General features: G+C 40.3%; 3 protein-coding genes across 3 annotated transcripts in view; 1 reads left to right on the forward strand and 2 right to left on the reverse strand.

The window, feature by feature from the left end:
* The first annotated feature begins 721 nt into the window (after positions 1–721).
* On the forward strand, positions 722–34,569 carry clvs2 (clavesin 2). The gene is made up of 5 exons (XM_078273938.1): positions 722–1,110; positions 4,011–4,185; positions 31,778–31,888; positions 32,989–33,221; positions 34,476–34,569. The coding sequence occupies exons 1-5, from the start codon at positions 722–724 to the stop codon at positions 34,567–34,569; spliced, it is 1,002 nt and encodes a 333-aa protein (XP_078130064.1).
* A 10,555-nt stretch (positions 34,570–45,124) lies between these two features.
* LOC144533757 (uncharacterized) lies at positions 45,125–66,625 on the reverse strand. The gene is made up of 21 exons (XM_078275307.1): positions 66,549–66,625; positions 63,361–63,402; positions 62,569–62,616; positions 62,371–62,424; positions 62,234–62,281; positions 61,010–61,330; positions 60,466–60,513; positions 60,332–60,370; positions 60,117–60,149; positions 59,109–59,156; positions 58,978–59,028; positions 58,813–58,860; positions 57,482–57,529; positions 57,330–57,380; positions 56,446–56,493; positions 56,163–56,285; positions 55,479–55,514; positions 54,090–54,134; positions 53,973–53,999; positions 50,001–50,045; positions 45,125–49,103 (listed from the first exon to the last, which is right to left on the reverse strand). Exons 5-21 carry the CDS (start codon positions 62,238–62,240, stop codon positions 48,958–48,960), a joined length of 1,164 nt encoding a protein of 387 aa, XP_078131433.1. The 5' UTR covers positions 62,241–62,281; positions 62,371–62,424; positions 62,569–62,616; positions 63,361–63,402; positions 66,549–66,625; the 3' UTR covers positions 45,125–48,957.
* A 110-nt stretch (positions 66,626–66,735) lies between these two features.
* Positions 66,736–72,089, reverse strand: part of LOC144533827 (uncharacterized) — a 26,824-nt gene continuing 21,470 nt past the window's right edge. Inside the window, exons 7-12 of the mRNA XM_078275393.1 lie at positions 71,018–72,089; positions 70,122–70,256; positions 68,210–68,416; positions 68,059–68,121; positions 67,737–67,775; positions 66,736–66,794 (exon numbers count right to left, since the gene is read on the reverse strand). The exon at positions 71,018–72,089 is cut by the window's right edge and continues 1,322 nt beyond it. Of these exons, the coding sequence (XP_078131519.1) occupies positions 66,736–66,794; positions 67,737–67,775; positions 68,059–68,121; positions 68,210–68,416; positions 70,122–70,256; positions 71,018–72,089 (1,575 nt within the window). The remainder of the gene's footprint in view (positions 66,795–67,736; positions 67,776–68,058; positions 68,122–68,209; positions 68,417–70,121; positions 70,257–71,017) is intronic.

The raw sequence follows: 72,089 nt of genomic DNA on the forward strand, positions 1-72,089 counted from the left end.
AATGAAACGGGGGGTGTAGGCGCGGAAACAAGCGGACAGATCTGTCTCGATTGACGGTGACGGAGCGGCGGCACCAGCAGCAGCACCACCAGCGGCAGCAGCAGCAGCAGGAGCATCAGTCGGTCGGCGGATGGAGATGCGTTGTGAAGGCGGAGGGATGATGATAGTGATATAGCAGGTGCTGCAGGGTTGTGCCGCATTGCCTGGCCGCCGCGAGCGACGCCGGGGAGACGGTGATGCTGTCGTCGTCGTCATTGTGTCACAGACAGAGAGGAGAGGCTTTGACATGGAGGGAAGCGGCCGCGCGTCTGTGTCTGTGAGCTCAGGCCGCCCGGATCAGCAGGTTGGATGTACCGCCTGAAGCCTGGAGAGAAGCACCTGAGTCATGACATAGGCTGTACGTGGTGGGGAGAAAAAAAAAATTACAATAAAGTTGAATTCTGGACTGTGGAATTGCAATGTTTCTGTGCGTAAAAGTGAACGGCCCATATGTGTGTTGAGGATGCATCATAGGAGCATCATAGCAGCAGCGTCTGTGCCAGTTCAGGGTGGATTACGTGTACAGAGCAGCAGGCCTCCATCTGGAGTCAGCTTGTGATCAGTGAAACCATACAGAAAAAAAAACAAACATTTCATACACTTCACCCTGTTGCTGTTGGGGGGACAATTGATTGTGTTGTTTGACTGGAAGCTGGTTGTGGAGGGACAGCTGTTGCCAGAGATGACTCACTTACAGACTGGCCTCTCTCCAGAGACCCTGGAGAAGGCCAAGGTGGAGCTGAAAGAAAACCCGGAGACTTTACATCAGGACATCCAGGAGGTCCGGGACATGATCATCACCCGGCCGGACATCGGTTTCCTCCGGACGGACGACGCGTTTATCATCCGATTCCTCCGGGCGAGGAAGTTCAACCATTTCGAGGCGTTTCGGCTGCTGGCACAGTATTTTGAGTACCGACAGCAAAACCTGGACATGTTCAAGAACCTGAAAGCCACGGACCCGGGGATCAAGCAGGCCCTAAAGGACGGTTTCCCTGGCGTGCTCTCTAATCTGGACAGATACGGCAGGAAAATACTGGTCCTGTTCGCAGCCAACTGGGACCAGAGCAGGTAATAAAGAGGATGAGGGCTGGTGCTGCACAGTCTGCGTTTAGGTTATCTGATCAAACACATAAAGAGCAGAGGAGAGTCAGTGTTTTCAAATCCACTGTAATTATGTGGAGTCTGGTTTGTGGAGCTGTCCATTCAGCACCACAGCATCATTGTTTATTAGAAAATAATAACAAAAAACAATACATTTTATTTGATTGTAGAGCACCTTTCATTGTTAAAATCAGTCCCAAAGTGCTACAGAGTAAAACAAGATTAAAAACGGGTTTAAAAAAATACAAAATTGACGTGAATGCCTGCGTAAAATGAAAGGTTTTTAGGCCTAAGAGTCAGTGGTTTGTGGAGCCCTCAGGTACTCTGGGAGGGAATTCCACAAGCGAGAAAACTACAGGAAATCAACTCAGCTTTCATCTTTATTGGAAAAAATGCACTACATGGTCAAAAGTATGTAGACACCCAACAGCCATGGGCATTCCTCTGCTGCTCCAGTCTTCCGGTTTCATTCTTTTCCACCAGATGTTGAAACTGGGCTGCAGGGATTCGCTCCCCCTTCAGCCACAAGAGCATCAGGGAGGTCAGACTCTGATGTTTGGTGATCAGGTCTGGCTCACAGTCGGCGTTCCAGTTCATCCCAAAAGGTGTTGGATGGGGTTGAGGTCAGGGCTCTGTGCAGGCCAGTCAAGTTTTTTTTTCACCAAACTGGGGGAAAGTCAAGTCAAATTTCATGTATACAGCCCAAAATCACATTTCCCTCAAAGAGCTTTTCAATCATATGACAGCCACTACCCTTAGATCCCCGATTCAGATAAGGACATTTTTATATTTTTTAAATACCTGTTAGAGGGGAGGAAGGAGGAATCCTTCATTCAAGATCGACAGACATGCAATATATGTTTAATGTACGAAGTAGACAAAAAGAACAACATAAGGACACAATTAAAACCATTTTTGAGCACAGGGGCATTATCATGTTGAAACAAAACAAAGGGTCCTCCCCAAACTGTTGGCCCAAAGCTGGAAACAGTATTGTCTAAATTATAATGGTATAGTGTTGCATTTAGATTTCTCTTAATTGAAACTAAGAAGTTGACCAACAAATAAAAAACAGTCCCAGACAGGTGTACATGTGACAGCATGTCCACATACTCAGTGTACACTTTTATTTTTGAATAACTCATATTGTTTTGAGTGGTTTAAACCAGGGTTTCCCAACCTTTTTTTTTTTAACCTATAAGCCCTTAAAATGAAGCATTGAATCACCCATCCAGATGAGTTAAAAGTATCCATATTCACCAAAAAATAAGCACATTTTAGAGGAAATAAATGCATTGCAGGAGTATTTTTGTCTACTTCCCTTCTCTGTAAATCATCTCCAGACCCCTGGCTGTCCATTCAGTCCAGTGCTGACTCGTCTCTCTCTCTCATATGTGACTACACAGTCTGCAGTGACTGGATCAGGGTTAGCTAAGGTTAAAGGTAGAAATAGAGTCATGCAATAAGGATGATGTATTTCATGTGGCTTTAATAAAGGATCAGGCCTGCTTAGCTGCTTAAGTAACTATAGATTTCAATGTGATGTTCACCTTTTTGTCTCCTCATAATTCAGTTCAGAAGCCTTGGATTATCTAGACAAAGTGTTACTGGGCCTGATCATAGTGCTGTATATCTGATTTAAAAATATACCATATACCAGAAAAGTTGTTAGGCCCGGTGGCAAGTGTCTTTTTTCGACAAGGGCCCGGCTGGGGCCAGTCCCAGACCGATGGCAGCAGAGCCCAATAGTTTCAGTGATACCAAATAATGGACAGAATCGTGAAATTAAGAATTAAAAAAAAGCCAGACAGACTACATTAAGTCAGTGCTAAAAGCTAGCTGGAAATTTGAAAATATGCTCCGCCTTATTTTCCAACCGAGCCACCCCACTATAACTGTAGTTTAAAAAACGTGCTGAAAATACATTTGAATTTCCCCCACCCACAATGGCTTAGGCCTGGTGGGGGGCAATTTAGGCCTGGTGGGGGAAACCCTGGTGCTATATCGCTCTATCATGGTTGTTCTAGAAAATGTAGACATACAGTACAGTAGACACTCCATACAATGAAATCATGATGTAATAGGGAATAATGTGCCATTCACATGATCTTTCAGTCATAAGATCATGTGAATTTATCAATCTGTGAAATCTATTTCATGTCGGACTTGTTATCCTCGTCGTCATTCTTCTTCTATTCGCCACATTTCAGAATTACTTGTGGAGCTGTATGTTACAGTAGACATCGCTGTAGACTAGACTTTAGTCTATTTAGCTGCCCATTAAGCAAATGAAGAAACTCGTTTGTTATCGCTACAGGGGAGGCAAAAGGTTTCTTCATAGAGAATCAGATTAAAAATGAAGAGAGGGACAAGCTAATGATGGCAATAACCAGCGGCGGAATGTAACTAAGTACATTTACTCTAGTACTGTAGCCTACACATCTGAGGTACTTGTACTTTACTTGAGTCTTTTCTTTTCATGCTACTTTCTACTTCTACTCTGCTACATTTCAGAGAGAAATATTGTACTTTTTACGCCACTACATTAATCTGACAGCTTTAGTTACTTTACAAATTAAGATTGTTGCACACAAAACACACGTATAAATTAGACTATCAAAGAATATAACGGCCTAAAAGTACAGCTGAAGTGATTAGACGATTGAACAACTTCTTTTTGACGCTTTTGTTGCAATATCGATATTAAGGTATTTGATCAAGAATATCCTGATATCTGATTTTCTCCATATCGCCCATCTCTACTTATATCTCAATTTCTTTTTTTTTGTCGATTGACATAAGTGCCTTAATATTCTCCCTTCACTGCTCTGGCAAATAAAACCATCCTGTTCTTCTGTTTTTCTCAGATACACATTTGTGGACATACTGAGGGCGATCCTGCTGTCGTTGGAATCTATGATCGAAGACCCGGAGCTGCAGGTCAACGGCTTCATCCTCATTATCGACTGGAGTAACTTCACCTTCAAGCAGGCGTCCAAACTGACTCCCAGCATGCTGCGGCTGGCCATCGAGGGGCTGCAGGTAAGATGCTCCGCTCTGCTGACAGAAAGCTGCGTTGGCGTTGTTGTTATTACGGTTGGTTAGTGGCTGTGCAACAGGTCTGACTTTACTGGAGTCTGTGGGTTGCATCCAAAGACTTCAGCTTAATCAAACCTTATCTTTATTAAATAACCTATTTTGTCATTTCTGTCTCAGGACCAGTCTTGTATAAAGTAATTGAAAGCAATACCTGAGTAAAAGTACAAGTATCTTACCAGAAAATGACTTTGGTAGAACTTAAAGTCTCCTAATACTTGAGTAAAAGTCTCAAAGTATCTGATATTTACTGTACTTAAGTATCAAAGTAATTTTCTGAAATCAAATGTACTGTAAAAGTAAAAACAACTTTAATTATGAACTTTATGGCCAAAGGTGTGTAACGTTATCTTCATCACCACTGTCGTCGGGGCGGTCATTGTCCGTTACAATGGCGGCAGAGCCTGCAGCAGGTGCTTCCATGACACTATTAGTTATTATGCTTCCTCCTCTTCTTCTTTACTTTTTCCCTATGTTTTATTTTTGCTGCTTGGCAACAAACAGGCATCACGTCACCAACTGGAATGGAGTGTGCATTATCTATGAGCAAAGATTCGTCAAACCTGCTTTTTTCCAGTGTAACAAAAGTTAGGTGCAGTTAGGGTTAGGGTTAGTTTTCATCTGACTAACCCTGGGTCCGGTTAATTAAGTGTTCTGCTAACTAATAACAGCGAATCATATCCATACTTCAACGTTAACCGTCAAACCTCTAAGCCTGTTTGGAAATGAACACCTCTGCTGAAGTGTTCAATTCGTTACCGCTCATAATGACAAGACGACACCGCCGTCATTAAACGCTGACTGTGGCGATATCAACATGCAATATCGTTTACGAAAAAGACAACACTAAAATGTTTTTTTTTTTTTTTAACTCTATTTGCATTACCTTCCACCTTTTCGTTCCGCCCCCTCTGTGTCTTTCTCTCTGCGCGCACACACTTACAGTCTGGAGCCGGCTGACTGCGTCTCTGTGAGTCCAGTGTGAGTCCGTCTCTGTACACGGTCCGGTTCTGGTGGTTGATAAACGCAGATATTTGCTGATTAGCTCTCATAACGGGCCGGATGGGTAGCCCGCTGCCATGAGTCCATGACGCAACTGTCTGATTACTCCACATTGTTAATTGATATTTTGTGATTAATTTCTGAATCTGCCACGTTCTCTGTCAGGGAAATATAGCAGCGCAATGTCTTCCTCTAATGTAGACGTACACTGTAAGTGTACTTCTACTTGGCTATACAGTGGAGTTGCATATTAAGTTGTTGGGGGTCCTTCTGTAAGTCATTTTTGGGTACAATTTGGTTCTGGAGAATTCTACAAGCAGCGATACCACAGGCCGAGCAATGGCCCGTTCCAAACAGGCCCATTTTCAACGGGCCCTGCACTAGTTATATTAAAGCAGACAAATACTACAATTTGTATATATTGCTTTTTTTCTCATTTGCTGAATTTATTTCACACAACTTTCAGTTGCAAGTGTTTCGTCAATTACAGTAATTCATTATTAGTAAGTAATTCATCTACAACAACTTTAATAATACCAATTATTTTATCAAAAGAAAATGTTAAACATTTGCTGGTTCCAGCTTTTCAAATCTGAGGATTTTTTTTGATCAGCCAAAATAAGTAATCTGAAGACATCACCTTGACCTGGTGTTCTATAGACATTTTTGACAGAAGAACTTGGAAATAGAATTGACGGATTCATTGATATTAATAATAAACTATAGATGATCCCAGCATTATCTCATCATTTAGAAATCTGCAGTCTTATCTTTTTAAACAAATCATTTCTATGTTGGTGCTGGAGAAAAATCTACAGCAGCAGAACCAACCTCCAGCCTCCACTGTGCAATCAACATGTTCCACTTAAAAGCAAGTCAAGCGCGGCGTTAAAGCCACCAGCTCTTAAGGGAATAATGACATTTCAATTATGATTACACACCGCTGTTTGTTTCTTTCGAGGTTGGTTTGGCAGGTGATGATGCAAAGAAAGTGATTTTTTTTAAATGGTTCTCTGTTTGGTTTTCTTAAATTCTCACTTTCTCTAATCAGAGTCCAGGTTTTCCTCATGTGGCATACAAAAGAACAGGGATGTGACAGTGCTTATTGGATTTCTGTCTGTGTGTGGAGGATTTTTCATGTCATGAAAACACATTAGTCCTCTCAGTTGCAAGGACACCTTTAACATCATTATTAAAATGAGTTACAGGGGAAGAGTGTGTCCTCTGTTAACCAGCCAAACCCGAGAGGTGTGTGTGTGTGTGTGTGTGTGTGTGTGTGTGTGTGTGTGTGTGTGTGTGTGTGTGTGTGTGTGTGTGTGCGTGCGTGCATGCGTGCGCGTTATTGCTTTCTCAACATCCTTGTGAATCATCTGCCAATTTGTGTTGGGCTCCATTAGTCAAAGTGAAATCTAAGGGGAAGTGTTTCCAGAGGGAAGTGTTGAGTAAGACGCAGCGAGGTCTAAAAGATTATCTGATGTGCTTGTGATGGATGCCAAACTGTCAAAGTTGCATCACTTGAATTTGACACTAAATTAACATCCTAGATTTCTGTGTTAAAACTGACAAAATGAGAGGAGCAAATCGTATCCCTGAAGGTAAAAGATTTTTTTACGCAACTGTCCTACTTACTGAGTATTTGAAATTCTAATTTCTTCTGTTAGCAACCATAAACATTTTAGTTTTATAATCATTTTGTCAAAGACATTTCTGATTACAAATTGGAATGGCATCAAGAATATTTGTGAAAAAAAGGGTTAATGTCTAATCGTTTGATGTTTAACCGTATGACTTATTTGGTACCAAATGAAATGTGGCGAACATCGAGTATCTGGACCCTGAGGTCTTTATTTAGGTAATGTGGGGGGGTTTTAGCTACCTGTTACAATGTGTAATCTTCAATTTCTGTGGAAATCAGGAGTAGAAAATGGTTCTTCAGGGTAGTGATGAGTGACTATACCTGCTTACATTTGGAAATGTAGGCCTTGGCTCCAATATTTTTCATCCTGAACTGCAGGAAACGGAAACCTTCTGTGGTATGTTGGGGAACAAATGTTTCAGCTTTCTTTCAGATTGAGGGAACAAACTGTAGATGCCAGCCAACGCATCACTGTGACGAGTCCATGTATAACACCAGGGCTGTAGTCTAGTCCACCTTTGTCGAGTCCAAGACAAGTCCAAGACCAGGACTAGTCGAGACCCAGTCAAGACCGAGTCAAAAGAGGTTCAAGTCCAAGTCAAGACCAAGTCCAAAAAAGGAATCAAAATGAGAGACAAGATCGTAGAAAGAAAGGGTCAAATTAGGCCACATTATTTACTTAAAATATAAAATGGAAATGTTCCCATTCTTGAACTTATGACTTGTCCTGAAGAATTCATAGCACAAAGTGCTCGCTGACATTGTGTCTGTGGCCAAAATGAAAAGGATTGATACCTGATGATTGAGGTATATGATGCAGCCAATCTCGATGCCTCTTCTAGATGGATTTTGAATTCAAGTAATACCTGTTTTCTGAACGAGCGCACTTTATCAATGGTTTTGTTTTGAAGGACAAAGTTACTTTAGAACAAGCATATAGTGCTGGACTCAGTCAAGACCAACTAAAATATTTGGCGAGTCCAATGGCCGAGTCCGAGACAAGTCCGAGTCCAAACACCCAGTCCAAGACGAGTCCGAGACAACAGAAAAGCCTCTCCAGTCCGGACTCGAGTCCGAGTCGGGACTCAAGTACTACAGCCCTGTATAACATATTTCTGACGGCTCTCCGGACACAGATTAGAGCCTGAATTATTGATTATTCAGGTAATGTGGGGTTTTTTGGCAACCTGTTACAACGTATAACCTTAAATCTTTCAGTAGTAGAAATAGTTCTTCAGGGTAATGACCAGTGACTATACTTGCTTACATTTGGAAATGTAGGCCTTGGCTGTAATATTTTTCATCCTGGACTGCAGGAAACAGAAACCTTCCGTTTTTAGTGATGAATCACAATAACCAAAGAACCAAAGAACCAAATGTAAATCAGTTTGAGCAATATACTTTCTTCTAATTTGTCTTCTACTTAAGTCCCAGTGTGATTCAAATAAATATCATGTGATGTGTCTACATAAGCAGGATGCCTCCTGCACTGTCTGTAAACACGAGTGTCAGCACAGAGTTGAGGTGGAATGTTGGGGGAACAAATGTTTCACCTTTCTTTCAGACTGAGGGAACAAACTGCAGACGCCAGCCAACGCATCACTGCGACGAGTACATATATAACACATTTCTGACGGCTCTCCAGACACAGATTAGAGCCTGAATTATTGATGGGAGCTATTAGCTGAGCCCTGAGTCATTCCCCAATGCGCAACCGCTCACACAAATAGCTGCTCATCATTTGGTGCAGAGAAGGAAGCCGTGTAACAGAGTGATTTGATCTGATTTGATTTGACAAATCAAATGCACAAAACGCGTTACCAAAATCATCAAGGACGTGGCAATAAATTCTAACTTGTTTCCCTCTGGATGGAAAAACTAATTTAAAGGTTGTAATAATATTGATTTTCCGTATTGTCAGTGAATCACATGAAGGAACAAAAAACAATGAATGGATCCACTAACAAGTAATGTTTTTGTATCAAAGCCTGATTTAGCTTCTTTTCTCTGTCTGGGTTTTTATCTTTTCATGGGATTTGTTGGGAAAAAAGAAAAAATACAATCATGTCATCCTTAAACAATAGCAGGAAAAACTGTGCCATTACAGCTAGGAATCAAACACATAAAGAGATGTAAACACAGATTTAAAATGTGAGACATGGTATCATGTGGAACTGCAGCTACATCACACACCGGAAAAGAAACAAAAATCTTAAGCTTATGCAACCACACACACATATCAATACAAATATTTTGTTTTCCCATAAATTGAAAAGCCTAACATGGGATTGGGGCTGCAAATGAAATATATTCATTATATTCAGGGGCAATTCAAGGATCAGAGCTTTAGGGGGGCCTGGAACCCTATTTTATTCTACTATGTCTTCATTTTAACATATTTTTTCGACCATCATGATAGGGGAAACACTGAATTATGTAACTAGAAAGACACCAACAATTCTGAGGAAATGTCCTTTAATGCTTAGCCACAGGGCCATTACTACAAAGGTCAGATGGTATTACAGCAGACATTTCCTATATGCAGTATCAATAACTTTGGAAAATTAGAGATTTATGTGAGTTTTGACTAATGGCTGACAAGCATTATTTTCTGAAAATGACTCAGAATTGTTTTCAGAATGACCTAGGCATCTAGATTCTGGGTTAAGTTTCACAGTTTTGTGATATTCCGAGAGCACACATCCTTGGCTCACAATAGATCCGGGGTGTCGAACTCAATTTCATAAAGGGCCACACTGGAAAATGAGAATCACATCGGGGGCCAGACATGTACACTTTATTGACAAGATTTTTAATATATTTGACTATATTATTGCATGTCTTATATAGTCTTTTTCACGTACAATTTGGTCCACATAAAGTCCTAAAAAAAGTTCCTTATTGAGCAAAAACATGCACATACTGTACACCCTGTACAGTATGTGAGAATATAGTGGAGAGATGAGCCTGAGTCATCCCCCCCCCCCACACACACACACACACACACACACACACGCTGAGATCTAAATATTGTTAAACAGCCACAGTGACTCACAGTGAGTCACTTCAGACTGAGCAGATCTGAAAGTGTTTCAACGCAGCTGAGTCAGACTCATCTGCAGGCCAGTCTGACAGAGTTTCTTCTGCTGGAAGGTTTGATGTAGTTTGAGTAGTCTGATTTACACTGAATGCTAGAGCTGTAACAAATCCAAATCCCATATTTTACTGTTGACGGAATATTATACCACTTAGATGTGTCTTTTACTCAGAAGTGTCATATTTAATGGCCTCTTGACCCTGTGTGTCATGTGCAAGGTGTACTGTTTTGCAGGAGTGTCTTTGTTTGATGAAAATATGTTGGAGCAAGAGGAAGTCATGATATATGACACACAGGGTCAAGATGTCCAAAGTGGTTCAGTTGCCTAGCAACGAAGTAGAAAGTAGAAGTTGTGAAGGCCTTGCGATGGCCTTGCGCGATATCGCGGTCGGAAGGAGGATGCCTGGACCAGGTGCAACTGATAGCAGCGGGATGCACCGTTTTGTGGAGGAGGAACCTGAAGAGGATAAGAGAGTAGGGCAGAGAGAGGTACGCAGTCAGAACTCCGGAGAGACTTTTGTTGTCAGGGCGAGAGAGAATTGGTCTTAAAGGAATTCTGATCCTTATGCATTAGCTGTAATAACTTGCAATATTGTCACTAAAGATGATTGACTTCAACTAGAGGACTCCTTTGTGTTATTTCTGGTCTACCATCAACGAACACGAAAGTTAAAGGTGCAGTCTGAGACTACTTGAATTGGTCCCAAATCCACTCAGGCCACTGGGGCCAGGCCTGAACCGGCACCAGCACCTAGCAGAAACTTCACTGTACAATTAATTGTCTCAGAAATAATTGCGATCAACAATTCCAATTTAAAAATATGTGTTTACGTATTACTTTTGCAAACAAATTCAAGTTTTGAATGAATCCCACAATCCATCTTTTGGTTATATCACTGTTATGTAGTCTCGCTTTGCCAGACCTTCCTCCACAGTGCTGCGGAAGAGGGTCTGGCTAGTCCTCACAGCATTCTGGGATGGGAGAAAAAAAACGTGCTCTGGTTTATTGGCATTTCTTTAAACCAATCACAATCGTCTTGGGCGGCGCTAAGCGCCAGACGGAGCCACGGTGCCTCTGCAAAATAGCCTCGGGAAGGAACTTTTGGTGGAACATGTGTACTTTCAAAAGTTTTTTTTTTTTTTAATATATATATATATATATATATATATATATATATATATATATATATATATAATATGACAATCATTCCATCCACACTTTTCACACTTGTTCCTTATCTGCTGAAAAAGAGATTGAATATATGACGGTGACAAATCAAGATTAGTTACCTTAAAATATCTAATTTAAATTGTGCTTGACAATATTATTTACCCTTGATAAGGAATAATCAGAGTTTACCATACTGAAACAAAATAAAATAACATTCTTGAATTGCCCTTTTTCAGTCCTCTTCCAGTTCTGCCCGTATTGAGTCATCTGCTTGCCTTTCTTTTGCCTTGTCCCCTATGTTGGTGCTGCTCAATTGTGATTTGCTCTTTGTCATGGCAACCCTGACCGTGTTAGTTTGGAGCGAATACAAATAGCATGTAGGCCACGTGCCTTGGGATCCCAATTTGTAGCATAGTATGATGCACAGATCACAGCAGAAACAAGACTGATATTCTGGAACCCTGCTGGCCGGCCCGTAGAGGGTTCGATGGTTGTTACACCCCCAAATAAGCAACACATTTTATTTTTTTTCTTAGGATTATTTTTGGTGCATTTTTGCCTTAAGTATTTTGTCAAGAGGCAGGCAGGAAATGTGGAGAGAGAGAGAGAGAGAGAGAGAGAGGGTTAAATAAAGCAAGCAACAGAATGGATTGGGATGGATTTGAACAGCGGACATTGTGGTTTACGTGTTAAACCTTACCCCCTGTGCCCCAGTATCTGTAACAAGGGGTGTTGGACTGGGGGTGGAAAGGGGACTGAGTACCCAGGGCCCTCAAGTGAGGAGGGCCCAAAAAGATGCTAGAATGAATAGCTGTGGATGTGGGGAGGGGCCCATAGTGAATGCTTTTCTACAGGGCCCTGAATTTTGTGCTACGCCCCTGTCTGTAACTGTTAAGGAGAAATAAACATCATGCTGGAAATGTCGTTCTGTCGAGCCTCAACAGTTGTAATCCCGGAATTGTTTCATTTGTCCTGAGCATTGCACCAGCTATTACGGGTTTATCAGCATGATAGCATGACAAGATGGCCATTAGATTGAGAGTTACTTTTTTATCAGTTTAGTTTGAGAGTGGGGGCTGGAGGAAAGCTCTCCGAAATAGAAAGGGTTCGTCCTCTGGGGAGTGGGAATGTTCTTGGTAAATGTAATGGCCGTCGGCTTAATAAATCTTGGTAAGTAATGTAGATTTGACTAGCTTGCATCGCTATCTTTTTGCTCCACCACTAGGAAGAGAAAATAATGGTCTTCTGTTTCCTGCAGTTATTAGCTTTGCTCGGTGATTTGTATCTGTAAACAGTGAGAGAGAGTGGAGGTCTAATGGTCAGTGAGGGACACATTCAGAAAAGGTAGCTGACTCAACAAAGCTTTGTGTCCTGGAGTTGACCCCTCTCTACATGTAGTCTTGCTCTTCATGTGCTGCCTGAGAATGTATTGTCTGGGCCTTGTGGGCTTATTCTTCTTTGATACAGTGAACACGGCACAATGCATGCTCCAGTTTTCCAATTGTATGGAAAGCACATTTCCTCTTACATTTCTTTATACTCACATACAAGAGATTATATAAAAGAGTCTGTGGAAACACAAGAAGTGAGACAGTGTTCGGATGGGATTGAAACCCATCCAGTCATAATCCTCCAGGATTACAACATTACAGAGGGATTAAAGTTTCAAGTCTGCAAAACCTTCTTTTGGGTTGGTCTTCTCAAAACAATTTTCAAAGTAATGTATAAGAAAATATTAAAGATGTTGTAGCCAATTTTATTATTGCAACTTTTAAAGTTTCTCCAGTTCAGGAGTTCAAGAAACAACCTCACTTATAGATATTCAAAGCACATAATAAACAATACACAAACATTTATTCCTTTCATAAAAGTTGACCATTTTATTTAGCACTATAAGTATATATTTTTAGCTTAAACTTTGCAACATAAAGCATCTTGTAAGTTGAATTTTTCTAGCACATTTCACACAAAAAACATCAACATGCAATGAAAAGGATAGAAACCTTTTTATAAGCTTTCATTTCATTTTCATAATCTTTCAAAAAAACATTTTCTTTTCACATGGAATGGATTTTAAAGATTTGTCCCCTTCTTCTTTGTTTTGTTTTTGCAGTTTTTTTGTATACTTCTGTTTGCAGTTTTCATTGCTGTAAACATACAAGCTGTTTGATCATGCTGGAGGTGTACTTGAAGGACCTCCTGTCCCATGTTGTATAGATGTCTTGTGTCTGAGGTCAGTGATGCGAACTTGCCTTGTTAAGGTGATCTGTCACAGCCTGACACTACCTGACCTCAGATTAGATACCTGCCACTCAGGAATGAATGAGCTGTCCTGTATCTCTGTACAGCTGCTGACAGCAAGCAGACTCAACACTGCAGTCACGGCATGGAGTATGTGGGGGACACAAGGGCGTAGGTTTAGTTTCAACATTGGGGGGGGACACATTATAACTGGGGGTCTGTCTGGGGGTCCTCCCGCAAACCCTATTAAGCGTCAAACACTTCATATACTGTGTCTGAAATCATTGAAAAACATATATTTACTGGTAAGAAGTAGGGCTGGATCTGAATATCCAACTACACGGATAATCGTTTGTTGGGTAGGTGTTTGATTTTCAATTTTTGGGATTCGATCATCGTTTTTTTCTTTTTTTTCTTCAATGCTGTAATAAAGTTGAGACAGATTCAACTTTTGGCGAAACGCAACCCTAAGAAGCAGCCCTAAGAAGAATATATACATGTTTTGAGCCCCCTGAATGGTTATTTTTGTCTCTTTTTGGGGAGAGGGTTGTCTTAATATTTTTTGAGGGGGACAAATCTACCTCTTCTAAATATTGGGGGGGACATATCCCCTGCATATCTCCCCCCCCCCCCCCGAATGTGCACGTTACTCGTGTTGCATCATAAACATAAACAAGACTCATAAAGAGAGAGGCAATAATAAAAATGTATAAAAAAATATAGGGAGGGAAAACTCATTTAAATATGCAATAATTAAGATCAGTGTATATGATGGAATAGTGGCATTATAATGTGCCAGAGGCCACCAAATTTTGGCTATTACAGCCAAAACCTTCTCCCGGGAGGCTGACCCCCCTACACTTGTTAAATGTTAGCAGGTCTCCCATTGGGCAAGATGTGGCAGTAAAACAGTATGGAAATGTCAGTGTTTCCATCATTCGTTAATGAAATGTAGGCTAGTTGGAATCTGTGATTTGGAGGGACAAATGGGAGAGGATCTTTCAATAAAAATCATCCTCTGTCCCCCTCACTTCTGAAATTACAGCTACGCCCCTGTGTGCAGCCTGCATTTAAAGCTTTTAATGTCTTTAAAGTGATGATTCTTATGTCTGTCTGTCTGTTGGCAGGATTTGGCTCAAATGTGTTGACACATGGACCATGACTCAGGATTCAGTAGATTAGATTAGATCTGGGATTTTGTCCATTAGACAGTTTTTGTTATGGCCAAAAAGTCCAACATGTGGGACTTCTCACTGGGCTGATAATAGGAGGGTTGTCTTCCTGTGCTTTTTCCAAACAGGAAGGTTCAAACTTAATGTAATTAAAGCCAAATCAAGTAGCTGCTTAGAGTCATCAGTGTAATGTAAAAACAAAGCTGATGGCGCCACAGTTACAGAAATGCATTAGAAGTCTTCACAGGACTCAACCAGGAGACTCAAGTCAAGTTGGGTCCAAATTAGGGCTGGGCAATATATCAATATTATATCGACAACATTATATGAGGCTAGATATCATCTTAGATTTTGGATATCGTAATATTGTGATACGACAGTGTAGTCTTTTCCTGGTTTTAAAGGCTACATTACAGTAAAGTGATGTAACTTTCTGAACTTACCAGACTGTTCTGTTATTTGACTTTACCCACTTAGTCATTATATCCATATTATTGATGATTATTTATCTAAAATGTCATTGTGAATTTTTTGTGTGAAAGTCAACCCTACAATATCGTGGCAATATTGACATTAATGTATTTGGTCCAAAATATTGTGATATTTGATTTTCACCATATCGCCCAGCTCTAGTCCAAATTATTTCAACTCTAATCGAGTCTGGTTTGGTTCTTTTATTTAGCTGTGGATCAATATGTATGATCAGCTCTGGTGCATCTTGAAAGATATCTTTGTAATGAGGCAGATGGAAAGTGCAAAAATAGTGCAGGAAATATCGTTGCTTTTTTCGAGAATCATGTTGCTGAAAGTGACGGTGTTCTCTTTCCTTTGGTCTAATTGTCCTCTGATTTAATTTGATCGGGTCTCTTTTTACTAAAAAAGGAATTCATGCACACTAGGTAAAGATCAGGTCTGCCTAAAGTTTTAGACCTGTGTAGATCTCTAAAACATACCACCTCCGAAACCAGTGCTCGTTTTCCCGCACATTTAAAATCATTATAATTCTACGTCACTGTGTGTTTAGTGGACGTACGACAGCCGTTATTGCCCCGTGCGCTTTGGAATTAATACTGGACCAATTTCAAATATTATTGTCGCCATTAGACACTGAAGGCTCTGACACACCAACCCGATTATCGGCCGTCGGACAGTCTGGCGAAGTCGGTGACTGGAGTCTGTTCGCTGTGTTCCGTGTCGTCGTCAGTCGGAGGAGCCGTCGGCTTTAATTTGTGCCGATTTGACTTGTTGCATCGGCCAGTGGGCAGTCGGACTCAAGGACTAATCTGATTGGTGGAGTGCTAGCCCTTGACTAGCGAATCAGTGCACTTATGTTAAAACACTTACCGGAAATGACGAGCGGGATGAGCGTGACAAACGCCTCTCAAAATCTGACGAAAATCTTTCAAACTTACCTTTGTCGATTAAAAAAAACAGATTCAGCAACTTTATGGCCTATTTCTCGCTTAAAATACTTTCCGAAACATGTTTCGGTGAACTATTTTCGTAAAATACGAGATCGTATTCCGAACGAGCCGCCATTATAGTCGGCTTTGAAATTCGGGGAGAAGCCAGACCCACATGACGCGTTCGGCATTTCCGGTTTTAATTTTTTGGGGCGACAAAACAGATTAGCGCCGCCTGCTGTTATGGAGACGTATTACATCTCACGCACACGAGGAATGTACGCTCAAGTCGGCGTCGCTTTGGTGTGTTCCAAGGCACTTTTTGGACCGACGGGAGCCGAATGATCAGTCCGACTGCTTTTTCTGTGGTCAGCGGTTGGGTTGGTGTGTCAGAGCCTTTAGACGGTAAAACGTGGGAAAATAGGGTCCAGGTTGAAATTATACCCAAGTTTCTCTTTAAGTAACATGAACCTGTCACATCATTTGACGAAGATTCTAGTTTTCTTAGCCTCTCTCCTTTATTAATCTTTCCTATTGTTGTAATAAAATTGTCAAAAAGACAATTTTTTTTATATTTTCTACATTTTTGGTAACGTTGGCTAACCCCAAACGACAGGGGTCGATCGTGTGTCAAGTAGAGCCGAAAGGTAACCGATACTGTAGCTGAAACACTTATTTTATACAGCAATGACACTGACAAACAAACGAATTTTCCGAAAGATCGGATGAGTGAATCGTTAGTTTTTAGGAACAGTGAGGAAAACCTAATAATGGCACGGGTGTACGGCTGGTAACGTGTTGCCGGTCCAGAGTGAAATATCTCTACTGTCATTGGATGGATTGCCAAGACATTTGGTACAGACGTCCATGCTCCCCGGAGGATAAATTCTAAAGATGTTGATGATCCCGTAACTTTTTATTCTCCATGTTCATTGGATTTAAAAACTTACCAATCTGCCATCAAAAAAAAGTGTGCACAATTATTCTTTTATTAGCACTTTCCCTGTTATAATTATGTAGGCCTAATGCCCTTTCATCTGACATCTTGACATTTTCTTAGACTTCGAAATCCACTTCGCCAACCAAGTTTCAAATACGAAAGCAAAAATGGAACTTGAGTCACTGATGGAATATAGAAAAGGGAATGCCATTTTACTTTTAAAACTGCAACGTTTTTTTTTACTGCATTTACTGATTTAAAATCACATGAAGTGTCCCCTCCTCCTTCTATTCCTCTGTCCCCTCTGGCCTCCCCATGCCTTTCACTTTTGTTTTCTTTACCCTCCCCCCATTTTCTCTCTGTCTCTCTCTCTCTCTCTCTCTCTCTCTCTCTCTCTCTCTCTCTCTCTCTCTCTCTCTCTCTCTCTCTCTCTCTCTCTCTCTCTTAATTCAGTCCCTCCATTATTATTCCCCAGACACAATACTGGCAGGGCAGTTTATGTTTTGTCAGTTTCTGGAAAACATTCATCTGTTTTGTTTCAAGATGACAACTCTATGGCTCAATAACCATAGAGTTACTTGTATAGAAACATAATACAGTCCAAAATTAAAATAAATAGTTACCAAAATCATCCAAAAATCTCCCTCCTGGTGTTTATTTTTCCGCCGTTTTCCCTCATTGAACCTAAAAGAAGCATAATCTTTCTTCATCTGCAGCCAGATGCAGGGTACACCCCCCCCCCACACACACTCCTTTCTTCCTCCACCCTCCTGCTACGTCCCACCCTCGCCACGTTGCCACGGCAACATGTTGGACTGCCACGCTATCCGCTCTGCCCTCTCCTCCAGATGGGCCTCCTTTTTGTTGCGCAGAGACATCAAAACACATTTCTCCATCTCGCTCCCTCTTTTTTTCTTCCAAGACGCTGCTCAGCCGATCACTGAGCGCGCCACAAAATACTGTAAATGATTGATAAACAATAATGTAATATTAATAGTGTAATGCTGCTGTAATGCTGCTCGCTATATACACACAATGCTGTTGCAGTAAATAAATACAGACACAGAGTGAAGAAATAGTTCCTTTACATTTAATAGTTCTCTATCTATTCTTTCTTTAGTGCATCTTAATCTTTTGTGGGGTTTTCTAGCATCCACAATGAAGTTGACATTTTTTTTTATTAAATATGTCGACAAGGTTTGGATGGATTGCTAATTTAAGGATTAGTTGTAATTACTTTGGTGATCGTCAACTTTTCGCCACTAGCAAGTCTTTTACTTGTCCCTTTTTATAGAGCCTGAACAGCTGCAGACATTTTGAGCACTTTAACACACATGAGTGCAGCACCAGTCAGTGAACTCTCCGTGGATTTACTCTGCATTAGCATCGTTACGTAACACGCAAACCCCTCTAGAATAACTGGCACTCCGGAGAAAAACTGTGTCAACGTCTGCAAGAAAAGACATGAAATAGATGTTGGCCTACTGTTTCTTCTCAGGCTGCAGCTTGGGTGTAAAAGCACTTTAATTCTGTGCGATATCTTGGAGCATTAACTCAAATCTTCTGATCCGCCTCCTTCTCATCATCATTATCATGTATAATAAATGCTAAAAGGTTTCTAAGCACCCTATACTTTTTTTTTATTTTTTTTATCTCAAGCAGTACAATTAAGACAGCAGATTCATAATATACTTTAAAATTAGAAAAGTAGTTAATAGCAAATGGGTTTAAGTGAACTAAGAGTGTTTATTACTTTTACTTCTTCCATCCAATTTCCTCCCAGTTTACCTGATAATATCAATCGCAGTGATCATATTTCAATCGTCTGTGAATCGAGTCTGTACACAGGACATGGAGCTGTGGAACAACAGTATTGATTTTCGCTCAGCTGGAAGAAGACGGCAGCTGTCGGTCCGAATGTTCTCCCACTTCAGTAAGACTTACAACACAATGTTTGACTGAAGTTGTTGTTTGATAACAGGATAGTCTATGTAGACGATGTTTCATTTCCGGGAAGATCCGTCCAATCAGAGTTTTCTGTTGCACGACTAAAACAACTTTTGAACGTACACATTCCACCAAAACAAGTTCCTTCCAGAGGCTATTTTGCAGAGGAGCCGTGGCATAGCGCTGCCCAAGACGATTGTGATTCGTTTGAAGAAATGCCAATAAACCAGAGCACGTTTTCCTCCCATCCCGGAATGCTGTGTGGACTAGCCAGACCCTCCTTTGCAGCACTGTGGAGGAAGGTCTGGCAAAGCGAGACTACATAACAGTGATATAACCGAAAGATGTATCGTGGGATTCATTCAAAAGTTGAATTTAAGGGTAACAGATTGGATCAAACGCTACAGAGAAATAAAAGATCCAAGGTTGAAATGATGCTGCGGCTGTCCTTTGGGAAAGTGAACTAAAAGGTTGAACTTATCAGTAAGTCTGGTTCGTCTTTGACATTTTTGTGGGTTCTGTGACTAGAATTGCAGCTGATCGAGAATTTCAGCCCACAAAGAGAAGTGAAGCAGCGCTGCGCTCTGCTTTCTGTCACATACTGTAACATTGACCGTTGATTTACCCCTTTCTTCTTTTTTTACATCTGCATTAGCTTTATTCAGACGTCCTCTCAGAAAGGTTTTTGTTTTGTAAAGAACAAGCCAGCAGCAAACCATTGTCATCACTCCGGGCTACACTTTACATCCGGCAAAGAAAGAGGCACTGGAATGGAGGGAGGACACGTTTACTCATGCTTCTGTGGATCAGAAGTGACAGCAGCAGAGCCGAGTGGAGAGAGGTCCGGGGGGGGGGGTGTATGACCACCACAACCCCAGTAACATATAGAGTGGTAGACGACGCATGTCAGACTTTGTAACATCAGCTGCTTGTTCGCTGAGTGCTGATAGACGCTCGCTCTCCGACGAAAATGTTGCATGTCACAGCGTTTTTTCTTCAAAAACTGCAGTTTGCAGCTTTTAAAGATACAGTAGGTAAGACTTATAAAACTAACTTTCTGTCATATTTGCTGAAACTGATCCTATGTTCCATAGAACTATATGAAGCTGGTAATTTAAAAATAAATCCGGCTCCTCTGGTACCACCTACAGCCTGGAGTACGATTTGTTAAAATCCACAGCTCCCTGTTCAGATGCACCAATCAGGGCCAGGGGGAGGGGGTGTCTAACTGCATGTCAATCACTGCTCATGCACACACATTCATTCTCCCTTGTGGGGGGAGGGGCTTAGGAAACTGATTGGGCTTTAGCAGAAACTGAGAAGTTGTCGATGTTCAAATTCTTTGGCTAAATCCTGGATCTTCACAATCCTACCTACAGCACCTTTAAGGTCTTTCTTCATCTGGGAAAAAAATAATATATGTACAAATATATGTACAAAATATGTAAAAATTGTCTTTTTAAAACTACCTCCCATCAATAAGTGGTGACCTTTCTGCAGGTTTTCTTCAACACATTATGTTTAAATCTACTTAGCAAGAGAAGATTATTTTTATTATTCTTTTTTTGTCTCTAACATCTAAAAAAAACTGTGAAAAATGCCCTTTACAATTTTAACTTACCTTTAAATTAATGGTTCATTTGCAAAAAGAGAATAAAGCCATTCTTAGAATGAATAAACCAACACCGGTTTCATTGATTTTCCCTTGAGGGCGCAATACAAAAAAACAAAGATTAAAAGAAATTTAGATGTCTTATCAAAACAACTAATGTTTTCGGAAAACAGTCCAGAGGCCAAAGAGATTCCATTCATATTGATAAAAAACTGAATAGCAGCATATCGGCACATCCAAGGAGAATAAAACACTGTGTAGTTTGACAAAGTAGAGCACGCTGCCAGCAAATATTTATTAAGGTAATACACACAATACAAATATAAATACAAAATAAATTAGAGTGTAGTCATGTCTGAGGTGCACTTTCCATTATTCTGACAAGCAGGATGATCAGAATAGAACCGTGAATTGAAATGAAATTTGTGAAATATTTCAGGCAGCCATTTTGCGTGACGTTGTCCGGGAGAATTTGTCACCAGTTTTACCTGCTGATGTCGCCCTCTGCTGCGTGTGCTGTGAGATTCAGCCTACGCATAGCATGCACGCACACTCACAGCCACACACAACGACAAATGAGTTATACTATATCTATCAGCGCTACTATCAGCAGTATCTCAAAAGAGAATTTTGGATTTTTTTACTTTGTGGCACTTATGCCTTTTTTTTGGGCCGTTATGCGGGTTATGAACACTTAATGTACTTGTGGTTGTTTTAAAATAAACATACATTGTCATCTAGAAAACCGATCCTGGTGCGTCGGGCTCCTCGGGACATTTTGAATATGCATGGATTGCTAATAATATATAATTTACATCGCTTGCACTATATAAATAACATTTTAGTTCATATGCACGCATTCATACAGATATTTAGATAGGCCTACTTTTTTCATCGCTGGTTTTTGGAGTAGGAGGCCCTATGTTAAGATGTAGTTTGTATGCACCGTCAGCTCAGCTGTACTTCATGGAGGGGAGGGGACAGAGGTAGAGTGGTCTGCAGAATACAGAGCCTTTGTAACATGGTATCTTTAGACTCTACGTGGACACCCCCCCCACCCCCCCAGCAACCCAGCACCCCCTGCCGAAAATATCTACCCACGCCTCTGGCTGTCACAGCTCCCATTTGATCCACTAAATAATAAATGAGCAGCCGGTAACTCACAGGTTGGAGCTCTGTTGTACAACCTGATGTTACAGCTTCAGCAGGTTCAGCCTTTAGAAACATTTTTACCCACTGCAGACCAGCCTCACTCCATCTTCCTCTTGTTGTCACATGCACGTTGTTCTAGTCTATATCCACGACGTTCCACTTCAGGGATTGTTCAGGTGCCGCCAGAAATTCCGGGAAATATGACAACTATGGTTAACTGCTCCTCAGATCTCTGCAGGGTAAATCCAGACAGCTAGCTAGACTATCTGTCCAATCTGAGTTTTCTGTTGCACGACTAAAACAACCTTTGAACGTACACATGTTCCACCAAAACAAGTTCCTTCCCGAGGCTATTTTGCAGAGACGCCGTCATTTTGGCCGGCGCTTAGAGCCGCCCAAGAGGATTGTGATTGGTGTAACCCTTGTGTTGTCTTCCCGTCGTCGACCGGGCAATTTTCTGTTTTTCTGGATCAAAATTTTAAATTAGAACATTTTTGTCACTTTTTTCAACGTTCTTTTGTCATTTTTCTTTCTTCAAATGCTATAAAATTGAATAAAACACTAAAATTCAATGAAAGTAGTGAACTGATCATATACAGCATTTTCTTGTGCTTACCGCTCTATGGAACCATCCACGTTATTTACCTTGACAATTTGGTAGAAAGAAAGCCAAATTTCTGATATAGAAACTTTTTAAAAATGGGTCCTGACATAGGTCTTCTTCTTCTTCATGGTCCCTCCTCAGTTTTACCTGAGATGGATTTCAGCGTCTGATGGAGTTCTTCTTTTTGCTGGGAGAAAATGTGTTTGGTTTTATTCTGTTTTATTTCGGATATATGAATCATTACGATGGTTGTTTCTTTGGCACCGTTATGTTATGAGTGGGAATCAGAGCTGGGTTGTTGTTTTTTCTGGCAGGTACATCAGATGCTGACTCACTTCTCTAATAAGCAGCTATCGCTGGAATCTGCCTGATTCAATTAATTTACATGGTCTGCAGTGGTGGAAAGTAACTAAGCACATTTACTCAAGTACTTTACTTAAGTACAATTTTGACATATTTGTACTTGCATATTTTAATTTTATGTTACTTTATACTTCTACACCATTACATTTTGAATATTGTACTTTTTACTCCATTTCATTTATTTGACACTTAGTTACTTTTTACATAAAAAAAAACCATATATGCTTAGATATGATGCAATACTACATTATCTACCCAGTAGTTTCCAAAGTATCTAACATTGGCTCCCTGTGACAAACTACAACGTTAAAATGCTCTGCGTATATTCATAAGTGATAAAAACTGAATAATAGAATTCTTATTCTTATTTTTTATTGTATATAGGACAATACACATTAATTAACATTTCTGTAAATGTGCCAGTGTTAGCCAGCCGGCTAATTTTCAACTGTAGTCCTTTGGCCAGGTGATTTTAGACCAGAGCAACAGGAAACAGCATATAAAATAACACTTTGAACAGAGCCATTCTGCATAATGAGTCCTGTACTTTTGATAATTTGGTACTTTTTGCTAATAATGTTTCTGTACTTTTACTTAAGTAACATTTCAAAGTCAGGACTTGCATGCATGATGCATCGGCAGATATTCGTTTTTGTAAATTTGGTTTGAAAAGCATTGAAACAAAGTGACTTCTGTAAGATGCAGCATAATGATAAACTCGTATTTGACCCATTGTAATATCAACAGACGGACCTTTTTTGTTTTGTTTAAACTTTATCTTAAATTCTTGTCGAAATTATACTTATACAGTTAGACAACTTTAGTTGCAAAACATGTTTTATTTTGTCCTCTGCAGCCCGTACTGATCCTGATTTAGACCAACACTTACTACTGGAATCAAAATGACCAAACTGCTCGGAGCAAAGCTTGTAGTGTGTGTGGTTATCTGTTAAAGGACACATCGAGTATCCTTAAGGTGGAATCAGTGCCCGAGTATTCAGATTCAAAGAAGCAGCTGTGTCTGTTGACGATCGGCTGACTTTCATCTGACGAGTGGATTCCGACGCGTCACATGTCGTTACCGCTGAGTGTCTGTGTGTGTCTTTGAACAGAACCACGGTGTTTAATGTGCATTGTTGTTTCTGTCCCCTCTGGATCTGTGAGGTTTTATAACACACCAGCTACATATGTGTTCAAGTCACGTGGGACAGAAGGTATGGAAAGATTGTCGTGATTTAAAAGCTTTCACACATCAGACAGCTCAAGATGGCGGCCTCAGTGTAACTACTAACAAGCTTCATTTACACAATGAATGAATAGTTATTGAGCTACGGTTGTGTGCGTTTGTCATGTTGGAATGAAATTATAAATAATTGAGCGATTTGTGATTTTCACTGAAAAATTAAAAATGTTGTATTGCTTTGAAACACATATTTTACACATATTTATACCCATATCTTAATGCATTCACAAGTTGCTGTTTCATGCTGCAAGAAGATGCTGATCACAGCAGTTCACAGAATCCAATGTTTTATTGTAAGAAGAAGAGCTCAGAAGTTGCTCCTGCTAGCAGAAAATAAAAAATGCTGATTACACACCACATTTCATTTAAATATATATATATATTTGCCGATATAAATCCAGCTCTGTGTCATCTTTGTGCCGGCAGTGTGTTCAGATGAACAGTGGTTGGCTTCCCTCTATGGCGCCAGTGCATGAAGATCGGAGCCGCCGAGGTCTGCCGAGATCCGTCCGATGGTCTCAGAGGACCTCTGTGACTCATTTACCGTCAGCTGGTGGATCCCAGCAGACCTCCGCAGCTCTGCTCAGTTGGAAGCTCCATGCCGACATGGAGGGAAGCCAAACAGCGTTTGTCTGCACACACTGCCCACACCGCCATGACACAGAGCTGAATTTAAATGTGCAAGGTATCCCTTTAAGTAATCAACACAAAACCACACTAAAATGGTTAAACTACAGTGTTTGCTTTTAAATTAAAAAGTTGTGCCAAAGAAATACTGAAGAGAAACTAAAGCTGATGTGAGGCATTATTGAGCTTTATTGAGGCCAAATCGGAGCTTTCAGAAAAAAACGGTTGTCACTGGCTGTTAACGTGAATGATATTTACGAAATCGTAAACTGCTAAATTAAGCTGATTACTTCTACATGATGTGAACAGAGCATAAGCTCCCACAGAGTTACATCTGCTCAATAAACTTTCCAGATGTGCATAAATATTCAAAACGCTCACTAAATATGAGCTCCAAATCATGATAATACATGAGAACGTGCAGTTTTTTTAACTGGATGTATATCTTTATGTGTGTTATAAATCACAGCCTGTAGAACAACATGATTGTAACCTATGCAATATCATATGTTTTGTACCATTTTTAAATCCTGTAGTAAGGTTTATTAACCATGTCTGCTGTCTCGTCAGTGTTTGGAGGCAGAAAAACACCTGGAAATCAAGGTGCCAGACTCCCAAACATTCTCGTCTTTGAGTCTTAACATTTCCATCATTTTCACCACTAAGAAACAGATTAGAAGTGAAACTATTGGTACCCAAACAAATGTAGCTGACTCCTTATCTTCAGTCTCCTCCTATTGAAACAGTAAAAAGATTAATTCTGAGTCATTAGTGTAATTACCTTAGAAGAAAATAAGACCATCACCAACAAGATTTGCTGCATCTTCACATTCTTTTGCTTCAGGTCCGATTTTAGAGGGATATCTATTTCTAACGTGTTTATCCTCTGCAGTGCAGCCAGGAGCGGGAGGTGAGAGGTGAACCAGCAGGGTTCGTGGGAGATTTTGAGAAAATCTGAAATATAAACTGATTGTGTTTTTAAAGAGCAGGAATCGACCGATACTGGTTTTTAAAGGCCGATACCGATCATTAGTAGTTAATAAACTGACAACCGATATTTTGAACCGATGTCTTTAAGTCAAAATTAACATTATGGAATGTTACAAACTCCAACACAAAACTTTGTTTAAATGCTTTAAGCAATGATTTAATCAATTAGAAACTTTCAACATAATCCCCAGTAAAACAGAGTCAGATAGTGTTGTGGGCGGGACATCAAGTCACACTCAGTGGTGAGTGAAACCGAAGCAGAGGGAGAGACACAGAGCTGTAGCCGAGCCAAAGTATAGACCACTTTTTAAATAATTAACTGTATCGGTTATCGGACAAAATAAAACACGGATACAGATAATCTGCAAACTGCAAAAAAACCGCTGATAATCGCCCAGGGCCGATAATCGGTATATCCCTATTAAAGATGACTCCTCAGTTCCGCACGTCGTCCTGTGGGTGTTGACAGACTGGTCTTCTGTCCCCTTCAGTTGTCTTCAACCTTTCGCTGTAACTGAAGCCGCTCTGTCGTGACCTGCAGCGAGAGAGGCCCAAAATAAATCCCCACAGTCGCTCATTTGTTTAGGATCGACTTTTGCCTCCAGTAGACAAAAGATCAAAGAAAATCCTGTTTTGAGAGGCTGGTTTCTGGAATTGACGGATTATATTTACTGAATATTTGAGCTGTCTACTGTCAGAACTGCAACTGCAGGCATCAAAACCATTCTTTGGTAAAAGGACTCCATTTCTCGCAACATGATTCCTTTGAGGTTTCTTGCCAGTTTATGTCAAATTAACAGCATATGCCGTCGGTTTTTCACCTGTAATGCAATGCAAAGAAAAGTTTAGCACGTTTTTAATGATTTTCAAAAGCTTTCTCGTTCACAGAAATCATCTTTTTGACTGATGCTCCTGCAGTTTCAGCGTGGTGGCTTGAGATAGGCTACAATAACAGTTTAGAGAGTTACAGACAAATAACACAAGACAATATGTGAAATCTTATTTCTAAAGGAATAATATAGAATGTTTCATCCAAGAAATAACCTGCATACAGTGGTGGAATGTAACTAAGTACATTTACTCAAGTACTTTCCTTAAGTGCAAAATTTGAGGCTACTTGTACTTTACTTGAGTCTTTTCTTTTCATGCCACTTTCTACTTCTACTCCGCTACATTTCAGAGAGAAATATTATACTTTTTACTCCACTACATTAATCTGACAGCCTTAATTACTAGTTACCTTACAAATTTAGATTTTTGCACACAAAACACATGTAGTTTACAACTTTTTGTAATGACAAGTCCACCTGAAATGATCAGACGATGAAACACTTAGTTGATTGACAGAACTGTTTGGATCGTTTCCACATTCTAAAATGTGAGGATTTTTCTGCATTGCGTACTTTTACTTTAAGTACATTTTCCTGATGATACGTACATACTTTTACTTAAGTAACAGTTTCAATGCAGGACTTTTACTTGTAACTTGTAGTATTTTTACAGTGTAGTATTAATTCAATTCAATTTTATTTATAGTATCAAATCATAACAATAGTTATCTCGAGACACTTTACAGATAGAGTAGGTCTAGACCACACTCTATAATTTACAAAGACCCAACAATTCTAGTAATTCCCCCAAGAGCAAGCATTTAGTGCGACAGTGGCGAGGAAAACTCCTTTTAGGGAGAAACCTGGGAGAGACCCAGGCTCTCGGTGGGCGGTGTCTGACGGTGTCGGTTGGGGGTGTGATAAACAATGGCAATTATAGTACTTTTACTAGTAAAGGTAAAGTATCTGAATACTTCTTCAACCACTGCCTGCATAGTACCTTAAAACAGCCTGAGAGCTGTCTTGAGATCTCCAACTATGTAGGGAGGTCCCAGGACATGTATGCATGTATTGTAAAAAAAATGAAAACTTGGAAAAAAGAGACAAAAAACGTCCAAATGCGACAAATGTTGGAAAAAGTGACAAAACCTTTGAAAAAAGTGCCAAAGACTTGGATTTTTTTTTTTTAAGGCAATAAAAACGTTAAAAAAACTCAAAAAAGCGACAAAAAGCCAAAAAACCTAGAAAAAAAGCAACAAAAACGTTGAAAAAAGCGACAAAAACATTGAAAAGGAACAACGCCTATGCTGTATACCATTTATAACAGTATCGTCTTCACTTGGGTGGGAGCAGATCAATCCTTTAGCTCCTGTTTCTTCCTCCTCCTTCACTCCCTCCAGTGCAGCAGAGGCCCTGCAGTCCATTTTCTATTTACAGTGTTAATGCATAATGCAGCAGGTCGCTTCATCAAAGTGAAAATGTGTGTCAGAGCAGAGGGCAGGCCAGAGGTTCAGAGTCAGATCTGACAGCTGGGAGGGGTGGGGGGAAGGGTTGTCTGACCACACACTAACCACAATATCTCTCTGTATTACCAGCACTGACACGTTGGAAATATTTTGCACCCATATTCAGTATTTATAACTGGATTATTGGGTTTTATAAACAATTATTGTTTCATTGTGTTAAAAAGGGTATCTGTATGCATTTATGTTGAAAATTGATAACCGTAACCATTTCTTGCTTTTAGGAGTGGAGTCTATAAGAAACCCTTGCTTAGGCAGTCCTAGTCCTGAGGGAACAATATTTTTAAATATTTTTAAAAACTCAACAAAAACGTCAGGAAAAGTGACAAAAGAGTCAGGAAAAGCATAGAAAAACTAAAAGTTGCATTGGCGACAGGAAGACAACTCAAGGGTTAAATAGGCCGCCAAATTAAGGGGGTGTGTTTGGTAAATTATATGGAGAGTGAGGTATGTCACGTGTGTGTACATCAGTGCAGCTCGAGTTGACTGCCTGAACTAGCTTGCATGCGTCCATTTCCTGTTTTTGAAAACATGGGGAAATTAATAATAATACTTTTGTGTACAACTTATGCACAAGTGGGACATAAATCGTGGAAGCAACTAAACATTTCACGGCAAATCAGGCAGATTTTTTTATTTGGTGCACAAAGTTGTACTTTTTTGTCCTAAAGACAACTCACTTTATCTCCAAAGTAGAAAGGGTCTGTTCTTGTTTCGTCCACATGCACTGGACGTATTCAGCCAGAGTGCAGCCGTGCACTCAGCAGCATTTTTTGACATCGGTCGCTGCACAATACACAGTCGTGTAGTGTAGATACACGCTTAAGTTCGAAGAAAGAAGACTTGAAGAGCAAAAATACGCTTTGGGCTTTAGTTACATGCATGTAATGGAGGCCATCATACATCTGACAGGTGTAGACAGAATGATTAAAGACGTGCATGGCACGGGAAAACGTGGCTGAAATACATCCTGTGTAGACAATGGGATATTTCTTGTACATGTGGAAACATTGGCCTGATTTGTGGCGCGGGAAGAAAGATCCAGAAGGATTTATGCACTGGGCAAATATCACAGCATTACAAGAAACCATAGTCCAAGGTGTTGCTCGAAGGTAAAATTGGCTCCATGCTGGTTCAGTGGGGTTACCAAAACCCTCTTGAGCTGTTAAATCTTCACATTACATTTTATGTTAATATGGTCGTGGGTGTCCAGATACAGTATATTGATTTAGACCGAACCGTTGTACAGTCTGGTAGTTGACATACTGCTGGCGGAGCAAAAACCTCTAACGGCAACTTGGGCCTTTGATGATATCGGATTGGATCGTATCATATCATATCATATCATTATATCGGTCAAACATTAATTTAAAAACCTGGCTCGACCTCACAGACTTTCACTGTCTCTGTCTCTCCCCCACACTGCTCACAGTTTTTATATTTATGTCTGAGCTTTTTTCATCAGTTGGCTTTGTTATGTCATAATATAATTTCCCCGTACTGCTGAACCACAGCCAACACACACACACACACACACACACACACACTCTCTCTCTCTCTCTCTCTCTCTCTCTCTCTCTCTCTCTCTCTCTCTCTCTCTCACACTCACACTCACACACACACACACACACACACACACACACACACACACACACACACACACACACACACACACACACACACACACACACACACACACACACACACACACACACACACACACTTACAGTGGAGTGCAATTATCATAATTGCGTCCAGCATTCGAGGAAACGCTGTGTCAGGCCCGGACTGCACACACTAACCTGTATGAACAAGGACTTATTTCCCTCCGGCGTTGTAGCTGTGGCGACTCCAAAATAGACCGGACCATTTCCTATTGAATATGAGATTAAAGCCCATTTACAAAAACTAATCTAATGAAAAGGGACAGGAAACTCACAGAGGTAATTTTCCATTTGCTGGAACTCAAAAAAAGACTAATAAATAAGAGAGAATAAATCCTCTTGATTGAGACTGGCTCTTTGTTGTGATAAAACACAGAGAGATTATGAATCTTAGTTATCATGAGACATAATGATTGCAGAGGTCATTAAGACTCGTTATCCTCTGGTTAGAAAATAGCATTAAATACAACAGATAGCATAATGAATTTACGGACTTGGAGCTTCCAACAATGTTTCCTCATGTTGTCTGTTAAATACAGCCTTGTCTCCTTAAAATTACATTCCCAGACAACTAAACTGCACTTTCTTAATTACGTGTCAAGGGAAAACATTTTTTTTCCCGGATTACGTTTGTCTTTGATGAATCACAAACAACTTTTTAATGAAAGTCCATCTAGGGATAAGGCCGTCAGACAAACTTTCACCGGGGGGGGCGGGTAGTGCTATTCGTTTAAGTACCGGAGCGCACCTCATTTTGAAGGTTATGTAACCACTGTTCCTACATTGGCTGGTTTACATACATTATTCAGCTATTACCAGTGTTGGGACTAAGTCATCTTAGCTCAAGTCCCAACTAAGTCTCAAGTCATTTGGTCCGAGTCTCAAGCAAGTCTTGAGTCCTTAGTTAAGGCAAGCCAAGTCCTAGTCTCGCTTTGCCAGACCTTCCTCCACAGCGCTGCGGAGGAGGGTCTGGCTAGTCCACATAGCATTCTGGGATGGGAGAAAATTGTGCTCTGGTTTATTGGCATTTCTTTAAACCAATTACAATCGCCATGGGCGCCGCTAAGCTCCGCACGGTGCCGCTGCAAAATAGCCTCAGGAAGGAACTTGTTTTGGTGGAACATGTGTACGTTCAAAAGTTGTTTTAGTCGTGCAACAGAAAACTCAGATTGGACAGATAGTCTAGCTAGCTGTCTGGATTTACCCTGCAGAGATCTGAGGAGCAGTTAACCATAGTCCTCACAAATCCATCAGAGTTTAAAATGCCAACACAAAGAAAGCGGAAGAAAACTGACTTCGGCGAAAAGACATGCAGAATTTCCTGCGGCACCGGAGCAGTCCCGGGTGTGGATATAGACTAGTCAAGTCCCAAATCAAGTCTTTTTTTTTTTTTACACCCAAGATAAAGCACTCTTACCTGTAGTATCCGGTCTTTCTAAAGAGAAAATACTAGGTATTAGTAGCCCATCTTATAAAATGATTGGCTAGTTTGTATAACTAGTACAAAAAGTATGACAATGAATTTATTCTGTATTATAATTAATCATATTTTTAAATCCAAAGTGATTGTTTTTGTGTTGTGCTTTGTATTGTTGTTTTTGTGGGCCAGTTTTAATACTGTGAAATTTGATTCTTGTCCTTTACTTCTGTGTTAGGTTTTCCTTTTGACAGAAATGTTACTCTCTGTTTCCTGCCCAGGGACTACAGATGAAAACTCTGGTACTGCTAAGGAACTGTGCATTGTCCCTGTCAAATAAATAAATCAATAAAAATCAAATTACCCGTGGCACTGACGTAGCCATTGTGGTGGTCTGGTCCAACTAACAAGGTGCAACTTGCACAAACAGGTTTTTCTTACATCTTTATGAATACAATTTAACTAGTTGTACATTTTTATTCCCAACTTGTATGTACGTTTCTACATTCTCTACTTTGTATTATCTTCATTTTTTGAATATTTGTTCTTGTATTCTATCCTATTTATTATTTCATTATTTGTATATTCTATATGTGTGCTGTGTATTCTATAAAGCCGTCTCTGGTACGAGTGTCCTGTTGAAACAAACGTAATCCTGCAGAAAATACATTTCCCTTCGAAACGTAACCATTATAGATGAAAAAAGGTATTAACCCATCATTATTCTATTTCCAGGGCTCTCTTGAGAATGAGACTCTGTGTCACAATGATATTACCTGTATGAATAAAGGTTAAATAAAATCAATTCTATCTCCACAAATAAAAATGCACTTGGATCACCTGGATGGGATGATCCTCGTTTGCCTGTGTTTTATACATATTGCTTTGTTTCTTCTTCCAACAGGACAGTTTTCCTGCCAGATTTGGAGGGATCCACTTTGTGAACCAGCCCTGGTACATCCACGCTCTGTACACCGTGATACGACCCTTCCTCAAAGACAAGACCAGGAAGAGGGTGAGGCCAGAGGATGTTCCATTAAAGCACTTATAATAAATATTTTTATATTAACAATGGATTACATGACTAATTGATGACTACAAAAAGCCACCATACGCTTCCTGCTCAGCAGCAAACAGCAGACAGACCCCATTAGAGACTAGCTGGTGAACTATTTCCATCAGGAATTGGTAGAGACCAAAAACAGAGCTAAAAGAGAGAGACTATTGGATTTATTTTTATCAGGTGGGAACACAAAACACAAAGACGCCTAATGAATGATTAAGTTGCTCCATAACTGTTGGACGTGGAAATTAAGCAACTGTTTGGAAAAAAATAAATAAAATATATATATATATATATATATATTAATGCAGGTTTAATCAGGCTTTCAACTGTTAAAGAATCAGAGAAAAAAATCCTATATTGGTGTTTAAATTTTAGAGAAAAATAAATGTGTATCTGGTTTTGAAGGGACAAAAGTGACAAAAATGAGGATGTATTATTATTTGTTTTTTTTGACAATGCAAATGTAATCACCCATTTAGCAACATATGGACTCATATAGTTAAACATAAACAGAGCTACCTGCAGCTAAGCGTTATGCACACAAATTCATTCGCCCTTTTGTGGGGAGGGGCTTAGGAGACTGTTTTGGGCTTAAGCGGAAAGGGGGGGGCTGAGAAGTCGTCGATGTTCAAATTTTTGTCCAAAGTCCTGGATCTTCACAATCCTACCTACGGCACCTTGAAATCAAGATTTTTGCCACTTTGTTTTGTCTGCACAAAAGCTTTTTAAACGTAAAGATGGATCCACATAAGCTTTTCAGTCAAGCTAAGCGGCTGTGACTCAGGTGGTAGAGCGATCGCCTACCAATTGGAAGGTTGGTGGTTCGAACCCTGGCCCTGCAGTCCCATGTTGAAGTGTCCATGGGCAAGACCCCGAACCCCAAATTTCTCCCGATACTGTGCACCTTGTATGGCAGCCTTGGCCAGCATGTATGAATGGTGAATGGATCCTGTACTATGTTAAAGTGCTTTAAGTAGTCGTTAAGACTATATAAATACAGTCCATTTACAGTTAAACTTTCTTACTGTCTGTGACCTTTCCCTTTGCAGATCTTCATGCACGGCAACAACCTAAACAGCCTCCACCAGCTGATCCATCCTGAGATCTTGCCTTCGGAGCTGGGCGGGATGATGCCGCCGTACGATATGGGCACGTGGGCGCGGACGCTGCTGGACCACGCCTACGACGAGGAGAGCGACTACTGTCCGGAGTCCTACACCCTGTCAGTACAAGACCTGGAGAGAGACCTGGAGAAAAACCTGTCCCCGAAAACCATGAAGAGGTCAGCGCATCCCTGTACTCGTTACTGCTGTACTGCTTTTCTTTTAGTTTTTTTATGAAAGGAAATGGGTTCACTTTTTTCACAAAATATTCTCAGCTGCTGCAGGGATTTGAACCAGAAACGTTCTCAGTTACCTGTCTTTCTAAACTCTGAACCAGAAAAAACATGTAATCCATGAAAAAAGTAAACCAAAGATAAACCAAACCGTAATTTCTTGCTTGTTTTGCAATACTTTACAGTATATTTAGATACAAATGAAAAAATAATACCCCTGGGGCGCCTAGCCAGCCCCCTCGGTTGAGCATGCGCCCCATGTACAAAGGCTCGGTCCTAGCCGCAGCGGCCGCCGGTTCGATTCCAAATTATGGCCCTTTGCTGCATGTCATTACCCCTCTCTCTCTCTCTCTCTCTCTCTCTCTCTCTCTTTCTCTCTCCCATCTTGTCCTGTCAAATAAAGGCTTAAAAATGCCCCCCTCCAAAAAAAGTAATCTTCTTACATTTTATTACCTACAGTATGTATCCACAGAGCATCTAAATATTGTCAAACTAATTGTGTTATCTTTGCATAATTAGTGTAAACAAGTTAGATAATGACAGTGCTAATGTGTAGATGTTATCTTGTCTTTGGCTTCACTGGAAATGAAGACCATTTGACTAGACTGTATATTCATGTATTCATATCTTTATTTGAAAGAAAAAAATGGCAAAATAGTACTGTACTTCAGTACAAATGTATTGTATGCAACTTTATACTTTTGACTCCACAACCTTTATATGACAGCATTAGTTACAAGTTACTTTGCTTTGTATGTAAGGTAACGAAATAAGATGTAAGGTAACGAAATAAGAGCGCCAAATTCTGCGTGAGGATGCAGGTTTTTTTTAGCTTTACAAAACAAATGGAACAAGTCACATTCTGCATAGTCCAAATGGTTAACTGCTCCTCAGATCTCTGCAGGGTAAATCCAGACAGCTAGCTAGACTATCCGTCCAATCTGAGTTTTCTGTTGCACGACTAAAACAATTTAGGCTTAGCGCCGCCCACGACGATTGTGATTGGTTTAAAGAAATTCCAATAAACCAGAGCATGTTTTTCTTCCAGACCTTCCTCCGCGGCGATGTGGAGGAAGGTCTGGCAATGCGAGGCTACATTCTGCATCACGTGCGTAACTGAAAGTGGCACGTGCAAATAGACAAAGTAGCAAATTAAACAGGTAATTTGTTCTGATGATGCTGTGTCGTGTTTCCATGCAGGTCTCAGTCTGTGGTGGAACCAGGCGTCCTGAAACGGCCAGACAAAGTCAAGAGTGAAGAGGACAACATGCAGCCGCTGCTCTCGCTGGACTAAACCACACATCCAATAACAGCTCAAAAGCATAATCAAAAGGCATTCACACACAAAAACACACTGACTTACCTGCGCACCTACAGTAAGCAACACGTGCGCTCTGAAAACACCTTTCTCCAAAAAAACGCTGCTGCTGCTGCTGCATTTTGGATTCTTGTTTCTCTTGAACTCAAGGAAAAATCTCAACGAGCTGATAGAAAGCAGACGGACGAGCCAGAGACAAAACGGACGTTTTCTTGACACGGGAGGCCATCCTAAGAGCTACTGATGGTGGTTATTTAGGTATTTGTCAAGTGCCAATTCCCAAAAAACTGTAAGTTAACGTCTTTTGAACAATCTAGCCCCGTCGGTGTGGAGCAAAGAAAGGAGAACAAAACACAGATACAAAAAGAGTTGCCACATCCAGTATGTGTGAAAACAGTGTTTCCTACAGTTGTATAATATATGGGTGAAGGGCGATTTGAAAAACTGGAAACCATACTTCAGAGAGAACTTGGGGCCACAGTTCCCGGGCTGCAGTTTTCTTTTCTTTTCTTCTTTGTACAGTAATTTGAAGAAAACGAGAAGCACGGCTCAGGATTAGCAACAATAATGGGCTTGCTCAACCTCCTGGACACAAAACTGGCAGACAGGCAGGCACTGGGTTTACTGGGAGGTTATGGGCGTCTTTCCTGTGAAAATAATGTCCGAATTATCGGTCTCGCTCCAGTTATCTCTTGGAAAAGCAAACCCCCCTTTACGGTAAGAGTTGGCTATATCAATTATGTGTTTTTTTTCCTCTCTTTTTTCTGACCCATATGTTGGAAAACAGTATATCTCCTGCCATTAGGAAGCTGCAGACTCTTTTTAAATGATGACGCACATCCTCATTTTGGCTGAAGATGACTAAAAGATATATTTTGAGAATTTAATAGGTAGGTCTAGCCAGAAAATAAATCAAAAATAAGCCCACATTTAATTTTATAAAAGCAGAGAAAGGGCAAGCACATCACCCTCTCCTGTGACTTTGTGACACATTTCATCTCTTTCTGGCAATAATAATCTTACTTCTGAAAAGGCCAAACATTGCCACAGTATCTGTTATTAAACATGTCAGTATTATAAGATTTAAAGATGCTTTAAAAGACTAAAAACGTTTTTCATCAGTATTAGTTTTAGTTTATAATCTTAACTCAAAGTCCACTTATTAGGCTTCTTCTGAGCTTTCAGCCACATCTCTTCTTCATATATGAGTCTACAGATTACAGTGAAGATGGATGGGCTATACTGGGCAAATATTGACTTCCTAAAAATACGGACTGACCATCTGGAATTTGGGCAAATGCCAGAAGGCGCCCCCCCCCCCCGCCGCCAATGGACCCCTATGGGCCACTACTGATAATTGGTCTTTGGTTAATTTTGATACGTTTTTGTATGCATGCAGCCACAAATATTCAAGATTGTACTGCAGCGAGGTCCGTGGAAAGATTCACTCGGAAGGCAAAGTTACTAATTTCCAAGCTAGGATATTGACAAAAATAGGGCCGGTGTCTTACAAATGCCAGGGCCGTCACTGGCCCCATCTAAAGCTTTTTGACATACTGTAGTTAAGCCTCTTCCGAATTAGGGATGCACCGAATCCAGATTTTTGGGGTTTGGCCGAATACCGAATCCACTGGTTAAGATTCTGCCGAATCCGAAACCGAATACTTAATCCTACTCCCATCCTCAGTCCATTAACACAGTAAACACATTAATGAAGTAAACAACGTCCACAGCCTCTAAAATAGTTAAATGTAACAACTTCATGTTGAATTCACACGCTCTTTTCACATCGTAGGAAAGTGCATCGCAAATTTTTGCTAACCAGTGTATGATGAAGGCATGCTGGGTGGGTGAAATTAGAAAGCTAGCGTTAGCTGACGAGCAGCAGCCGGCCGTTCGGTCGCTCCGCTCCCAGAGTAGGGAGACTCATTTACCAAGAGAACGGCTTACAGCATGGGAGAGGGACTGTCTGGTTATCACAAGTTTTTAGCTGTGACTGTCCTTCCTTTGCCGTACCTGAAGTTGCTGCATTTTGGCTGCTGTCTGTAGATTCCTTCATGCACAACTCATATTCTTTCGGATGTTTCATACCAAATGTTTTAACAGCGGCGATGTTGTGTATTGTTTAGGGTCCTCGCCACCACGAGACAAATTGGCATTGCAAATTGAACATGTAGCTCGACTTCAATCGCCTTCTTTTGACTGAAAGTACTGCCAAACAGCACTTTTTCTGCATTGAACGATCCACCTACATAAACACCTTCCCGTAATCAACGGTGGCGTCATTACATTGACCAGTATAGCGCGCGTAGTGCAAGCATAGGGTTCAGTTTGGAGGAACAAAATTCTAAGGTTCGGCAGAAACTAAACCCCATCAAAAAGCCCAATATTCGGCCAAATCCGAATCCTGGATTCGGTGCATCCCTATTCCGAATCAACAAAAGGTAAATCAAAACACAAAAACAAAAGGTATTACAGTTGAATGATAGACAGGCCAGCAAACAGGAAAACTGCAACTCTGACGGGCAGAGCAGCAGAGGAAAAAAGCCAGGCGGGCTGGCAAGCAGACAGCCGAGCAGATCCCAGAAAGGCCGGCAGGCAGGAAGTGTGAGGTGGCCGGCTGCAACGAGAGCAGACAGCTGGAATGTTAAACCATCACACCAGTGTACATGACATGTCAAGCTCACTTACAACAGCTCAGAGGCCGGAGTCTGTGCAGAGTCGAGTTAGACTGCGGCCTCAGTGTTATCTGTCTGGTTCCACCAATGTTCTACTGAGATGGAGATAACAATCTGCCACATGTGGTGGTGATATTTTTATTTTATTTCATAAGGGATCAGGCAGTCCTCCGAGAGCAGACAATACCTGCGGAAATCAGTCTGGGAAACTGTTTTCATTGTTGGTTTTTTGCTCATTTGTATTACGAGATAAGGATTATTTTGAATTCTTCTTATTAATAGACCCTTCTCTAAGCCTTTGCTCCTCTTCATAACTGTTGCTGCACCTTTTTGTTCTCACACAGCAAACACAGAAGGTTAGATAGATGATTGCATCAATGAACAGAACTGTTTTCCATCCAATGACCACTTTAAGTGTCAGTAGTCAATATCCACGATGTTCCACTTCCGGGATTGTTCAGGTGCCGCCGGATGTCTTTCATTTCGGCCAGATGTCACCTTCCTCTTTCTTTGTGTTGGCGTTCTAAACTCTAACTTCTAAACTGGATTTCTGAGGACTATGGTTAACTGCTCCTCAGATCTCTGCAGGGTAAATCCAGACAGCTAGCTAGACTATCTGTCCAATCTGAGTTTTCTGTTGCACGACTAAAACATCTTTTAAACGTACACATGTTCCACCAAAACAAGTTCCTTCCCGAGGCTAGCTTTCAGAGGCGCCGTTGCTGCGTGTCACACTTAAGCCGCCTACACATGATAGGTGGCAAAACCGCTTTGCGCCGGCCGTTCCATTGAATTCCTATGGGGAGGGCGGTGGCGCCCAACTAGTCGCTGCGCTATACCCCTGGCGTCGCACACCGCTCGGATTTGCCGCCTTGTGCTGCGCTCGAAAGTGCAACCAATGAGATAACAGCATGATGTTACCTAGCAACGGGAAATAGCTTCCTTGCCACCCTTGTTGACGAATGCCTGTCCTGCCTTGTGCTCTCTGCGCCCTACCTAGCGGTGTGCATAGAGCAAATCGCTTATCATGTGTAAGCGGCTTTACCGTAGCCAATGATGATTGTGATTGGTTTAAAGATCTGCCAATAAACCAGAGCACGTTTTTCTCCCATCCTGGAATGCTGCGTGGACTCCAGCCCTGAATAATTTCTCAAAAGCCACAAATCTTTTAGGCCTACTTTAATGTCTTTCAGACAGCTGTAGCGAGCTCCGTTTAAAAGCTAAAAAGAAGATATTGGTTTCATATGAAACTATACGATATAAGGAATGCATTAATACCAATCAAGTCATGCTAGCTTTTTGGGAAAGGGGGAACATTTTGCTAAACGTTTAGCCAAAAGTTAGCCAAAGTTAGCTAAATTTTGGGGAACAAAGGGAAAAACTTGCATGCCATATTTAAAAGGCGATCTATGATCAAGTAGCTTAAAAAATAGGGCTAAATAGCTGCCGTAAATGGGAAAATAAATCTCCCTGGAATATTCTGGCTCTGCCCCTGCCCTACGCAGACTTTGATCAGAAATGTATTCTTTCATACATCAAAAACAAATGTAATCCCCTTGAAACAAAGTTGAGAATGCAGTTTAGTTGGATGGGAATGTCATTTTTAGGAGACAGGCTTGCTGTCTCACACAGACTTCCCAACAACCAATGCTGACTTTAAAAAAAAAAAAAAATCAAAACATTAAACTTTTCCCAACATTAATCAAGATGTTTCAGTTACCTAACCCTTGCCACATATTGAGAGGACATCATTTGAACATTTTTTAAACGGCTTTAAAGCAACAACTGCATGTACATAATTTGGGGTTTTTGCAGAATTTGTCTAGATGCGACTGACTTGTCTGAGCATTGACAGCAAAACATTTCTTCAATCCAAAACTTTACAAAAAAAACGTATGTAACTACTTAAAACTTGTGTTGCTTCCCTAAAACATCATTACGAATAACATTAAGATAATTCATGTCAAATCTTATTCATCTTCTTTTATAGTAAATGAAAAAAAACGCTGGAATTTTGTTTTTGCCATTTTAGGCGTGTCTTATTATTGCGTTATTGTACCAGTTTCACTTTGGGAGAAATGTAGAACTGCCAGTTTTGTGCACATCAGAAAGACTCTCTTGGACTCTTGGTCCAACGTGAAACAAAGAAATGTTCGAGTGTTAAAATGGTTTCTGTGCATTAGTAGATACAGTATATGAGGTATTTTTTTTTCACAGTTATAAGTAACACACATACAGACGGAGAGGCCACAAAATCAGGAGCTTTTAGAGCATCAATGTTGGTCGAGGAAAAGTGAAAGCTTTTTACCATAAACACAGACACACACACACACACACACACACACACAGCCACTGTAGATGCTTCCAGTTGTTAGGATACAACGTTTACATTTAATAAACATCTGTATACTGCTTGAATATAGCAAAACTGAGTCTCACACAGAATGTCCTGCAGGTTCACTGATTATTATTTTTTATGGCTAAAGTATTAGAGGTTGCTCTCAGAGGCTGCTTTGTTCTGTTGTAAAATGTATTGTATGTAGAGGAACTTAAACAGTAACACAAAGGTAAAGATTTACATTTTATTCAATATATACTTTATCGGGTGATGCTGTGTGCTTTACCACACATTTGAGATTTTTTAAATGTTTTCTTTTTCTTGTCAGTATTTTATTACAATTGCTATCTACCTTGTTTATTATTCCCCAGGTGACAGACTGCTATATGTTGTGTGACTTGTGAACAGAATTATGAAGTTAGAATCCGTTTTTATTTTGAAGAAATCCAGCATTTTGATTGTTCTTTCTGTGTTGTTGTTGTTATGTCTATCCTGCTAAACTTGGATCAAAGTTTTTCTGAATACTTTTACACAAACCTGGAGTTACGTATTGATGGCTTTCACATTTTAAACGTCACCCAGGAAGCCGTCTGAGAGTCCCTTAGTGATTCTTTTTTATTTTTGAAAATTTTGATTCAACCTTCTCAAAATCAGTGAACATAAATGATACATTTCTGTGCTGGTTTTGACTGGGAACGCTGCATCCCTGTCACTGATACTTAAGATTTGCATAATGTCATGTTATAGTGATTTAGTCAGCTGACCGATACTGTCTTATTGTAAACATAAACATTTTCACACCATCTTACACTAAGGAAATATAGAGCCCGCATGCTGTTAATCTCCCATGCAAAATAAGATCTCACGATGACGCACAGACTGTAGAAAAACATGAATGGAGCATCTGGTACTCCACCTGCTGAGATTTGCAGGATGAAGTCCTAGAAATTCTATTCGGCTAATTGGTGGGACCCGTACATGAGCATGCAATATCCTAAAGGACAAATGTATCTGCAGTTTGCAAGCAACATTTGTGAAATATGATGCTGTCAACATTTGCAGTTCATGCTCGCAAATCGCTTTCGTTAAACAGGCCCTGGTCAGCTGTTTGGAGCCAGAAAATCAAATTTCCTATCAGACAAACAAGGTCACCTGCAACATAGCCTGCTCTAAGCCTTAGTAGCTTCCTCATGCAATACAAATATTGTTAAAGTAAGAAATAAGATGTGAAATTGACTTTTTAGACTTCACCTTGTTATGGGAAAAAGTATTTTCGAGCTGTGTTGGAAACCGTTCCCTATCACAGAAATAGTGCACTATACAGTATGTTCGCCATTTTTTAGTGGTGTTCCAATTCTTTGAAAATGTGCGTAGAACCAGGTGGATGGAAACACTTTCTGACTGCGTTTAGACTGAAGCCTTCTCACAGTCTCCAGTTTGTACTGCAGCTCAAAACATCACATCCTGTTGGAGGGACTAAATCACTTGGTACGGGAGAAAAACAGTGAGCAGACTTTACATTTCGAGACCTGTGATTTGTTTTTGGACGTGCATGCTCTTTAACACACTGACTAAAACACAGTATTTGAAAAAGTGGATTTGTTTTCATTTTTTTAATATGATTAAACTATTTATTTTTGGTATGTGTAGGTATTACTTTTAACTACAGATCAGATCTCCCGTAGACATCCATGATGGTGCCAATTGTAGAGGCAAATCATGCCTGTTTGGCAGATTGTAGAGGACATTGCCATCATTCATAGAAATGGGACACATGTGCAGGGACTCATCCACCTGGGATACATGTGTTGTTTGCATCCATCTTGTTCATATAATTGACACTAAATGACCATAAAAAGGGAAACAGTTGACCTCCATGTCCAGTTTCAGTGATGTAAATGTCCTCTTTTGGTTTTTCCAATTAACAGATGTGTAAAACTGGCACCAATGACAACACACACACTGTGTAGATCAGTTAGTATTTAAATGTTCACGTTTTGCTCCAAAGTGAGGTGATAAAAAAAGCATATTTCAATGCATCATTATGAAATCAAACTCTGTCACATGCTTTGTTAACCCTCTGAGGGCGAAAGACGCACCAGCACGTCCAAACAATGTTCGACAAAAAGCGATATTACAAAATCTCAGTTCTCATTTTATTTACTATTTTTTTTAATCATATATATATATATAACACTACTTTGTGAACCTAAAGACTTTGGTAAACTCATTTCAAGCACCATAACAGTTCGTATAGCATACATCATAAGTTAAGGTTTGTTTCAAAAGAGATGTGAGGAATTTCAAAAAGTTTCAGCTTTAGCGCCAAATTATCTCTTTACACATTGCTCTGGGACAAATTTGGTTCACACTACACGGAAAGCTGAGTTTGTTCTGAGCATTTCGATATGAAACACATGGGGATACATTTTATGCAAATACCCTAAAAAGGTGACATTAAGAAGATGTGTGAAAATGCCCTTAGACCTCAGAGGGTTTAATGTACTGTCTTTATAAGTATATATTTTATTGGACTAACGAGATTCATCTCTCACTGACTTTGACTAATGTTTGGTTTAGCCACCTCTTCCATTACAAACCCAATGTGTTGCTTCTTATCATCAAGTATATGTGCTTTTGAGGATTTGGACACTGAATGACGTTTTTTTTAAATGATTGATAATTTCTGTTGTTGAAATATTTATTTCATTTTCACAACACTGTTCTTTGATTGTATAGTTACAGTATAGGCGCTGTAGGGGAGACCAAAACTCAATTGTGAAGTTATTATGGAAAGCCGCTATATTATAGGAGCAAAAAAACTGCTCAGTTAGCAGGTGTTAGATGTGTATCATGTCATCAAAGACATTTTGCTGAAATACATCATGTAAAAAGAGCAAAAATAAATATGGACACATGTAGATTTTCTTATATTTCTCTGATTTTTGTGTCTGAAGCCTTGTCTCAACACTTCAATTATGGCTGTCCTTTAACAGTGACGCAGTTATTTGGCTGCAGGTGTTGGAGCTTGAGATGTAATGATCTGAAGTGTAGCTGCAGTGAATCAGTAATCAAGACTCTGACTGGTTTCCTGAGTGAGGCAGAGGCCCTGTTTACACGTACATGGTGTAAAAAAAACGGAGACATTTCCCTTCATTTGTGCCCTTCGTTTACACGCAAACAAGACTTTCTAAAAACTCCGGCCAGAGTGGAGATTTTTGAAATCTTCGTTTGCACGTTTGCATGTAAACTGAGACAAACGGAGGTTTAGGCAGCCGAGAGAGAGAACGAGGAAGTGATTTGTTGCTGTTGTTGCTATTTTCGGGATTCTGATATCTGCTAACGTGGGCTTGAGCTTCTCGTTACACTGCCACCTACAGGTTTGGCATGCTCGTAACGGCATTGACGGCATATATACACGGGTACATGTAAACGAACACTTTTCTGAAAACTGACAGCTGTGCACGATGTTATTTTTGAAAACGGAGAGGTTGAAATGTCTGTTTATGAATATAGCCGGCCATGTGTAAACGTAGCAAGAGTCAACGACAACCTGAAAAGGAACACACTGTGCTTATCATGTTGCTTAAATGGCCTCCTCCACTCCTCCACTTGCCTCCCTTCCTCGCGTCTGTCCCGTACCTCCTCGGTGGGAGGGACTAAGACGCAAAATCATCGGAGGAGAGAGGCAACGAGTAAATGTGTTATAGAGGGATGAGATGTCCTTTCCTCTAAAGCGTCAAATGAATTCGTCAGTTAGCAACTCCTTCAGCTGCACGGCTTCCGGGAAGGCTGCTCTCGTGTATCCTCGCCTATAGCTCCTCGATGATCCCTCCTCGGTCTTCGGGGCAGAAATAAGAGCTTTGAGACGGCCTTCACCGAGGAGGGAAAGAACAACTTCCGGTTCAGCCGAGGACCGAGGACAAAAATTGGTTCTGGAGAGAGTTTCCCAGCAAGCAAGGCAACGATTGTGTGGTTGCTTTGTTTGTTTATCTAGTTCTATTTCTTTGCTTTGCCTTTAATTGTAGACGAGCAAATTTGAAATTTAAAAAATTCAGATTGTGCTTCAGGCTTATTTTTTTTAAATTATTTTAGGGACATCACTGAAAAACATCAACAGTAATTGCTTGTGGATGCGTTCAACATGCACATTTCATCTTTATGTTGATAAAAATGTATTCCAGGCAGCAACCGCGCGTCGTCAAAACATATTCTGTAAATAATATGTGTGTGTTCGTATCTCGCAGGAGACGGGTTGTATATTTATATCCTCATACATCAAACAGGTTTTAAATGTCCTTCTGTGTCCCCATAACACTGCACTAATTGTTCTATCTTGTAAAAAAAATATACAAAGAAAGACACTAATGGCCTCACACATTTCTGCAAAGATTTATTGACTCACAAAAATGCATTTTGGTGATTGTATTCTACCACAGCAGACATCCTCAGTCGAGTCTCTTAAGTGCCTGAAATGTCACTGAAACGTCACAAATGTGACATTTACTCCTAAAATGTTTTAAAACTGTGATTGAGTCAGGCTGCTCGCCTCCTCCTGTGATTACATCATACACCTCTGCTTTATCAGACATGCAACAGGCAGTTCATACATTGTTAAAATGATTGCCCACATTACAAAAAATAAATCCTCTCCAATTGAAACAAATTACTGAGCAATCTCTTCAGCCTAGTGAGCTGCAAAGTGCAACACAAAATAAACTATTATCTACAGTCTTTATACAGCACCTGACTGACTGTTGTGTATTTTACACTGAGGTGATGCTTGTGCGAACTACAACTCAAACATGTGTTGCTGTACTTCTTGTTAATTACACCGTCATGCATGTCACATTAGAAAACATTAACAAAACACGTGATCCTTCTAAAAGATCCAAACAACCTCAAACCATATTTGTTCAGTGTTTAAAATGAATACAACTCCCACATCTAGCAGATGATCTGCTCTTATTGCAACACAATTATTATTATTTTTTCCACTGACTTTAAATTGTGAAACTAAAACACTGTAGATGTCATTTGAAAAACATTCAGAAACAAAAGTCTTTTAAACCATTTTTTTCTTTTTCTTTTTTTTACTTTTACAAAGTCAAGATTCGAAAGTAGTTTTAAAACATTTATTCTGGAACTGCAGCCACTGCAGCATGTTCCGTTTTTTTTTTTCCTGCAGGGTTTACACGTAACCGAAACCTGGTTTTAAATCCCCTGATTCCTCCTTAGAAATCCTTTTGGTAACACTTTACTTGAAGGTATCTACATAAGAGTGACATGACACTGTCATGAACACATAACACTGTCATGACATAGTCATGACACATGAACCCTAACCCTAACTCTAACCATAACCATAACTTGTGATGACAAAAACCGAATGACACTTACTAAAAGAAGTGTTATGTCATAAACGTTTATGACTTGTTTATAATGTTTATGACACGTTCATGACAGTGTCATGTCACTCTTATGTTGATACCTTCAAGTAAAGTGTAACCAATCCTTTAAACAAGAGCCATAAACGGTCTGGTACAAGGCACACATGGAGCTGGTTTCTCTCTTTATACGTGGCTCAGTTAAGGAAGGAACAGAGTTGATAGGAGTTGTTTAACTCTATAAAGCACGCTGGTTTCACATCAACTACATGTGTTCCACTGCAAACCTTTATGCTCAAATCCAGCTATTTAATAGATCATATTTTATTGTTGCACTTTATTTAACACTGTGAACACTGTCATGTTTCTAAACTGACCCTCGTGCTCAGAAGGGCAATAACAAAAAAGAAGACCGCCCTCCCCTGAAAAACAACCGCATAGGTTGTTTGTTCAACTCATATTAACGTTTCAAGTGACGGTGCCCTCTAGTGGCCGTAGTATTTAAGGTGACAAAGTATAAGAGCGCCAAAACTCTCTTGCTTCAAGTGTACACACTGTTTCCTTTAGAAACAGCCAGGCAGGGGAATAAATGACTTGTTTAACTGCCTCACACAGACATATGTACCTATGTTAAGAACATGTAATCACTGGATGAAGTCAAGGGTAAAGCCAGGATTCCACTCTTTAGGTTCACATGGATATTATGAGTGCTATGAAATGTGTTGTATATACTGTCTCGTCAGATTAGATTAGATTTAAAAACATATTCGCAGCACACAGTTGCAGCTGTTTGGTGTAATTAGTGTCTGTTAATATCATGCCGCTGCAGAGCTGCTACAGCTGACGTCTCAGCAGGGACGTGCACAGACAGGCACTTCTTATAATAATTTTTTTTTCTTCTTTTTTCTTTTAAAACAAAACGTTAAAAGTACACAACTCTGACTTCCTTACCAATTTATTTCAGTCGGAACTCAACAAAGTCGAAACTCCCGACCGGCTATTAAGATTTTTTTAATTCAATAAATACATTTGTTGCTGTGCGCAAACAGGAATATATATATTAATTTAATACAAATAAAAAAGCTCCCCTTTGATGTCTGTGTGTGCACATGCCTGCGTCTCAGGGCCTCCAGACAGCAGAGCAGACACCTACTGCTGCATCGCCCCACTGGAATAGGATCTCATTTAAAAAAAGAAATCCTCAAAAACACCTGAACGCCAGGTGAATTTAAAATGCCGCTCCAACAACCACATCCACTCGGCAGGTTGCTTCTGTAAATGGTTGTCAGATCTCATTTTGGCCCCTGAAACATGAGGCCTCTTTACACTTCCATTTTTTCAGGCCTGTTGACCTAAACCCTGCAGGGCGACAGAGAGCGGCCCAGGGATAGCTTGACCTCATTTCACTCTTGGACTCATTAACCCCGAGTTTACTCCGAGCCTCGGGTTAAATATATTTACACTCAAAAATCAGTATGCTAACGACAAACAGCTAGCTGAGACTGCTTTGGCTCTGACTCGGATTCACACCAGTGATTTTAAAGGTGCATTTGGAGTGAACACAAAGCAGGTTTTTTTCTCGCTTTACTGTGCAATTAGTTGCCACAAATATCCGTTCGACAAACTCCACAGAGGCTAGCTGTTGCTGCTAGCTTGGTAGCAACATAACCATAACAGGAACTCCAGTTCTCTGTTATGGTTTCCCCCAGTTTATGTTGTTGTCCTCTTGTGTCTGCAGTGGAGTCATACAGCTGCAGGATGTATGCAATTTATTTTGCTCGAATGGAAGCATTTTTAGATGATTGCACGATCTAGTTTTTAATCTGCAACTGTTCGTATCCACTCACATCTTTCCTTTGACTTTGGATGCATTTGCATCGCCTCTGAAATTAGCTTTGGGTTCAGTCTGAACACACCTTAAGACTTTTTGGGGGATAACCCTGAAAAAGTTGAGGATAGACATGCAATACAATGAGGATTAGTAAGTCGTGGGATAAACATTATTGCCACACCTTTGACTGTACATCAGTGTACAGTCAAAGAACTGCTCTGAGTCAGTCCACAAGGTGTTCAACTGCAGGTAACCACTGTGAGTGCCTTACACTGCAAAACATGGAGGAATTCAAATGACAGCTTAGGAACTGTAAGTGTGAATAAACTGGTAGCCTTGGGCCAACAGTACAGCAGACTAAAGTGGGTCTTATCCCCGGATAAAAATGTTTTTGGTTCTCTGTAGTCAAGGTTTTCAATCAGTAAGACAACAGCAAATTGCCGATAATGCTCAGCGACAGTTTTGCAGCGACAACAAGGCAGCCTTGTCGGTATAAGGTACAAAACCAAAGCGAGTGAGGTAACTGAAAATATGACAATGTATCAGGCTTTTTGTCAATCAGCTGATGATTAACATGACATATATCCACTGTAGCAGACATCACAGCGTCTCATTAGTTGGTCACATCAGAGTTGTCCTGTGCAGACTCCCCGTCTCTAAACAAAGCTAAAATAACTGGTAGCTGTTTTGTGTCGAACTGCGACAGCTCAACTTTAAACAGTTTGAGATCCTATGTGATCAAACTGTACTTCATTTATAAGAACAAAGATTACATTTGAGGTTTGGGAGATTTACATGGGAAACAGAAAGGCCAATTATTTACAAAAGAGAAATAACAGGGCTAAAGTATTAAACTATTGTTAGTATTTGATGAGGGGACCAAATACTGTAAACTTTTACTTTAAGCCCTTATTTTCATGACCAAGACTACTCCCAACTTCAGTGTGTGGGGAATGAAAAACATCCAACAATTGCATTTAAGATGTCAAAGTATCTCTTTAAACTTAAAAGTCTTGTGTCTTTCATTAAAATGTACTTATACAAACTGGAACATGTCCAGAAGTTATACAGGCTGAGATGAGCTCACCTTCCTCTTAACTCCTGCCTGATATCAGGTCATCTAAGAAGAAAAGGTCTCATCATTATTCATCACTCATCAACATTTAACACGTTGACGAGACTCACGATCAGAGACAGGGAGTCTGCTTGGATCAAACGTGGGAGCTCCCGGGATTTAACCCTTCAAACATTAGCACGCTAATCTGTTGCAGATGCAGCAAAGCAGCGAAACACACCTGTTGTTGTTACGGTACGCAGGATACAGGTGATTTAAATCTACCATTAAAAATAAAAGGGGATACAAACTGTTGATTATAGCTTTCATATTGAAACAAAGCTTGACTCAAGTAATATTTAATCCCATTCAAATTCAATAAAAAACTAGTTTTACTCATTTCTTAATGATATTCTGATATATATATTCCTTTAATATTTGACGCAAAATACTGTCCCAGTTTGTACTTATTATTTGGTTTGTTTGTGTATTATCAGTTTTTTATTTACTATTATATTTTCTTAAGTACCTTTTGAAATGAAAAAAAAAAGTGTTTCTCACTGTGCATAACTGTTTTGTCAGCACAAGTGCCTTAAAGTATAAATGTTATATGAAACAAAAATAGGGTGCCATAGAAAGTTTAATTAAACTGGACTGCAAGAGTAAACTGCAAAAACAACATGCCAAAGGTGTGCACATTTATTTCAGCCTAGATTACAAATATAAGCATTATTTACACATACTGAGTTAGGAATATTCACATAAAAGCTTCCGTGTTTGGATTTTGGTGACATTACGTTAAATCTAAGGCACAAGCGAGGCATGGCAGCGTTGACTAAAGCTGCCGTCAGCTAAGCGAAAAAATATGAAATATCAACAGGAACCCCAGGAGCTCGACCACATTGAGAGAAAAATAAATACATGAATAAATTAAAGACAAAATAGTTCTGTCCACTCTTATCTGTCTGTCTGTGGTATTTCCTCAGGATTTAAGGATCCCACAGATTCAACGTCTCCCCCTGCTGGACTGGGAGATGCAGTGCTGTCAGAAGAAAGAGGTGAGAGATCAGGTTGTCCTATTGGCCCGAGGCCCTCGCTGCTCTCTGCTGCTGCTCCAACATGGACCTGATAGCAGGAGTCATCATGGCGGGGGACATGGCTGGTCGCAAGGGGTACTGGGCATTTTTACCAGGGACGTAAATGCACTGGAAGTATCTCTGGCCTGTGAACACAGCAATATAACATGGATAGGTGAGTGGTTTAGTTTAGTTACTAACCCTTTTGCAGCGGCAACGGGGCTCTGTGCAGCGTTTAGTGCCGCCCATGACAAATGTGATTGGTTTAAAGAAATGCCAATAAACCAGAGCACGTTTTTCTCCCTTCTCAGAAGGTTGTGTGGACTAGCCAGACCCTCCTCCGCTACGTTGTGGAGGAAGGTCTGGCAAAGCGAGACCAAGAACCCCTTAACTGAAAGAGTTGCAATGTGTAACAACATAGCGGGGTCCCTGCAATGTTCAGAAGATTGTGTTGTCCGGCGACTTTCGCGCGCAAAAACTCGAGTGAAGATAATTACCTCTTCTGAAGAGTCCATCATGTATTGTTTCATTCTCCGTGTCCTCCTTGGCTACTAGCAGCTGCGTAAAGGAGTGGTTGGGGGGTGGGGGTGTGCGGTCACGGAAGGCTTGTATCATGTGAACGTGCCGACAGTTTTGTTGTCATTACTTAATTCCTCATGGGGGCGACAGAAACTACGCACTGTAGCTTTAAGTAAATGTACTTAGTTACATCCCACCACGGCTGACATTAGTATTAAGAGCTGAGACTGAAGCTGAGATTATAACAACCTCAGGGAGTTACTGGTTCACAAAATGAAATGTAACTTCTAGATCCAACAAAGAAACACCTGTGTGCTCCCCCTTGTTTCCTGTCTGTTTTTTTAAGATTTCAGTTATCCAATGCAGGCAAAAAGGTAAAAAAAACAACCTTAAAAAAAACATGGTTTGCACAAGTTTTAAGAGGAAACCCCTATTTATGTGTTACGTTCTTCAGAAAGTCACTTCCCTTACATTTAGAAAACATTTTTATAAAAAATGTCTGATAAAATTTCAGCAACTCTTACCTGGTTTCTTCTTTTCTGTCGTATTGTCATCAGTCTGGGTCTCTTCTGCAAGAAATGGGATCAAATACATTGTTAAATACAGTTGGTATGTGCGTGTGAGTCTGTGAGAGGGAAAGAAGACAAAGGATGACATGCATGTAAGTAGGTAAAGGATGAAAAATAGCCTGGAAAGAGAAAAACAAGAGTTTCCTTCAAAAAGGTTGTGATGTTCTTTCTCTCCTATTAAATGTCCCGCTGAAATTTTAATCTAATTTTGTTCCGGAAATCAACATATACCTCCTTGATATTTGTTCTGACTTTTGTACTTATTTTGTGCCAAATGTCATTAACAAACAAAAAAACATTCAAACGTAATTTGTCTGCAATGACGCCGTCCTATATTTTGATGTTTTCCCTGTTGCAATGAAGGTTTAAGTTTATCAGTGGCACTCAGCAGATTGGCACTCAACTATTAGGATTCAGTGCTCACATAACATTAGCAACCTTGGCTAGCTTCCACTTCCCAAATGGGGAAAAAAAGCACAACGGGTCTGCAAAATGTTGACTGTGGAAAGGGAGAGACATATTAAATTGCAGATGGTAGATACATGTCTTATAAACATTTGTTAGCTATATGGCATTCTCACAAGAGCTATATAATTACCAATTCATATTTCCTCACACAAATTATGAGATTTCCAATTTCAGTTTGACGGCAGTCAAATGATGGCAGTGTCCATAAAATGGTGACATCTCAAAAATAAAGCCCATCTTAACAGATCCATGTATGTTTGTCTTGCTTGCTTTGAGCATCGGAAACAACCCAGATCCAAAACTCGCGGCAAGTTAGACGAACAAACTTAACTTTGCACCAAAGCAATCAAGCCATTTTTGATCACACGCTAAGAAACAGTGTCAGACGTTAATATCAGGAAAATGTGGAATCACTCGGGGGAAGTGGGGGAGTGTTGATACTCCACTGGATGACTCAATAAGAACAGAACACTAATACCCCAATGTAATGGGTTTTGCTTCATGGATTTAATCAATCCAGCTAAGTATTATTGTTGCTAAATTCATCAAAGGCCGTAATCTCTTCCAATGACTCGAGGCGGCTCAAAAGACCGGTAATCTCGTCTCAATCAGCTCATCTCATTAAATTCTTATCCCTTATGTTCCTAATGTCATTAAAGCATATGCGTATTGAGTCAACCAGTAAAGAGATGGTGGAAATTAACTGAATACCTTAAGCTTTACGGGAAGATCTTTTTCCATTCTCTATGAACAACAAGCATATGGTATTAAACATGTAAACAAACTCGACTTTATATCTGCGTCTTAGTCCTCCAGGTTAATAAGAAGTACTAGAAGTACTTTCTCTGTTCATCCAAGAAGCTTCATCGGTTCTATTGACTGGTTGAAATTAGGGATGCACCGAATCCAGGATTCGGCTTCGGATTTGGCCGAATATTGGGCTTTTTGACGGGGTTCGGTTTCTGCCGAACCTTAGAATTTTTTTCCACCAAACCAAACTCTATGCTTGCACTACGCAAACTACGCTGGTCAACGTAATGACGCCGCTGTTGATTTACGGGAAGGTGTTTACGTAGGTGGACCGTTCAATGCAGTAGGCTGTGAGAAAGTGAAAATGGAACTCGAGAGCAGAAAAAGTGTTGTTTGGCAGTACTTTCAGTCAACAGAAGGCCATTCAAGTCCAGCTACATGTTCAATTTGCAATGCCAATTTGTCTCGTGGTGGCGAGGACCCTAAACAATACACAACATCGCCGTTGTTAAAATATTTGCGTATGAAACATCTGAAAGAATACGAGTTGTGCATGAAGGAATCTACAGACAGCAGCCAGTTAAAATAAAATAAAATGAAAAATGCACTGCTGTGAACGTTGTTTACTTCATTAATGTGTGTACTGTGTTAATGGACTGAGGATGGGAGTAGGATTCTGTATTCGGGATCGGATTCGGCAGAATCTTAACCAGTGTATTCGTTATTCGGCCGAACCCCAAAAATCTGGATTCGGTGCATCCCTAGTTGAAATACAGCCAGCCAATCACCACCCTCCTGCCTTGCAGTAACACCCTTTTCCCACCTTTCCCATCCCTTGACCTTCCCTGCTCAGCTGTTTCCCATTTACAGCCTTGCAGTATAAATACCAGCTCATTTCCACTCACTCCCTTTTGTTCTCCATGCCTGACCCCTTTTCAGACAAGTTTGCCTGGTTTTGACCCTTGTTTTTTGATTGTCGCGGGACAGTCGTTTCTATTGGTTGGGTGTGGCTTACCTGCGTCACAGTGCTGTAGGAGTTTACAAAAGCGGAGGTTAAAGACCCTGACGGAGAGTCGGAGTGTGGGAGGAGATATGTTTTTCTGAATGCCGAGTTCAATCCAGCTATGTCATCGTTGTGTGTGCCGTGTTGATATGAACGGTGTTTGCCTTCCCTCCGCGGAGCCAGTGCACAGAGCTCGGAGCAGCCACGGTCTGCTGAAATCCGCCGGATGACGCAAAGTGATTTCAGAAGAGTGCGGTTTCTCCGAGCTCCATGCATTAAAATCAGCAAAGCCCTTTTGAGTCGTGCTTCTGGGTTCAAGTCTGTCATTTTCTGAGCCTTTACAGTGCACGTCGTGTACAAACCGTGCTTGATTTACATCTCCTAAACTGTTGTGTGCTGTTGCACTTGTCAGAGCGGGACAACATACCCCACTATCATTGTTATTAGTACACTGAGGTCCACTCTGTGGCACACTAACTTCAACTGGGTTTCTTTTTTTTAGGCTTTTCCAAACATATCCATACCGTTTTGGATGCCATAGTTTGTTTACACTCTTCTTCCTGATGACATCACGCAGGTCATAAAAGACGGCAAGCGATGATTGGTCGGGAACCAACGTGTGTAGTAGTAGTAGTAGTAGTAGTCATGTCTAGAATTTATGTCTCTATATCCGCCTGATCGGCAGAGGTGTCAAGTAACGAAGTACAAATACTTCGTTACCTTACTTAAGTAGAAATTTTGGGTATCTATACTTTACTGGAGTAATTATTTTACAGCAGACTTTTTACTTCTACTCCTTACATTTTCACGCAATTATCTGTACTTTCTACTCCTTACATTTTAAAAATAGCCTTGTTATCTACCGGACCGAATAGCAACGCGAATTACGGTGCCTTATTAGGTGCAACTTACATGCCTGCGCTTCTCTCTGATGCTCCGAAAACGGACGTTAGAGGGAACTGAAACATCGCCGCACGGGACGCTAGTCAACACTACACCTGACAGCAGCTAACGTTAGCCTACCACTAGCTAGCAGCTGTAGTAAACATGGTTAAAATGCTGACAGCTAAATGGTGTAAAAGTGTCTGTATTTCACTGTAGAGGATTGTAACACCAGACTGTAGCTGCCGTTGTCTGAAAAACACAGACTCGGCCTGAAATAAGTTATTGTTATAAGTTATTGTTATTACATTTTTAATAAATCATTTAATTTTGACCCCTTAGCAATACACAAGCCGTTCTTTAATGTCGCCTTGTGCTCCTTTTTTTTTTTTAAGATCAACTTTTTATTGTTTTATATTTTTGAACATACAGAACAGACAAATACAACTGAACAAGGTGCTCCTTTTTTTGTGGAGGTGGGGTAGTGCACTATAGGCCTCTGTGGGGGCTAAGCTTTTGTCCTTAATGGCATTTTTCCCCCCTTTTGAAACCAGTACTTTTACACTTTTACTTGAGTAAAAAGCTTGAGTTGATACTTCAACTTTTACAGAAGTCTTTTCAAACCCTAGTATCTATACTTCTACTTGAGTAATGAATGTGAATACTTTTGACACCTCTGCTGATCAGACACAATTTGTTTTCCAACAATATTTGTTGTGCCATCCTAAGTACAACTTCTGGATAAATAACACCATTCACATAGTACAAAGTGTTAATAGTCGTCCTGGTGACTGGATATATATATATATGGCTTTCATACTCACTAGCTTGTGATGGTTGTTTCTCTTTATCTAAAATGTGAGGGGGAGAACAAGGAGAGAATGTAAACAATGTCAAACATCCTCAGCACACATTAGACCCATTTTCTTGTGAATCCATACCTTGAGCTTCTTTGACAGATTTCGTTTCAGCCTTCTCATCTTTGCCTGCGAAAAGGAGAGACAGCCTAATTACATCCTGCCAAATAACTCTCCGTAATTGTGGTGTACATTCAATATGCTGGCCATATTGTTCTCCTCTCAGTGTAATACAGCTTGACATGTCCCTAATTGGAACGTTATCGTGCATAGAACGGGCAAATTTAATCTCATGATCTGCAACTATGTTTGCAAGAAGTGATTTGTTCTGAGATGTCGGTAGAGATTTAACATCAACACGTCTCTAATATACCCAAGGCTGTTTGTTTTGCCTGCTCTTCCGCTGTTTGACATAAATTCCTCCGTTCAGCTTCTTAGAACTTCTCACAGAGCAGAACAGAGCGTTTATAAAAACTGTCTCACATGCTGTCGAGCATTTCTCTTCAACATGACCAGAACATTTGTTTAATGTCTCAAAAAATCTAAATGTTGTTCATGTGTATCCTCTAATCATAAATATTATTATATTATTAGGGAGCAACTCTGTGTTGCCGACATGTTTACTCTTATCTTCATTTAATATATGCTTCATTCAAATGTATCTCATGAGTTTCTATTTTCAGTGCAGGAAGTTAGACTGAATTATTGGACTGTGACTGGCGATAAAAATGTAGATGAAGTAGCCTTGTTAAGTTTCAAACTGAACGGGAGCCCGGATAGCTCAGTTGGTAAAGGGGTTCCTATATATAGAGGTTAACTCCTCAGTGCAGTGGGCCGGGGTTCAACTCCAACCTGCAGCCCTTGGCTGCGTGTCATTCCCCTCTCTCTCCCCTTTCATGTCTTCTGCTGTCCTAAATGAAGGCTGAAAATGCCGAAAAAATTATCTTTAAAAAAAAACTAAGAACGGGGCTCACAAGGTCTGACAGTCTAGAGATACGTGGACCAGCTCCAGCCTTTTGTCTGTTGCTAGGGAAACTTAGTCTCTGCGTGCTTTGTGATCCAACAGATCTGTGTATTGAAACTCCAATTCTTGACTGATTAAATATGTATTTGACTTTATCTTATCGTCTTATTTGGCTCTTGCTTAGGATCAATGTTTTAACAAATGCGCGGGGATATATAGGTCTATATATATATATATATATATATATATATATAGGTATATGCCCCAAAAAAACCTTTTCAAAATGAATGATTTTGTGTTTGCTTCATTTCAGTGTTTGCTTGGAACAACAAAAAGGCTCAAACTAAAATAGTTTATTGTTAAGTAAAAAATGAGAAACTTGTGGGACATCACGGTGGTTTGGGCCTGAGATGTACAGGTAGGCTATACCACATTAAGTGCAACATTTTTAATCCAGACGTTCACCAACAAATAAAAGCGTACATGCGTATGTTAAAATCTACACTTACTTTTCTTGTCGGCCAACGATTTTGATCGTTTTTTGGCTGAAAATAAAAAAGAAATTAACATGAAAAACTGCAGGTTTCAGCACAAGAGTACTGCTCTGCACCACAGGCCAGTGAAACCCTAAATGCTCATGGTACTGTAGAGCATTTGTGTCTCACGTTCAAGGGTGTAACTTTGGTTTGAGAAGTGGGGTGGGGGCACAAAAGTGGGAGTCTGGGGGGTCCTCAGCCAAAATAAAAACAGTTTTCTATTTGAATGCCATCTCCTGCATTTCTACATAAGCTTAGGCACTATGGTGATACAAAATCACGGAACTAATTAAGTTGATCATAATGATAAATTCTTCCAGACACAATAGTACTAATAATACTACTAATAGTACTTTCTTTGTTGTTTAAAATAGGGGCCTATCACAGACACTAAGAAAATAAAGAAGTGATTGTGTGTGTGTGTGTGTGTGTGTGTGTGTGTGTGTGTGTGTGTGTGTGTGTGTGTGTGTGTGTGTGTGTGTGTGTGTGTGTGTCTGTGTGTGTGTGTCTGTGTGTGTGTATATATATGTATATGTAATAAAGATAAATAAAATAATATGATACAAATCTGAAAGTGGGGGGACACAAAATGGATTTTGAAAAGTGGAAATGACGCCCTAGCTCACATTAGAGAAAGTAAGCAGTAACCAGTGTTACCTGGTTCAGAGGAAGATCTGGCAGGTTTCTCCTCCTTTGCATGAGAGGTCACGTTCTCCTTCTTCCCAGCTTCTAGTCTCGTTCTCAGTCTGATCGGCTGTGGACGTGGTTCTGGATCCGAATCTGTTTAAGATTAATTTGATTTAAATTTATATCGCTTGAACCAAACTCCGGTTTAGAATCTGCATAAGCAGAAAAGACAATGCAAATGGGAAATGGTACTAAATTGGAGATTAAAATTAAATCATAAAAGTACAAAACATCCTTTTTTAAAGAGTTTTACCTTTCTTGGCTGTAGAAGCCTTGGCTTTGCTCCTGACGGGTGACACTTCTAAGAGGAGCAAAATCAATTACTTTTCAATCGTGTGTGTGTGTGTGTGTGTGTGTGTGTGTGTGTGTGTGTGTGTGTGTGTGTGTGTGTGTGTGTGTGTGTGTGTGTGTGTGTGTGTGTATGTCACTGTGTGTCACTTTGTGTGTGTGTGTGTGTGAGTGACACTGTGTGTGTGTGTGTGTGTGTGTGTGTGTGTGTGTGTGTGTGTGTGTGTGTGTGTGTGTGTGTGTGTGTGTGTGTGTGTGTGTGTGTGTGTGTGTGTGTGTGTGTGAGTGACACTGTGTGTGTGTGTGTGTGTGTGTGTGTGTGTGTGTGTGTGTGTGTGTGTGTGTGTGTGACACTGTGTGTGTGTGTGTGTGTGTGTGTGTGTGTGTGTGTGTGTGTGTGTGTGTGTGAGACAATGTGTGTGTGTGTGTGTGTGTGTGTGTGTGTGTGTGTGTGTGTGTGTGTGTGTGTGTGTGTGTGTGTGTGTGTGTGTGTGTGTGTGTGGGTGTGTGTGTGTGTGTGTGTGTGTGTGTGTGTGTGTGTGTGTGTGTGTGTGTGTGTGTGTGTGTGTGTGTGTGTGTGTGTGTGTGTGTGTGTGTGTGTGTGTGTGTGTGTGTCTGACTGTGTGTGTATGTCTGACTGTGTGTGTGTCTGACTGTGTGTGTGTGTGTGTGTGTGTGTGTGTGTGTGTGTGTGTGTGTGTGTGTGTGTGTGTGTGTGTGTGTGTGTGTGTGTGTGTCTGACTGTGTGTGTATGTCTGACTGTGTGTGTCTGACTGTGTGTGTATGTCTGACTGTGTGTGTCTGACTGTGTGTGTATGTCTGACTGTGTGTGTCTGACTGTGTGTGTACCTGTCTTGTCAGAGGCTGATTTCCTCTTCTGTCGGACTGTAGCAGCAGGCTCTAACATAATGAGGAACGAGTCGTGATCAGTGGCCTGAATAATTTGTTTTCTTAGTACAGTTTTAGCCGAACACCCTCTGGCCTAGATAAAAGGGTTTTACCTTTCTTAGCAGCTGCTGCAGGTTTGGTTTTCTCTTTTACAGCTGGCTCTGTACAAACCAAACAAATGGTGATTCCCTTTCAGTCTTCTTATTCCAAAGAAGTACGGTTTTTTTTTCAACTTTTGGGGAGACACATAATAACAGTGGGGGGGTCGTCCCCCATGAAATCAAAAAAAGTTTGGGCGTCAAGCACTTAATTTCCGGGCACCTGGTTAGCACACCTGGTAGAGCGCGCGCCCATATATAGAGGTTTACTCCTCGACGCAGCGACCGCGGGTTCGACTCTGACCTGCGGCCCTTTGCTACATGTCATTCCCTCTCTCTCTCCCCTTTCAAGTCTAAACTGTCCTATGGAAAAAATGCCCAAAAAATAATCTTAAAACAAAAAAAATATGTGCTGGAAACTTAATTCCCAGCACATAAAGGAAAAATAATTAGAACCAAAAAAAGTCATAAAAAAATCAAGTCCAGGCACTCAAGGTTGGTTTACAAAAAGTCATAAAAAGGCCTTTAATAAATAGGGCAAGTCATTAAAAATACACCATTGCGTGTCGGCTTGAGCCTTCCTTAGGGTGTTCGTAATTTCCTGCATTTTGGTGAATTTTTATTCAACAGTTTATGTTGCAAATGTCTCTATTCATGTAAAGGATAGCTCCTTCTGCGTTCTGCATATTCAAAAAAATCACACGTGTTTCGGGATGGTTTTTTAGGAATCAGGTACATCAACAACAATCAACAACAAATCTGAGCCTGAGAGTAAGACCTTGTTCAAGCCAGACACTCCAAAGTTTAAATCTACGGGAATCTCTTTATTTTTCTTGCTCCTGTTGTTTTCTTTAACCCCCAACATTGCAATGTAGACACAGTTCTTGTTTTCCGTACATGTTTTGAGCCCCCATGAACGGTTATGTTTACCTCTTTTGGGGAGTGGGTTGTCTCTTCTAGGAAAGGCATGGCAGATTTATTTGTATAGCACATTTCAGCAACGGGGCAATTCAAAGTGCTTTACATAAAACATTAAAGAGTAGTTAAAAACAATTAAAAATATAAAAACAGATAAAATACGGCAATAAAAGTTACAGTGCAGTATATAATACATACAATACTTTTCTTATTTTCTATCTTATTTTAGAACGCCAGTATGGGACATATAATCAACCAGCAATCCTAATGCGGGTGTCCTAATCCCTCTAAATATTGGGGGGGGGCATATCCCCTGCATCTCTACCCACCTCACCCTACCCTCCCCCCCACCCCCCACCCCCCTATGTCTCATTCCACAACATTGTAATTTTCTTGGAAACTTTATATTCTACCAAAATGTCCATTACCTTTCTTAGCAGCTGCAGCAGGTTTGGGTTTCTCTTTTACAGCTGGCTCTGTTAAAAACAAATGCAAATGACTTAAAGATATCAAATATAAATTAACACATTAAAGCCATTTTCACATTATTTATGTAAAATAGAAACTGTATATTCTACCAAAATGTCCTTTACCTTTTCTTCTTTCTTTTTGACTTTTGGTTTTCTCTTTTCTCGCAGTTGGCTCTGGAACAAAAGCAAATTAATAAGTGCAGTGTATGTTAAAATAAAATGATATCCACAGTTGGTTACGGCGTTAAATTCACCTTTCTTTGCAGCACCAGCTTTGGGTTTCTCTTTCGAAGCAGCAGCATCTAGATTTGGATGATTAGTGTTGAATTACGTTATTCATATTGTAGAATAATGTTCTTACTATTTGCAGATAAATATAATAAGAATGTAAATGGTTTCCATAAGAGACCAAGTATGTTTTGGTGTATGCTTATTGCACAGAAGGTTTAGCTCAAGACATAACTAAAGAGTAGTTAAAGGTCATGAGTTGCGAGCAAAATACATTGAGTAATAATAACAAATGAAACAGGAACAGAATGTACCGCTTCACGTGAGAGCAAATGAGGACGAGACATAATAAAGTGGCGGGTCAATAAAGAAAGTATAAGAGTTTAGGGAAAGGATAGAACTAGGCTCACAAGGGTGCTGGGATAGCTCAGTTGGTAGAGCGGGTTCCCATTTATAGAGGTTTACTCCTCGATGCAGCAGGCCCGGGTTTGACTCCGACCTGCGGCCCTTTGCTGCATGTCATTACCCCCTCTCTCTCCCCTTTCATGTCTTCTGCTGTCCTAAATAAAGGCTGAAAATGCCGAAAAAATTATCTTTAAAAAAAAACTAAGAACGGGGCTCACAAGGTCTGACAGTCTAGAGATACGTGGACCAGCTCCAGCCTTTTGTCTGTTGCTAGGGAAACTTAGTCTCTGCGTGCTTTGCGATCCAACAGATCTGTGTATTGAAACTCCGATTCTTGACTGATTAAATATGTATTTGACTTTATCTTATCGTCTTATTTGGCTCTTGCTTAGGATCAATGTTTTAACAAATGCACGGGGATATATAGGTCTTTTATTGGAGTCAGACACATTGTCCCAAAAGAGGGGACACAGAGGAAGTAAATCCCCAACAATATCTTACTCAAGTGTGTAATGTCTGTCTGTATATTTACAGGAAAGCATGGCTCAAATTGCTGTCTGTATCATTTGTAAAAACACTCAAGTGCACGCCATTGAAAAGCCAATTACTTAGCTGTAAACATAAATTACCTTTCTTTGTTTTCTCTCTGGCTGCTGCTGGCTCTGAGGGGATAATTGGAGGGAAATGGCCGAGCAGAGTTAATTTTCCATAATGAATGCATCCTTGCAGCCTATGTGTCATTGTACATCATGTTAAGTGTTGCAGCTGTATTTATTTACAAGGAATCCTCCGGTTTACAGACAAAATTAGGCTTTTTTAGTGGATCTGGAGAAGCATGCGGTACCTTTTTCTGTATCGGCAGCCTTGCTTTTCTTCTTTGCAGCTGGAAACAATAACATGTTTATTATTGTTAACAGCATTAATTAAAAGAAAAATAATTAAGTGTGTGATTTTAACTGCAAATTAAATGGTTTGTACCTTTCTCAGTGGAGGCAGCCAACACTTCTTCCTCAACAGTCTCTGGTTCTTTAAGAGAAAAAGAGTTTAAAGGGTAACTATGGATATTTTTCATATTTTCCTCTGTTTTTGTGTCTAAGTGACTGATGGGAACAACAATTTTTGACATTGGTCCAGTATTAAGCTTGATTAAGATTGCTGCAGTCGGCAGCGGCAAAACAAGCTACAATGTAAGTTAATAGGGCAATTGTCCCGCTTGAATTTCTGTTTAACCAGAAACAGCTCCGAAGTCACTAGCGCTAAACCCACCAGACTCCATTTAAAAAGGCAATACTTTTAGCGTGTATAGAGCCAACATATTTTCACATGTAAATCAGTATAAAGTATAAAATCATAAAGGTTTTATATGCCTTTGAGTGACACAATATGTTACAGATTTCTCACTCAAAGACTGTATATGAGATAATAGTTCTGCCTTACTGACTATAAAGTTTTAATCTGCACATACTGTTTAAGAATATAACAATAAAAGAGTCTCAGTTGTGATTAAATCATATCTTCTCACCCTGGACTGGAGCTACAGCCGGCTGAGCTTCAGCAGCTGGAACTGGGATCTCAGGCTGAACCGGAGCCTCTGGTTCTGTGGCTTCTGGCTGGACTGGTTCAGCTGGCTGGACTGGTTCAGCTGGCTGGACTGGGTCAACTGGCTGGACTGGATCTGGTTGAGGCTGCATCACTGGCTGCATTGGTGGATATGGGTGATATGGGTGATATGGGTGATATTGTGCGTATAACGGGTGCATCGGCTGCGGCGGTTGCTGCTGATAAAGAGGCGGTGGAGCTCCGGGGTTGACGGGGTGAGCGGTCACAACAGGAGCAGAGGGAGCTGGAATATAAAAATGTGTTTTAGTATTTCAGAAGAAGAAGCTGAAAATATGGACAAATCCTTCTGGTCCAAACTTTAAGACAGGGTCTTCAATGGCCAAGGTCCCCTTAGCTGAAAGAGACACAGAGTAGGGTCCCCCTACTACAAATACTGTATAAAATTTAGCTGTATATTAAACTGGGCCGACTGGACGAAAATAAATGGATTTTAATATATAATTTATGCAATTTTGAAAAAAGAAACTTTCAAAACAAATATTTGCCCCCCCAGCATTAACTCTGAGGACCCATTAGGGGTCACAGACCCCCTGTTGAAGATTTGTTTTAAGGGACAGTTTGGATATTTTGAAGTGGGGTTGTATCCGCTATATTTACAGTATTTTCAGCGCTTTACCTTGCCGTCAGACAGCCCTTTACGACGGGGAACTGAAGCCGTTGTCTCTGCTCTCTTCAATGCCACCAGACTCCTTTGACAAAAACAGTCATTTTACTTCGCAGAACACGGGAGTTGCTGGTTTACCACTGCGTCGATCGGCTAGTTTGTTTGAGTTAACGTGTGACTTTGGCGTTTGGTGTGGAAAGGGCTGTCTGACGGCATATAAAGTGTTGAAAATATTCTAAATATATCGTCCACTTAAACTGATACTAATATTTTTAGGTTGTCCTTTTTTTTTAGCTGCTGCCCCCGTCTACAGCAGTACTTTGCTTGGCTTCCGTGTCGGTACTCCTGCCCTGCTTCTCCAAACTGGAGGTGTGCCGACCGCCATCTACTATAGCTATCACACTGACTATGGAGAAGTAGCTCATACAACCACACTATAAAAGATCTGAACTGTCCTTTTAAAGGAATAGTCCTTTACTGATATTACATCACTCATAGTTGACAGGACAACAGTGTAAATACCTGACATGGTCGGAGGAGGGTACGGGTTGTCCGTGACGACGTGATGAACTAGAAGAAAAATAGATTTTTGAAGCAGGTTGTCATCTCCAGAGTTAAACTGATGTGTATTTCCCCTGTATGATAACTTTGTTACTTACCGTACCAGCCAGGCGGGGAGGGGCAGTAGACTGGTGCAGGTCTGCAAGGGCCAACTGAAACAGACGAGGGTTGTTGGTTGTTACAATAAACATGTCCCTCCAGATTACTGCATGAAAGATATTCTACTACGGTATATATTGTATATTTACTTTTGAATAGGTACTTTAAATACATCATGAAAATAATAGGTGTTATACCTTCTTGTTCAGATTCTGAGACCTCTTCTTCTTTTTTGGTCTCTGGCTCTGTCAAAAAAAAATGACCCGATGGAAAAAAAGAAGAAAAAAATTATAATATTAATAATATGGATATGCACTTTATCCAATTTTGCAGCACTTTATCTTATCATATTTTACCTTTTTTAACAGCTATTATATCTTAATGTGTGAGTATGTGTGTGTGTTTGTTTGAGCAGAGTGAATGGGAACAGTTTTATGAGACACAGGAAATTGTGTTGTATGTGAACATGCAATGACAATAAAGTTATTCATTCATTCATTACCCAGGCTTCTCTGTGCTGGACTATCGACCATCCTGGGATCTCTCTCTCTCTCTCTCTCTCTCTCTCTCTCTCTCATTCCAGATGTTCTGGATCTTCATCCTGCAGGAGATTCAGCCTCTCTCTCCCCTGTGTGTTAATTTCTTTCTCCTGTCCGTGTGAATGATGTGCTCCAGTTTTGTGTCTTGTGTGTTTGTGCAGTCTGTCCTCTTCCAGGTCTCCATTGTGGAGACAAAACCTTTTGTCATCCTGATTGTCTATACTGTAATATTACTATGTGCGTCTATTCTGTACACACAACACACTATATATAGCGGCATCGAGGGTCTGAGGACTGTACAGATTGTAAAGCACCTTGAGGTGTGTGATTTGTGATATTGGGCTATATAAATAAAATCTGACTTGACAACAGACAAATTAATAGGTTAATATCTACAGTACAATACCTTTAATGGATCTCATCACAGGAATTAGTGTGAAGGTGACTTACCTTTTTTGGGAGTCTTGGTGGGAGTCTTCTCCACTCTCCTTGCTTTATTATTGTAATACAAAAAAAGAGACATCTTATTCATTTAAGTTATGACAACACTGTGACATAAATTGTGAAAAGGTGTCGTTGGAAAGGTTATGTCGCATTTATTCATATGATCTTATTGTAGCTTTCTTTGCACGTTTCTTTCAGTTTAAGCTTAATTTAATGGAATACGTCAACATTTTTTGTGAAATGCCCTTCCTGCTGGAGAGAAGATTGATACCACTCTCGTTTCTGTAGGATAAATATGAAGCTACAGCCGGTTAGCTTAGCTTAGCATAGCAATTGGAAACAGAGCAAAGCCTGGCTCTGTCCAGACTAAAGGTACGTTACAAAAACTGCATCTCTATAGCTCACTAATTAACATGGTACATTTCATTAGGTTGGTCTGACTGCTGGCTGTAGCATCATATTTAATGGACAGATAAGTAAACAAGGGTATTTCCCAATGTTGACTTTTTCCTTTAAACTCACTCCTAACCTACTGATTTACAGTAAGACCATCTCAGTCAGGAACACACTTGTCATAGATTTAACCACTTAAGCAAAAAATACAGTTATGCTTGGCGCTGAGTGTCCTGCTACTCCCTGCTATGCCCTGCAGTGCCCTGCTATGCCCTGCTATGCCCTGCAGTGCCCTGCTACGTCCTGCTATGTCCTGCAGTGCCCTGCAGTGCCCTGCTATGCCCTGCTATGCCCTGCAGTGCCCTGCTACGCCCTGCTATGCCCTGCAGTGCCCTGCTACGTCCTGCTATGTCCTGCAGTGCCCTTCTACGCCATGAACTACTACAACTACTATTTCTAGTCATACAGTAGTTCCGTTATCTTTATTGTGACTATAATTGCCACTGTTCATAACACCCCCAACTGGCACCGCCAGACACTCGGTCTGTCCGAGGAGTTTTTCCTCGCCACTGTCGCACTAAATGCTTGCTCTTGGGGGAATTACTGGAAGTGTTGGATCTTTGTAAATTATAGAGTGTGGTCTAGACCTACTCTATCTGTGAAGTGTCTCAAGATAACTCAAGATGATTTCATACTTTAAATAAAATTGAATTGAATTGAATTGATGGCTCCGCTCTTGATAATGCTCCCTGGACCAGCCAAGCAGCATGCTAAGCTGAAACCGGGAGCACCATGCAGAAACCAGGGCTGTTGTACTTGAGTCCGGACTCAGACTCAAGACGCTTTTCTGTTGTCTTGGACTCGTCTCAGAATCGTTGGTGTTTGGACTCGGACTTGTCTTGGACTCGCCAAATATTCTAGATGGTCTCAACCGAGTCTAGCACTAAATGTTTTTGTTCTAAAGTAACTTCCTCCTTCAAAACAAAACCATTGATGAAGCGCGCTCGTTCAGAAAACAGGTATTAGTTTAATTCAAAATCAACGAAGTTGAGGTAACGAAGTACAAATACTTTGTTACCTTACTTAAGTAGAAATTTTGGGTATCTATACTTTACTGGAATAATTATTTTACAGCAGACTTTTTATTTCTACTCCTTATATTTTCACGCAATTATCTGTACTTTCTACTCCTTACATTTTAAAAATAGCCTCGTTACTCCTATTTCAGTTTGGCTTGTTTTCATTCCGGCTTGTCATCGTTAAAAAAAAAAACACAAAAACAAAAACCTATCCAGATAAATCGCGCCATCTGGATAGAGTGAATTTGATTGTGGTTGGATGAGAAGTATAAACATATACCACTCCGACACCCTATTGGTTTGTACGCGATCCTTCGCACCTGCACATGACACAAATCACTTCACACTCCAGCAAGGAAATAGCAGACGTACTGTATGTAGCCTAGTACGAAGATGTCCGTGGCAGAGACTCAAGAGAGTCCAAGCACCGGCAATTTTCTTGTCCAGTTTTGTTATCTTACATCCGTTGCCCTCACAGATTCCTGCAGCTAAGCTTGGATGTATATTTACATTCCAATAAAGGCTATTGATAACATGCCTCTGAAGTTTGACTTTTTGCACCATTACGATTCTCATAGGTAACTAGTCATCATATCTTCCGCTCCATGAACCACATGTTAATGCTCAGTAGTACACATATTGTATATGGTTGTTTAATGTATTTGTATTGTACTAAAATGCGTCAATTTTTAATGGGCATAAATGCGGCTGAAACAGGTGCATCCCAAATTTTTTCAACATAAACATTTTAATATAACATTACAGTCATTATGGCCTTTAGAAAAAAAAATTTTTTGTGGAGGTGGGGTAGTGTACTATAGGCCCTAAGCTTTTGTCCTTAATGGAATTTTTTTCCTTACATTACTTTTACTTTTATACTTTAAGTAGTTTTGAAACCAGTACTTTTACACTTTTACTTGAGTAAAAAGCTTGAGTTGATACTTCAACTTCTACAGAAGTCGTTTTAAACCCTAGTATCTATACTTCTACCTGAGTGATGAATGTGAATACGTTTGACACCTCTGGTCGCCTGGTCATCAGGTATCAATCCTTTTCATTTTGGCCACAGACACAATGTCAGCGAGCACTTTGTGCTATGAATTCTTCAGGACAAGTCATAAGTTCAAGAATGGGAACATTTCTATTTTATATTTTAATTTAATATTTTGGCCTAATTTGATCCCATAGTGTGTTACTCTACACTTGCTTTTTGATTATTACAAATAATATGCAACATGATCATCTTAAAGTATAAGATATACCGTCTCTCGCATCACATAAAGTATGAACAGGTAAGTGAGTGGTCTTGAAGAGGATTCTTTTTTTTCTGTCTCGGTATTGACTGTCTCTAATTTGGACTCCTGACTTGGACTCAAACTTTTTTGAACTCGGCCTTGACTTTGATTTGAACCTCTTTGGACTCTGTCTCAACTAGTCCTGGTCTTGGACTTGTCTTGGACTCGACAAAGGTGGACTTGAATACAGCCCTGGCAGAAAAAAGAGTGAGCCAAAACGTTGCCAGCAGCAGCAGTGAGTAAAGCAGCGTCAGTGTAGGGATCAGTAAGGAGGGACACATATTTAAAAGGACCACCTTGATGTGAGACTGGCTGTGATTGGTGTGTGTCTGATAGGAATGATAATTCAATCAGCGGGCGTATGACTTCCGTATCCTGCATGAACTAACGCTAAGCTTAATTATATGCCCGTAGTAAGTGTGAGTACCTCTGAAAGGAGCAGGAAGTTTCCTGATCCGCCTGGTTTGTGGCTCCAGTTTTACAATTCTGGGCAGACCTGAATGCAACACTAGCACATCATTTAATTAATTCCATCACAATGAGAACTATTAAAAAGGATAACCTATTACACTTATTACGTTTTCAAGACAAACAAGGTATAAAGATGGTATGTTTCAGTGTTCAGTTTTACCTTTCTTCATTGGCTTTTCATCAGTCTTTTCACCTTCACGCTCTTAAAATAAATAAATAAAACAGTTATTAAAATCACAAACAATGCAAATAACCATAACCCTTTACTTGGCTATGCTTCACATTGCACCATTAGAGTTATCACTAGCTTCATGTTATAGTCAGTTAAGGTGATTTTGGGGGGAGATGCCATCCCCTGTGTTAGCAAAATGACCAAAACGCAGTCCCTTGTTAAAGGTGCCCTGCCACACAAAACCATTTTTACTTAAATTTTTTGAAATATGTTAGGTCCGTATGTGTTTGTGTTATGTCGTGAATGTGAAAATGAACTGCTACCTCCTCCTCTACCACCTCCTCCACTGAAAAGAAATAAGCGGAGAAATCAGGCAAATTATAAAAGCTGGTCAGTCTGACGTGGTGTTGCCTGAGCTCATTACTATTCATGAGCTCACCCAGTTGCACTGGGTAAAGGATGCTGATAGGCAGGCTCTCATTGGCTAACTGTTAGCCAATCAGAGTCAAGCAGCTTAGCTCGTTGAATATTAATGAGAACTGGCACAAATCGAGCTGAGTCTTCCTGCAGGCTTTCTACGCTACCACGCTAGAATGGCTTGAAACAAGGTAACTAAGGCATTTCTTTCAACAAAAAAATGTTACAGAGTCCATGGAAGAACTTTACCACAAAGTAATGAAAGTAATGAAATACGTGTGGCAGGGCACCTTTAACCTGCCATCGCCCTGATTTCACATTTTAGAGGGTTAGAGATTTCCTGAATTCTGACTCTAATGTAGTATTTACTCGCAATCTGGCCTCCAACCTGCTCCGTCAATCAATGTTTAGTTTTATCTTATAGAATAACACTAAACATCAACTTTGTTATCCTACATTCACTTCATAGGTATTTGGACGTAAAGAGCTGAGAAGTTTTGTGTGGTGGCTTTAATGGGAATCTCTTTAGTCAAAACTTTAAATTGTTATCCGTACCTTTTTTCCTTCGTACAGCTGAAACTCTTCTTGGAGCATCTGAAAACACAAACATGAGATAATTATCATTTAAAGCTGGAGAACTGGAAGATTAAACAGAAGTACATCTGCAGCGGCAGCTGTAGTAGACTTGTTTTCTAGCATACGAATCTGCATTCATCACAGCAAATTTAGTAAATATTCTGGCATTACTTGCAACAGAATTTTAGTGCAAGAACTCAAACAAAAAAGCATATGAGTCTTAAGTGTCCCTACTTCTTTGAAACTAAATGCAAGTTGTTTTTGTGAAGACGATAAATGAACATAGAGAAGTATCTCCAACCTTTTTTCTCTGCAGTCTCAGTGGCCGACTCTGTGGCCTTTGCAGAGAGCATACAGGGACACACTGAAACCACAACGCATACAGGTGAAGTTACAGTGTATCCTTACATTTAAATGTGGTACAACCGCTGTAATAATCTCCACTCTCTGACCTGTGGGTTCAGTCTTTGGTGCTTCTTCCGCAGGTTCAGGCACAGGCTTGATCACATCCACCATCGCCTTCTCGTCGTCGTCTTCGTCGTACTCCTCCTCTTTTTTATCTTCAGGCTCGTCTACAGTTTTCTTCAGTTCAGCTGTTGGCTCTTCATCTTTCCCCTTATCCTCCTCTTCCTCTTCAAGAGCAGCAGGCTGACTGGTGACTGAGGGGGAAAGCAGCACCATTTTGGTTTTCATGTGTGATGTGACTGATTACACTCTTGTGTATTTGTAATGGAATTAGTGTAGTGGTTTCTTTTGTGTGTCCTTTTCCACCCCCTACTGGTGATTGTAAGTAGCTGCACTGAAGAGGAAGTGCAAAACATTTAAAACTGCATCAGCATTTAACGTTGATGTTTGTTTCAGCCATATTACATGAGAGGGTTTAATTTCGAGGTCCAAAAGGCACATTACTGAAGTGTAGGCCTCCTCAAGTGTAATATTGTGATTATACAACAACGGTTACCAACAAAATAAGTGATCAATCTGTATTCATATTGTGGAGCAATTCGCTCTTGAAATACAAAAAACAAAAGACAGGATGTATAGTCCCTCCCTGTTTAGTAAACCAGCCAATTTACCGTGGGATTTATCAATCTGAATAAATCCCGCTCGCACATATAAACACAAAACTGCTTTGCTAACTCCAACGTGTTGTAAGTAAGACATCTGCTGAAAAAGTTATTGTATTCCTTAGCATGATTGCCGTACTGTTTAGTTCACAAACATCCAACACACCAAAGTACAAACACATAGCGGACCAGATGCAAGCTTTTATTTTGAAAAGCCGAAGCTCGGGACGGCACCAGCCGGGAGGGCATGAGACGGGAGCATAGACTGTATATTATTAATATATTATGTTATTACCCCCTTGGTGTTTCACTAGTTGAAGCTGTAGCTACTGCAACGGAGTGACCAGCATTGGCCGAAATTACAGCTATGTCGCGTTAGCATGTAGCTACTTAATAGTTAGCAGTATGCTAACATTAGATTGTGGTGGAACGAAGCAGCACTTTCTACCGTCAAAAATCGCGGATAAAGACTTCTGAACCAAAAACTACCCATTCGGACATGTTTCAGCAGTAATGCGACCCGAAATTGGGGAGAATTTAACAACATTGGCAGCCCAGATGATATTGTTTATTGCCGTTAGCCATATTGCTACTTTAGTTAGCAGTTGACACTAAAAGAATATAGAAGCGATTTCTACTGTAAAAAATCACAAATAAAGGCTTTTAAACCAAATACTACTAACAGAAAATGTTTCAGGAGTAATGTGACCCGGAATTGGGGAGAATTTAATGACACTGGCAGCCAAGGTGCCATTGTTTACTGCTGTTAACATGTAGTCACACGGGACAATGTTAACGCCGCAGTGGCCTAAAAAAAAAAAAACACTCCAATCCTGCCTACTTGGAGCAGATAACCAATCACAGCAGGCCGGCTTAGAGTTGCGTAAGACTTAGCCGAGAGTAGAAAAAACTGTTGAAACCGGAGTGTTCAGAATAGTTGGAAATCTGAAAATTTTAGTTCACAGGGATTTGTCTAAAATACGTTTACCTCATTATTTGAAAGTTTTGGCCACGTTTAACATGAAAATCCAACATTATAACATTATAGATATGACAGAAAACACAGAAAAGCATAATATGTGACCTTTAAATGTATGTTTCCACTGCCCAGCTTTTAACAAATACTTTTTTGTTTTGTAACTGTTTTGCTGCTATTATATAAGAAATTGTGTCAATTATACTATTATTAGTAGCTTCATATTTCCTTTAAAAACACTGAATATTTAATGTATTATATTATATTATATTATATATATATATATATATATAATATTTATAATGGATGTGTGACACCCACCAATTGTTTCTGCGTCAGCCTCTTCAGTCTTATCTTCATCAGCAGCCTGTTTGATGTCCTCGTCCTCGTCCTCGTCGGTGTCTGCCTCAGTCTTTACTGCCTCCTCCTGGACAGTGAACGCTGCTGCAGTGGCAGCTACAAACACACAGTGTAGTATAATTACACAGCCTGTGTACAAAAATGACTTTTACATTAATTGAGATATACTGGGCAACATTTTGGGATAGGAACGTTAAAGACCTAGAGTGATGTTACAAGGAAAAGACAACTAAATCAAAAGATTTAAATGCACCACAGCAATAAAATGTATTTCTTTCTTTACACATTTTTAAGTCAGATTTATCCTGAAGAAATAGTTATTATGAGTTACTATTACTAGCATTATAATATTATTGCTGATGTATTTCCATCTGTTGTCCTTGTCCTGTCCAGATGTAAAAACAAAGCGCCATAAAATAAAATAAATAAGACATATATATCTTATAAAATGTATACATAATTTACAAAATAGTACACCAATCATCCACATCTACTTTTCTCCTTTTTATATTTTTTGCTTTGATATATCATGAATATACTGTAAGTATAATTCAACTGTTGACATTATCTTTAAAAAGTATTTTTTTAACATCCAGGCCAGGTTACTGCAAATGAAAAATAGCTTTTTGGCTAATTCTGGCATTTATAACCTATATATAATCATGTGTTTTATTAATTTGCACTGTCCCCTTCTTATATAAACTGAATGGAATTGAATTGACATTATCATATTATATTATCATTATAATTTAAATGTACACCTGCTGCCAGACCAATCAGAAACAAGCATTTTTCTCTGGCTGTGGAGTCCTGTAATATAAGTCAAAATGAAAGTTATCAATAATGCTTGACTATACCTGCTAGCAAGATGTCGTCAACATCATCATCATCATCATCCTCTTCTTTATCTTCATCATCTTCATCATCGTCTTCTTCATCCTCACTAGGTAAGGACTCTGATGTGACTACATCATCATCATCATCATCATCTTTTACCGCGTCAACAACTGTTTCTTTTTCTTCTTCCTGATCGAAGGTGAGCTCAAACGAGCTGGTGTCAATAACGCCATCATCTTCATCGTCGTCATCGTCGGTTGAGTCATAGGAGATGTCACTGCTGAAGACCGTCTCTTCATCAGTCTCAAGAGCAATGTCGTCATCATCTTCATCGCCTAAGACTCCGCTGTCTGTACTCTCAAAGGAAGAAGCGTTGACTTCCTCCTCCTCCTCCGCTTTGTCGTCGTCGTCATGGATGTCTTCTTCAATGACATCATCGGGTTTCTCATCTTCATCATCATCGTCGAGGTCTGCGAGGACGTCTTTGTCGAGTTTGAGTTCTTCGTCTTTCAGGTCACTGTCGTCCTCGTCGTCTTCATCGTCTGCAAAGTGATCAGAGGAGGCGACGGAGATGTCCTCGTCTGATTGGTCCAGACCATCATCATCATCATCATCATCCTCCTCATCAGTCTCTTTGGCAGCTTTGACGTCTTCGTCCAGGTGTTCATCGTCATCGTCCTCGACAAAAGGTAAAGTAGAAAGATCTTCCTCCTCAGCAAGTTTGTGATCTTCCTCCTCTTCATCGTCCTCACTGGCAGCAGGAAGAGGAGGAAGATCAAGCTCCAGGTCGTCGTCGCTGTCTTCTGCAACGTCGCTGTCAGACGTCTCAACACCCTCTGCTAATCTGTCGTCTTCATCGTCGTCATCGTCCTTCTCTTTCTCCTCCTCCTCGCTGGAAAGGAGTGCAGATTCACTGACTTCTGTGTCGTCTTCGTCGTCTTCGTCTTTTTCGTCTTCGTCGTCTTTTTCGTCTATTTCGTCATCTCCATCGTCACTGTCTATGATGTCAACAGGTGCGTCCGACTCAGAATCAGGAGACACCGCCGACTCTTCATCCTCAGAAGTGGAGCTAGGTTCAGGAGAAACTTCATC

The sequence above is a fragment of the Sander vitreus genome, chromosome 18 (assembly GCF_031162955.1).
Source record: "Sander vitreus isolate 19-12246 chromosome 18, sanVit1, whole genome shotgun sequence".
In the NCBI taxonomy this organism is placed as follows: Eukaryota; Metazoa; Chordata; class Actinopteri; order Perciformes; family Percidae; genus Sander; species Sander vitreus.

Coding starts and splice junctions, on each gene's coding strand:
- clvs2 (XM_078273938.1), top strand. CDS start 722: ATGACTCACTTACAGACTGGCCTCTCTCCAGAGACCCTGGAGAAGGCC. Junction 1,111..4,010: donor GCCAACTGGGACCAGAGCAG/GTAATAAAGAGG, acceptor TGTTTTTCTCAG/ATACACATTTGTGGACATAC. Junction 31,889..32,988: donor AAGACAAGACCAGGAAGAGG/GTGAGGCCAGAG, acceptor TTCCCTTTGCAG/ATCTTCATGCACGGCAACAA.
- LOC144533757 (XM_078275307.1), bottom strand. Junction 54,000..54,089: donor ATCTGTCAAAGAAGCTCAAG/GTATGGATTCAC, acceptor CTCACATTTTAG/ATAAAGAGAAACAACCATCA. Junction 49,104..50,000: donor GACAGAAAAGAAGAAACCAG/GTAAGAGTTGCT, acceptor CTGTGTTCACAG/GCCAGAGATACTTCCAGTGC.